Source organism: Erinaceus europaeus, chromosome 12 (genome assembly GCF_950295315.1).
Source record: "Erinaceus europaeus chromosome 12, mEriEur2.1, whole genome shotgun sequence".
NCBI classification, from domain to species: Eukaryota; Metazoa; Chordata; class Mammalia; order Eulipotyphla; family Erinaceidae; genus Erinaceus; species Erinaceus europaeus.
The window spans coordinates 53642527-53712325 of NC_080173.1; the positions used below are offsets into that span (position 1 = coordinate 53642527).

At 46.6% G+C, this 69799-nt stretch overlaps 3 protein-coding genes, 1 non-coding gene and 1 pseudogene across 13 annotated transcripts; 3 read left to right on the forward strand and 2 right to left on the reverse strand.

The window, feature by feature from the left end:
- The first annotated feature begins 1947 nt into the window (after positions 1-1947).
- TRNAQ-UUG (transfer RNA glutamine (anticodon UUG)) lies at positions 1948-2019 on the forward strand. Its single transcript has one exon. It is a non-coding gene; the product is annotated as a tRNA-Gln (tRNA).
- A 16260-nt stretch (positions 2020-18279) lies between these two features.
- On the forward strand, positions 18280-19614 carry LOC103115791 (metaxin-3-like; annotated as a pseudogene).
- Positions 19615-30962: 11348 nt separating this feature from the next.
- Positions 30963-45919, reverse strand: GNGT2 (G protein subunit gamma transducin 2). Of its 5 annotated transcripts, XM_060203687.1 has the most exons (4): positions 35397-35475; positions 34843-34891; positions 31664-31763; positions 30963-31233 (listed from the first exon to the last, which is right to left on the reverse strand). In XM_060203687.1, the coding sequence occupies exons 3-4, from the start codon at positions 31745-31747 to the stop codon at positions 31108-31110; spliced, it is 210 nt and encodes a 69-aa protein (XP_060059670.1). In that variant the 5' UTR covers positions 31748-31763; positions 34843-34891; positions 35397-35475; the 3' UTR covers positions 30963-31107. The 5 variants fall into 5 exon arrangements, with proteins under 5 accessions (XP_060059670.1, XP_060059668.1, XP_060059669.1 ...); XM_060203685.1 differs by lacking the exons at positions 34843-34891; positions 35397-35475 and adding an exon at positions 45895-45919 and having other exon boundaries at positions 31664-31768; XM_060203686.1 differs by lacking the exon at positions 34843-34891 and having other exon boundaries at positions 35397-35525.
- On the forward strand, positions 35479-51533 carry ABI3 (ABI family member 3). Of its 2 annotated transcripts, none has more exons than XM_016189350.2 (8): positions 35479-35790; positions 45182-45349; positions 46206-46382; positions 49118-49203; positions 49376-49471; positions 49645-49793; positions 50757-50894; positions 51169-51533. In XM_016189350.2, exons 1-8 carry the CDS (start codon positions 35674-35676, stop codon positions 51330-51332), a joined length of 1095 nt encoding a protein of 364 aa, XP_016044836.1. In that variant the 5' UTR covers positions 35479-35673; the 3' UTR covers positions 51333-51533. The 2 variants fall into 2 exon arrangements, with proteins under 2 accessions (XP_016044836.1, XP_007525696.1); XM_007525634.3 differs by having other exon boundaries at positions 35489-35790; positions 49642-49793.
- Positions 51534-51973: 440 nt separating this feature from the next.
- Positions 51974-59946, reverse strand: PHOSPHO1 (phosphoethanolamine/phosphocholine phosphatase 1). Of its 5 annotated transcripts, none has more exons than XM_060203676.1 (4): positions 59631-59946; positions 55351-55462; positions 54305-54576; positions 51974-53717 (listed from the first exon to the last, which is right to left on the reverse strand). In XM_060203676.1, the coding sequence occupies exons 2-4, from the start codon at positions 55393-55395 to the stop codon at positions 52838-52840; spliced, it is 1197 nt and encodes a 398-aa protein (XP_060059659.1). In that variant the 5' UTR covers positions 55396-55462; positions 59631-59946; the 3' UTR covers positions 51974-52837. The 5 variants fall into 5 exon arrangements, with proteins under 5 accessions (XP_060059659.1, XP_016044835.2, XP_060059658.1 ...); XM_016189349.2 differs by having other exon boundaries at positions 55351-55459; positions 59631-59944; XM_060203675.1 differs by lacking the exon at positions 59631-59946 and adding an exon at positions 59218-59236 and having other exon boundaries at positions 55351-55459.
- Positions 59947-69799: the final 9853 nt, after the last annotated feature.

The window sequence follows — 69799 nt, forward strand, 5'->3', positions numbered from 1 at the left end:
TCCTAGGCCTAACATTGATAGACAGATGATAGATGGTAGATAGAAGGGAAAGACATCACAGCATCATAGCTTTTGCTCACATAGTGGGGCCCGACTTGAACCTGGGTCACACCCATGGTAATGTAAATACACTATACAGGTGAGTTTTGCTGGCTCAAAGTGGAAAATCTTTAATGTCTCTTCTGACAATATATAAGAAATTTCCCCTGAGCAATAAATGAAAAGCAGGTCCTCATAAGTTTTCTTTCCCCACCTCCTCTCTTATACCAGAGCACTGTTCAGCTCTGGTTTATGGTGGTACTGAGGGTTGAACCTGGGACCTCAGAGCCTCAGGCATGAAGTCTTCTGTATGTATAACCATTACATTATCTCCCCAGCCTCATAAATTTACCCTGTAAAGGTAACTGTCACCAGCATACATTTTCAGAATCCAGGCTAAGGAGATTCTTGACTGTTTGAGACAAAAATAGACCCTGGATCCTTTAAGCAGAAAAGGGACCCATCTGGAGAATGTCAGTTAGCTAATAGTACCAGAAGGGAACATATTTTCCCAAAGCAGTAAGCATTAGGCAACCAGGAACTCAATCAAAATCAGAATCCAGAAGTGTCTGGTTAGGATGTCATTTCTGCTGCCAGTTTACTTAGTTGGTATGGCCATTACTGCCTCTATGCTGCTGGGCGTCACAGTCAATAACTAGCAGCAGAACATGTTTTAAAACATCTCTGGGCATGATCTGCTTTAGTCGCTAAGTCCAGTTGTCAAAGCTTACATCACCTTTCACTCTGGCTGCGAGAAGCCTGGAGCGTGCAGCCTTATTGCCATACCCACCTACACAATGTTGTAACTTAAGAAAGGGACCTGATCAAATGTCAATCAACTATCACACGACTAAAAGAATGACAAATGTTTGCTCTATGTGTATGCAGTATTTGTATTAACACTTATGTGAGATTCTATTATGTACACTAAAACTAAGTTATTTTGGTTTGTCTAGACCTATGTTTTCATAGCAATACAACCACTCGTCATCCCCTAAATTCCTACACAGTATTTATTAAATAGGCATTCTGAGTATTTTCTTCATCACTAGTCACTTAAGGGACATTTGTTTTATATTAATTACTATTATTTCTAGTATAAAATACCACAGTTGAGATCATCCCTGAATGTAAAGTTCTAAAAGTGAAACTGTTGAGTCAAAGGTTGCATAAAATCTTATCTGTCGCTAGATACCAAGCTACCGGGGGATCTTACGTGTTTATCCGTCCACTAAAACGTGTGAGAAAAATTCTAAAAGAACCGATGACCCCAAGTCCAGTTAGCAGCCCCGCTGCGCCTCGAGAAAGGAGACGCGGCGATGGAGGTAGTGAGACGCCCAGTGCAGCTGTCCGGTGCAGTTGTCTCGGGGTCCACCTCCGGGACCACCTCCCCATCCCGTGTAGCATTTTCCCAAAGCCCTTGTCAGGTTGGGGCGTCCAGGCCTTGAACCGCTGTGCCCCTACGCGCCAGTCCGCTTCGCTCCCCGCTCAGCCAAAGGGTCGCATCCAGGACACTCCCAGATTAAATAAATAAACAACCAAGTACCGAGCTCCGGCTGTGCGCCCGGCCTCCTGCTCCCGGGCTGGGGGCCGATTCGGCTTTTCCCGCCCGCCCTCCCCGCCGCTGCGCCCCACGAGCGCACCCCCGCGGCCCGCCCTCCTCGCGTTCCCCGGTGCCCGGGAGGGGAGAGGAAAAGAGCATCTGCGGGAGATGATGGCCCGGTACCGGGAAGTTCTGGGGCCCGGAAAGCCTTGTTACTCTGCGGTTGCCTGCCCTTGAGGCTTCGGACCCAGGGCCCCGGGCCCAGGCCAAGCAGCGTCCAGATGGAGGCAGTCACTTTGCAAAAGCTGCACTGAGCACTCGCCACGTGGCTTGAGAAGCCTCTCGGCCGCCTAAAGCAGCCAGCAGGTCCCATGGTGTAATGGTTAGCACTCTGGACTTTGAATCCAGCGATCCGAGTTCAAATCTCGGTGGGACCTCAGAAAGGATCTTTTTATCTTGGTCCATCAATTTTCGTTTTGGGGACCTATAGCGGCAACTGAAACCACGGCTGTGCCATTGCCCCTGTGACCTGCGGGACCGCCGTTTAGGGTCCCTCCTCTCAACTTGCTTTCATTTTGAGGCCGCCGAAGGGTCATAGTGCGCATGCGCGGGGCAGGGCGGAAAGGTGAATATACAGAGAGAAGGAAAGTGAGTTTATACCCGGGAGCCTACCGCGAGCCGCCGGGTCTTGAGCGGCCGCTTCCGGTGGGACACAGCCCCTCCCCGCTTCTCCCAGATCGCTGCCCGGAAGCCTACTTCCTATGGCTGATGTGCAGAGTGCGATCCATTTCTGCTTTACCCGCTGGGACAAAAGCACCCGCCCGAGCCAAGGGGCGCAGCACGACTGCTCTGGTGGGGGGGGGGAGGGGGTGTTGGAGTCAGTAAACCCGTGGGTCCAACAGTCAGTAAAGCGCGTCTGTGTTGGTGGTGCGGTCCCCCCGGCAGGTGCCGGACAAACGCATACACAACGACTGTGTCTTTCAATCAGGAGGGGAAATAATCTCCCTTAGTCCTGGGTAGACTTAGGGCTCAGGTTGTCTCTGAAGGCGGCTTCGAGCTTCAGCTAAGGGGGGTGTTTCCAGTGGAGACTAGGGACCTCTATGGATTCACCAGCAGAGCTGAGCATTTCTCTGTTGGGAAATCTAACCGGGATGGGTGTTTGGGGTGCTGACCAGGTGCGCGCGATCTTCAGGAAAGGGCGTACCTCTGGGACAGCGGGGGAGAGATGTGCATGCAGTGTTTTCTTTGGATTGGTATCTGGGTTTTGAGGGCTGTCTATCCCTCCGGACTAAGTGACAGGGGAGCCAGCTGACGCATTTGTGATCTCCCTACAGGGTGATTGGCACGGTGGTTATAAGTTCCCACCCCTTGGGAGGATACCATGGAAACAGAGAAACCAGACATTGCTCCCCCCTTCCCTTAACACTCTTCGTTCCCACCCCCACCCTCACCTCACCCCATCCCACCCCCCAAAGCAAAGCTTGAGCGGATTTGTGTGCATGAGTAGTCCTTGCCTCCAAAATACCTATGCGTGAGTGGTGGGAAGACTTAATCTATCAGATGTTAAAACTTGTTATCAGCTACAGACTAGGAACCAAGACAGTGTGATACTGGTGCTAGGATACATATTAACAGTGGAGCAGAACAGAGAGCCCATCATTACTTGGGCAATGGATTCATGACTAATCACAGAGCAGTGGGAAAAAGGACCTACAGTAGGTTACTCAGGGGCAACTGACATATTCTGGGACACTTCGATACAGAGGAAAAAAAAAAAAAGAAATCAGATTCCTTCAGCTTACACAAAACAGTATTAAATTCTGTGTGAATTATGTGGTCCTGGAGGTCGTGCAGTGAATAAAGCATTGGACTACCAAGCATGAGGTCTTGGTATAACACATGTACCACAGCGATGTCTGGTTCTTTCTCTCTCTCCCCCCCATCTTTCTCATCAAATAAAATCTTAAAAAAGAAATCTGGGAGCCGGGAGGTGGTGCATCGGGTTAAGCACACATAGTACAAAGCTTAAGGACACGAACAAGATTCCCAGTTCAAGACCCCGGCTCCCCACTTGCAGGGGAGTCTCTTCACAGGTGGTGAAGCTGGTCTGTAGGTTATCTCTCTGTCTCTTTCTCTCCCTATCTCCTTTCCTCTCTCAATTTCTCTGTCCTATCCAATAAAAATATATATAAAAATAAAGGCCTCCAGGAGCAGTGGATTCATAATGCCAGCACTGAGCTCCAACCATAACACTTGAGGCAATGTGTGTGTGTGTGTATTATAGACCTTGATGTGAAAGGAAAGGCAATAAAACTTTTGGAAGACAACACAAGAGAATATCCTCATGACCTGAAGGGTAGGAAAAACATCTTTCTAAATATAACAAGATTCTAAAAGCCTGGTATGTCACTGTATTAACAGAGTACTTCAGTGGCACAAAAGAAATAATCCTATACCCCAGTGGGGTCTTCAGAAACTGGACAAATTATCAAGTATTAGGTAGATGGATAAAAGTCAAAAAGAAGTTTAATAGTAGCATGTTAGCTTCTCTATATGTAGGAGAAACCCAGATTCAGTAACTCAACATATGGTTTCAGATGCCATCTTTAAATAAATCAGGTTAAAAAAAAATAGTTGTTAGGACAGGCAACATTTGGGAAGGAGAAAGAGCTGAGTGGCCTGGGGAGGCAGCATAATGGTTCTGTAAAAGACTTTCATACCTCAGGTTTTAGGTCAAGTTCAGTTCTCAGCGCCACCATAAGCCAGAACTGAACAGTACTCTAGTATGTATGTATCATCTATTTATCGATATCTCTCATTAAAATAAATAAATTAAAAAAAAGAAGGGGGGTTGGGCAGTAGTGCAGCGGGTTAAGCGCAGGTGGCGCAAAGCTTAAGGACCGGCTTAAGGATCCCGGTTCGAGTCCCTGGCTCCCCACCTGCATGGGGGGGGGGTCGCTTCACAAGCGGTGAAGCAGGTCTGCAGGTGTCTCTCTTTCTCTCCCCCTCTGTCTTCCCCTCCCCTCTCCATTTCTCTCTGTCCTACCCAACAACAACGACATCAATGGCAATGATAACAACCACAACAACGATAAAAACAACCAAGGTAACCAAAGGGATAAAATGGCCTCCAGGAGCAGTGGATTCACGGTGCAGGCACCAAGCCCCAGCAATAAGCCTGGAGGCAAAAAAAAAAGAGAGAGAGAAGAAAAGGTAAAATTAGGTCTTTGGGGACAGAGGAGATAGTGTTTGTGCAACAGACTTTCATGCATGAACTTGGGAACTACCAGGATAAGTCCCTGACACCACTATAAGCCTCTGCATTTGTAAGTTTTCTCCACATATGAAATTGCCAATTACTGTCCCAGGAAGGTCAATCTTTATCGTTCCCTTGTTCCCCGCTCTTGCCCCTCCTTATCCTCTACAAAAGAAGCTTCATAACAAAGTACTTTCTGACATGGGGTGGTGTGACACCTGGTTGAGTGCACATGTTACAATGTACAAGGACCCAGGTTCAAGCCCCTAGTCCCCATTTGAAGGCGAAAGGCTTCATGAATGGTAAAGCAATGCTGCCAGTGTCTCTCTCACTATCTTCCCCTTTCCTCTCAACTTCCTTTTTTTTTTTTATTCTAAGGTGTTTTTTTTTTATGTATTTTCCCTTTTGTTGCCTTTGTTGCTTTTCATTGTTGTTGTAGTTATTGTTGTTGTAGTTGTTAGATAGGAGCCGGGGGCTCGAACTGGGATCCTTAAGCCAGTCCTTGCACTTTGCGCCACCTGCGCTTAACCTGCTGCGCTACCGCCTGACTCCCTTTTAAAAATATTTTTATGTTCCCTTTTGTTGCCCTTGTTGTTTTTATTGTTATTATTGTTGGTGGTGGTGTCGTTGTTGTTAGATAGGACACAGAGAAATGGAAAGAGGAGGGGAAGACAGAGAGCGGGAGAGAAAGAGACGCACCTGCAGACCTGCTTCACCGCCTGTGAAGTGACCACCCTGCAGGTGGGGAGCCAGGAGCTCAAACCGGGATCCTTATGCAGGTCCTTCTGCTTTGCACTTAACCAGCTGTGCTACCGCCGACTCCCTCCTCTCAACTTCAGACTGTCTCTATCCAATAAATAAATAAAGATAATGGGGGGGGGAAGATTTGCAGCAGAAATGGGGTTATCTCTCTAAACTTCACTTAATGTGTGTCTATCCTTTTTTTTTTTTTTTTTTTTGCCTCCGGAGTTAGGCACTACGAAACCTCTGCTTCTGGCAGTCATCTTTCTTCCATTGTTGTTGTTGCTGTTATTGTTGGATAGGACAAAGAGAAATTGAGAGAGAAGGGGGAAGACAGAGAGTGAGAGAAAGACACATAACTGTAGACCGGCTTCACCACTTGCAAAGTGATTCTCCCCATGCAGGTGGTGAGCTCTGGTCCTTGCACTTCCCACTATGTGAGCTTAATCCCCTGTACTACAGACCCCCCCCCCCCTTTCTTTACTTTTCTTCTTTTTTTTTTTTTTTTGCCTCTAGGGTTATTGCCGGGGCTTGGTGCCTGCACCATGAATCCACTGCCCCTGGAGACCATCCTTTCCCCTTTTGTTGCCCTTGTTGTTTTAACATTGTTTTGGTTATTATTATTGTTGTTGTTGCTGTCATTGGATAGGACCCAGAGAAATCGAGAGAGGAGGGGAGGCAGAGTGGGGGAGAGAAAGACAGACACCTGCAGACCTGCTTCACTGCCTGTGAAGCGACTCCCTGTAGGTGGGGAGCCAGGGGCTCGAACCAGGAACCCTAAGCCGGTCCTTGGGCTTGGCACCACGTGTGCTTAACCCGCTGCGCTACTGCCAGACTCCCCCCCTTTTTTTTCCCTTTATTTGATAGGACAGAGATAAATTGAGATAGAAAAGGGAGATAAAGAGGGAGAGAACCAGCTGGTGGCGCACCTGGCTGAGTGCACGTTTACAGTGCACAAGGACCTGGGGTCGAGTCTCCAGTCCCCATCTGCAGGGGGAAAGCTTTGCAAGTAGTGAAGCAGTTTTGAAGCAGTTCTGATAACCCTGGAGGCAAAAAAGAAAAGTCCTTGGCTACAGCTGGTCCAAATAAGTGGGGATGAATCTCTAAATCCTTGAGGCAAAGCTTTCCAAGTTACTTGATGATGATAGAGGAGTCAAGGCTGCCAGTCAAAGGCGAATAGATACTGAGAGTCAGGCTATACAGGGATACAAAAGAAGGCATCCTTTAAATCTAGTACTGTAAAGCAGGTCTCTGGAAGCACCAGATAGCATTTAAGGGATAGAAACATTGTGGTCTGGGGGGTGGTGTTGTGGACAAAGCATTGGATTCTCAACTATGAGGTCCTGAGTTCAATTCCTGACAACACATGTACCAGAGTGATGTTAGTTCTTTCTCCCTCTCCTTTCTCATGAACAAATAAATAATTTTTAATAATTTATTTTATTAGGGAGTCCAGCAGTAGCGCAGCGGGTTAAGCGCATGTGGTGCCAAGCACAAGGATGGGCATAAGGATCCTGGTTGGAGCCTCTGGCTCCCCACCTGCAGGGGAGTCACTTCACAGGTAGTGAAGCAGGTCTGCAGGTGTCTAACTTTCTCTCCCACTGTCTGTCTTCCCCTCCTCTCTCCATTTCTCTCTGTCCTATCTAACAATGATGACATCAATAACAACAGCAATAATAACTACAACAATAAAAAACAACAAGGGCAACAAAAAGGAAAATAAATAAATATTTAGAAAATAATAATTTATTTTTATTTAACTTATTTATTTTGTTTTATAAGATAGAGAAATTTAGAATGGAGAGATATAGGGAGGGAGAGAGACACTGGCATCACTGCTTCAACACTTGTGAAACCTTCTTCCTGCACATAGGGACTAGAGACTTGAACCCAGATTCTTGCACACTGTAATGTGTGCACTTAGCCAGGTGTGCCACTACTCAGCCCCAATAAATAAATTCTTAAAAAAAAAAAGAAAGAAACATTACAGTAATTGGTATTACTGCCTCACATATGACTCTTTTTTGCCTCAAGGGTTATTTCTGGGGCTCAGAGTCAAATCCACTGGTCCTGGAGGCTATTTTTTCCCTTTTGTTATCCTTATTGTGATTATTATTATTGTTGTTACTGATGTCATTGTTGTTGGATAGGACAGAGAGAAATTGAGAGAGGAGGGGAGAAGAGAAGGGGAGAGAAAGACAGACACCTGCAGACCTGCTTCACCGCTTGTGAAGTGATCCCCCTGCAGGTGGGGTGCCCGGGGCTGGAACCTGGATCCTTACTATGGTCCTTGCGCTTTACGCCATATGTGCTTAACTCGCTTCACTACTGCCAGACCCCCCTTTAACTCTTAAATCTTGTACTAATCTATATTCCTCATTTAGTTTCTTCAATGCTAGGACAGGAGTGTCACCAGAAAAACTGCAGGGCTTTAAGAGTCCTGCCTCAAGGAATTAATGAATTAAAGGCTGTAAGCATCCCAGAGCTTCATTTAAAAAATATATATTTATTCCCTTTTGTTGCCCTTGTTTTTTTTTATTGCTGTAGTTATTGTTGTTATTGATGTCATTGTTGTTGGATAGGACAGAGAGAAATGGAGAGAGTAGGGGAAGACAGAGAGGGGGAGAGAAAGACACCTGCAGACCTGCTTCACTGCTTTTCATCCTTATAAGATGGAGAGCCGGGGGCTTGAGCCTGGATCCTTAATCCAGTCCTTGACTTTGTGCCATGTGCACTTAACCCACTGCGCTACCACCTGGCTCCAAAATACTTATTCTTTAGATATACATATGTAAGAACATGAATATTAAAAAATGTCTCCTCTGGAGTCGGGCGGTAGCGCAGCGGGTTAAGCGCAGGTAGCGGAAAGCGCAAGGACCAGAGTAAGGACCCGGGTTCAAGCCCCTGGCTCCCCAGCTGCAGAGGAGCTGCTTCACAATCGGTGAAGCAGGTCTGCAGGTGTCTATCTTTCTCTTCCCCCTCTCTGTCTTCCTCTCCTCTCCCCATTTCTCTCTGTCCTGTCTAACAAGGACAACATCAACAACAACAACAACAATAAAACAACAAGGGCAACAAAAGGAAATAAATACATATTTTTAAAAAAATGTCTCCTCGGGAGTCGGGCTAAGCGCAGGTGGCGCAAAGCGCAAGGACCAGTGTAAGGATCCCGGTTTGAGCCCCGGCTCCCCACCTGCAGGGGAGTCGCTTCACAGGCGGTGAAGCAGGTCTGCAGGTATCTGTCTTTCTCTCCCCCTCTCTGTCTTCCCCTCCTCTCTCCATTTCTCTCTGTCTTATCCAACAATGACAACAATAATAGTAACTACAACACTAAAACAACAAGGGTAACAAAAGGGAATAAGTTAATATAAAAAAATTTTCTTAAGTATGAGATATATATATATATGTATATCCTCGTAGTTCCAGAGGTGGTGCTGTGGATAAAGCTTTGGACTCTCAAGCATAAGGTCCTGAGTTCAAACCCTGGCAGCACATGTACCAGAGTGATGTCTGGTCCTTTCTCACTCTCTGCCTATCATTTTTCATGAATAAATAAATAAAATCTTTAAAAAAAAAAACACAAAAATGTCTCCTAAATAGAATGATATATTTTAATACTGTTTAGCCTGTATATTAAAAATTGAGGAAAATGTACACTGTAAGTATCTTTAAGAATTTTTTTTAAAGATTTTATTTATTTATTTATGAGAAAGGACGAAAGAGAAAGAACAAGACATTACTCTGGCACATGTGCTTCTAGGGATTGAACTTGGGACCTCATGCTTGAGAGTCCAAAGCTTTACCACTGCACCACCTCCTGGACCACTTAATGTTTTTTTCTATATATATATTATTTATTTTATTTTTGAGAGAGATACAGAGAGAAACATCAGAGCTATGTTCAGCTCTGGCTTATGGTGGTGTGGGGGCCGTTGACTGTGCTAATCCAGCACAGGTCGGGTGACGAGTCTTTATTCCATCTAGCACTGTGAAAAGAGCCTAGCTGTTTGGGATCGTATAATAGGGAGAGGTCATTCGCTGAAGCCCAGTCAGCTAAGATAGAGCTGTCAGCAAGAGTGGAGGAATATCCCCAGTCTTGGTGATGACCCGAACTGCCCCTGCGGCTACAGAGTGACTATGACCCACATAGTCAACGACTGCCACCTCTCCAGATTCAAAGGAGGTCTCGAATCTTTACATCAGGCTCAACCTGATGCTGTTGACTGGCTACGGAAGAAGGGAAAAGGCTACTAGAAGAAGAATGCTATCTCCGCCATCCTTTTTTTTTTTTTTTTTTTTTGCCTCCAAGATTATCCAAGATTATCGCTTGGGGCTTGGGGCCTGACTGTGAATCCATAGCTTCTGGTGATCATTTTTCATTTTTATTGGATAGGTCAGAGAGAAAGAATTGAGAGAGAGTGGAGAGATAGAGTGGGAAAGAGACAGAGAGACACCTGCAGACCCTCGGTTCAGGTGGGGAGCCGGGGGCTCAACCTGGGATCCTTGAGCTTCATACTATGTGTGCTTAACCCGGTGCGCTATCGCCTGCTTTTCCCAATATATGCTTTGTAACTGAAACTGCTATGTCCAAGTTCTGAGGAATGGGGTGGGGGAGAAAAATTATAAACTGGAGGGGCTTGGGCGGTAGCGCAGCGGGTTAAGCGCAAGGTGCACAAAGCGCAAGGACTCACGTAGGGATCCGGGTTTGAGCCCCTGGCTCCCCACCTGCAGGGGAATCACCTCACAGGCGGTGAAGCAGGTCTGCGGGTGTCTGTCTTTCTCTCCCCCTCTGTCTTCCCCTCCTCTTTCCATTTCTCTCTGTTCTATCCAGCAATGAACAACATCAACAATAATAACCACAACAAGGGCAACAAAAAAGGGGGGGAAATGGCCTCCAGGAGCGGTGGATTCATGGCTCCTCACCTACAAGGGGGGGGAGTGGCATGGGGGTTGGGAGAGAGTCACCTCACAAGTGGTGAAGCAGGTCTGCAGGTGTCTTTCTCTCCCCCTCTCTGTTTTTCCCTCCTCTCTTGATTTCTCTGTCCTATCCTAGAACAATAACAACAACAACAACAACAACAACAAGGACAACAAAAGGGAAAAAATGAAAAATGGCCTCCAGGAGCAGTGGATTCCCGTAGTGTAGGCACCAAGCCTACACTAACCCTGTGCTGGGAAATTGTGCCGATGCAGTCACATCTGCCACGTTGTCCCCTCAGGCTACTGCTAGTTCCCCGCTAGAGTTGGGACATTCTTGGAGTGCCTGTTCAGCCATGTTGTGCCCTCAGGGCATTGTCTATATCCCCGTGATATTTGGAGTACTTTGGTTACTCCTCCCCCCTCCCATTCTCACGAGAGTTATTATCCTATCCTGGAGTGCTATGGTTATCCTCCCCCTTTCCATTCTCATGAAAGCTGCTCCTATAAAAGCCTTTCTTCTTCCGCACCTCGCTCTCTTGCCAGTGCTTCACTCTGGTGTTCAGACGCAGGAAAGGCTACTGCATGAGGTGGCCATTTTCGCTACCTCCACGTGGCCCAACCTTCTTCTCTAGCACCCAACTCTGAAGTGCCAGAGCAAATAAAGATTTGTGTTTCCTCTTCGCTCCGGACCCCTCCTCTCTCTTATCGGCTCCCCACGCACAACAACATCTGGCACCCATCGTGTTCCGCACCCACGCCCCGCTGGGTGGCCCGGCCTGAGGTCGCCAAAAGCAGCCCAGACACAGGTAAGTGACATCCGCCCACCTCTGTGGCCCTGCATTTCCCTCCACCATGGGAATTTTTTTGTTTTATGAGGAGGTGTCCCAGTTATTATCTCCTTCTGCCCTGGGACAGATTCGCGCTCTCACAGACGGTTTAATTTTCTCTACCCTTTGGATTTTTATAACTGTGGTTGCCACTTACAAGATATGTACAATGTGGTCTGCCATGAGGATAAGTGACCTTGAGGCTGAGATATGAGAGTTAAAGCACATGTGCTTAAGACTCAGACACCCGAGATTCGAATTCCGGAGGCAGAGCTATGAGCAGCAGATCTCTTTCTCTCCTCTCCTCTCCTCTCCTCTCCCGAATCAACCAGGAATACCAAAGGAGACTACCCGGACCGAAACAAGACAGGACTAGAATGACCACAGGAACCCAGTAAATCACCCGTGAGTACAAATACGCATGGCTGGTGACAGAGAGGAGAGAGGGGCCTAAGGAGAGATTAAGTGACTGCTAACATTCAGCAGTTTATCAGTGGAGACACTACCTCCAGTCTGCTCCACAACAAGGGGACAGCTGAAGGGAGGAAAGGACTCCCCAGAGACTCAAAAGTGCAACTCTGAGTCTCCATTGCTACTGCCCTCAGAATCTGGAGCAGCAACATGGAGGGACACCAGGGTACAGAGATCTAACCGGGAAACAAAGGAGAAGACCTATACCTCCTTGGCATAGCTGAGGGGCTGTGAAAATCTCTTTGCATAACCACTGGATTATCTCTGCCACACCCTGCTTTATCTCTTGGTCAGGAGTCAGTGATTAAGCGAAGAAGCCTATTGATAGTTTAAAAGCCCTCAGGCACCCATAGCCTACAGGGAAGAAAAAAAAGAGGCTTTTACACCACTGAGCTCCAACTCAGGGATTGAAAATAAACTGTTAACTTCCACCACGGTAAACCCTTTAATTAAATTACTTAGACACAAGTAAATCCAGGCAATAGTGATCAATAATTTGAAAAGTACTGATAAAGGGAACTCATAACATAATATATAAAATGGTTAAAACAACAAGAAAAAATATTGGAGACTTGAACCAGGACAAGAGTCCAGCTAAAAGTCCTCCAGAGGGTGAAGCACAAAACAACGAGTTCAACATCCAAACATTAGCCAAGGAAATAATAACAGGAGTGAGTAAAGAATTTGAAAAAATTGTAATCAGAACTGCAGGAACAACAAATGAGAATATGGAAGAAAATTCTAATAATCTCATAGTTATTAGAGAGATGAAAGCTGAAATCTCTGAGCTAAGAAGGCAACTAGCTGAACAAGCTAAAACAGTATCAGAGCAGGGCAACAAAATAGATGAACTCCAGAAAGCAGTAGAGGGCAGAGAGAATAGAATCTATGAGACTGAAGACAGAATTAGCAAGATTGAGGATGAATTAGAGAAAACTAAAAAAGAAGTAAGAGACCTCAAAAAGAGATTAAGAGATGCTGAAAACAACAACAGAGTCCTATGGGATGACTTCAAAAGAAACAATATACGCATTATTGGCTTACCAGAGGAAGAAAGAGAAGGAGAGGAAGAAAGCATTCTCTAGGCCATAATAGCTGAAAATTTCTCTAGTCTAGACAACACCAAAGACATAACAATTCAAGAAGCCCAGAGGGTCCCAAACAGAATTAACCCAGACCTAAAGACACCAAGACATGTCATACTTAGAATGGAAAGGAATAAGGATAAAGAAAGGATCCTCAAGGCTGCAAGAGAAAAACAAAGAGTCACCTACAAAGGAAAACCCATAAGATTAGCAGCAGACTTCTCCATACAAACACTACAGGCCAGAAGAGAATGGCAAGATATCTATCGAGTGCTCAATGAGAAAGGCTTTCAGCCAAGAATACTATATCCTGCTAGATTGTCATTCAGACTAGATGGAAGCATCAAAACCTTCTCAGACAAGCAACAGTTGAAGGAAGCAACCATCACCAAGCCTGCCCTGAAAGAAGTTCTGAAAGGTCTCCTATAAACAACCAGACCACCACAAATAGGACATATATCAACACACTCTAAAACTCTACAAGAATGGCGTTAAAATATCTTCAATCTTTGATATCAATAAATGTCAATGGCCTGAATTCACCTATTAAAAAACACAGATTAGGAAGGTGGATCAGAAAACACAACCCAACAATATGTTGTCTACAGGAAACTCACCTAACACAACAAGACAAACACAGACTTAAAGTGAAAGGATGGAAAACTATCATTCAAGCCAATGGCCCACAAAAAAGGGCAGGAACAGCTATTCTCATATCTGACATGATAGACTTTAAAATACATAAGATTAAAAAAGATAGGAATGGACACTACTTAATGCTCAGAGGATCAGTCAATCAAGAGGACTTAACAATTATTAATATCTATGCACCCAATGAGAAACCACCTAAATACATCAAACTTCTACTGAAAGAGCTACAGCAATAAATTAACAGCAACACAATCATAGTAGGGGACTTCAACACCCCACTATCTCAACTTGACAGATCATCCAGGAAGAAAATCAGTAAAGACATAAGGGAGCTAAATGAAGAGATAGATAAACTAGAACTATTGGACATTTTCAGAGTCCTTCATCCCAAGAAACTGGAATACACATTTTACTCATATCCACATGGATCATTCTCAAGGATAGACCATATGTTAGGCCACAAAGACAGCATCAGCCTATTCAAGAGCATTGAAATCATCCCAAGCATCTTCTCAGACCACAGTGGAATTAAACTAACACTTAACAATCAACAAAAGATTAGTAACAGTGCCAAAATGTGGAAGCTCAACAGTACACTTCTTAACAACTTCTGGGTCAAAGAGGAAATAAAGGAAGAAATCAAAATGTTTCGAGAGGTCAATGAAAATGAAGACACAAGCTATCAAAATATTTGGGACACAGCTAAAGCAGTCCTAAGAGGGAAGTTCATAGCTATACAAGCACACATTAGGAAACAAGAAAAGGCACAAATAAACAGCCTGATTGCACATCTCAAAGACCTAGAAGAAGAACAACAAAGGAATCCTAAAGCAACCAGAAGGACAGAAATTACTTAAGATAGGGCAGAAATCAATAACATTGAGAATAGGAAAACCATACAAAAGATCAATGAAAGTAAATGTTGGTTCTTCGAAAGAATAAACAAAATCGACAAACCTTTAGCCAGACTCACAAAACAAAAAAGGGAGAAGACCCAAATAAATCAGATAGTAAATGAAAGAGGAGAAATCACAACAGACACTGCAGAAATTCAACATATCATGCGAGGCTTCTATGAACACCAAGCTAGAGAACCTATATGCCACCAAGCTAGAGAACCTGGAAGAAATGAATGATTTCCTAGATACCTACCAACTTCCAAAACTAAGTAAAGAGGAAGTGGATAACATGAACAGGCCCATCACAGCTAATGAAATTGAAACAGTTATCAAAAATCTTCCCAAAAATAAAAGTCCTGGACCAGATGGTTTTACAAATGAATTCTACAAAACCTTCAAAGAAGAACTAATACCTCTACTTTTAAAAGTCTTCCAGAAGATTGAAGACACTGGAATACTCACTGCCAGCTTCTATGAAGCCAACATCACCCTGATACCAAAAGCAGACAGGGACACAACCAAAAAAGAAAACTACAGACCAATATCTCTGATGAACATAGATGCGAAAATATTGAACAAAATTCTAGCCAACCGGATACAGGAATATATCAAAAAGATTGTTCATCATGACCAAGTGGGGTTTATCCCAGGCATGCAAGGTTGGTTTAATATACGTAAATCAATCAATGTGATCCACCACATCAACAAAAGCAAGACCAAAAACCACATGATCATATCAATAGATGCAGAGAAAGCCTTTGACAAAATACAACATCTCTTTATGATCAAAACACTACAAAAAATGGGAATAGATGGAAAATTCCTGAAGAGAGTGGAGTCTATATATAGCAAACCTACAGCCAACATCATACTCAATGGTGAAAAACTGGAAGCATTTCCACTCAGATCAGGTACTAGACAGGGCTACCCACTATCATCATTACTATTCAACATAGTGTTGGAAGTTCTTGCCATAGCAATCAGGCAGGAGCAAGGAATTAAAGGAATACAGATTGGAAGAGAAGAAGTCAAACTCTCCTTATTTGCAGATGACATGATAGTATACATGGAAAAACCTAAGGAATCCAGCAAGAAGCTTTTGGAAATCATCAGGCAATACAGTAATGTGTCAGGCTATAAAATTAACATTCAAAAGTCAGTGGCATTCCTCTATGCAAACACTAAGAAGAAATTGAAATCCAGAAATCAGTTCCTTTTTCTATAGGAACAAAAACAATAAAATATCTAGGAGTAAACCTAACCAAAGAAGTGAAAGACTTGTATACTGAAAATTATGAGTCACTACTCAAAGAAATTGAAAAAGACACAAAGAAGTGGAAAGATATTCCATGTTCATGGATTGGAAGAATTAACATCATCAAAATGAATATATTACCCAGAGCCATCTACAAATTTAATGCTATCCCCATCAAGATCCCAAGCACATTTTTTAGGAGAATAGAAAAAATGCTACAAATGTTTATCTGGAACCAGAAAAGACCTAGAATTGCCAAAACAATCTTGAGAAAAAAGAACAGAACCGGAGGCATCACACTCCCAGATCTCAAACTGTATTATAGAGCCATTGTCATCAAAACTGCTTGGTACTGGAACATGTACAGACACACTGACCAGTGAAATAGAATTGAGAGCCCAGAAATGAGGCCCCACACGTATGGACATCTAATCTTTGACAAAGGGCCCAGACTATTACATGGGGAAAGCAGAGTCTCTTCAACAAATGGTGTTGGAAACAATGGGTTGAAACATGCAGAAGAATGAAACTGAATCACTGTATTTCACCAAATACAAAAGTAAATTCCAAGTGGATCAAGGACTTGGATGTTTGACCAGAAACTATCAGATACTTAGAGGAAAATATTGGCAGAACTCTTTTCCGCATAAATTTTAAAGACATTTTCAATGAAACGCATCCAATTACCAGGAAGACTAAGGCAAGTATAAACCTATGGGACTACATCAAATTAAAAAGCTTCTTCACAGCAAAAGAAACCACTACCCAAATCAAGAGACCCCTCACAGAATGGGAGAATATCTTTACATGCCATACATCAGATAAGAGTTTAATAACCAACATATATAAAGAGCTTGCCAGACTCAACAACAAGACAACAAATAACCCCATCCAAAAATGGGGGGAGGACTTGGACAGAATATTCACTACAGAAGAGATCCAAAAGGCCGAGAAACACATGAAAAAATGCTCCAAGTCTCTAATTGTCAGAGAAATGCAAATCAAGACAACAATGAGATATCACTTCACTCCTGTGAGAATGTCACACATCAGAAAAGGTAACAGCAGCAAATTCTGGAGAGGGTGTGGGGTCAAAGGAACCCTCCTGCACTGCTGGTGGGAATGTCAATTGGTCCAACCTCTGTGGAGAACAGTCTGGAGAACTCTCAGAAGGCTAGAAATGGACCTACCCTATGACCCTGCAATTCCCCTCCTGGGGATATATCCTAAGGAACCCAACACATCCATCCACAAAGATCTGTGTACACATATGTTCTTGGCAGCACAATTTGTAATAACCAAAACCTGGAAGCAACCCAGGTGTCCAACAACAGATGAGTGGCTGAGCAAGTTGTGGTATATATACACAATGGTATATATACCACTCAGCTTTAAAAAATGGTGACTTCACTGTTTTCAGCCGATCTTGGATGGACCTTGAAAAAATCATGTTGAGTGAAATAAGTCAGAAACAGAAGGATGAATATGGGATGATCTCACTCTCAGGCAGAAGTTGAAAAACAAGATTAGAAAAGAAAACACAAGTCGAACCTGAAATGGAATTGGAGTATTACACCAAAGTAAAAGACTCTGGGGTGGGTGGGTGGGTGGGGAGAATACAGGTCCATGAAAAATGATGAATGAAATAGTGGGGGTTGTATTGTTAAATGGGAATCTGGGAAATGTTATGCATGTAAAAAAAAAAAAAAGAAGAAGTAGAAACGCAAAGCAGAAATTGACTGAGTTTGGAGTATGGCACCAAAGTAAGAAAGCAGAAGTATACTAGAGTTTGCAGTGAGTACCTCCCTAACACTTCCTCTCCACTATTCCAAGCTTTGGGTCCATGATTGCTCAACAATTTGTTTGGCTTTGTATGTTAACTCTCTTCAGTCACCAGGTTCCAGATGCCATCAGGATGCTAGCCAGGCTTCCCTGGATTGAAGACCCCACCAATGTGTCCTGGAGCTCAGCTTTCCCAGAGTCCCACCCTACTAGGGAAAGAGAGAGGCAGACTGGGAGTATGGACCGACCAGTCAATGCCCATGTTCAGCAGGGAAGCAATTACAGAAGCCAGACCTTCTACCTTCTGCAACCCTCAATGACCCTGGGTCCATGCTCCCAGAGGGATAGAGAATGGGAAAGCTACTGGGGAGGGGGTGGGATATGGAGATTGGGCAGTGGGAATTGTGTGGAGTTGTACCCCTCCTACCCTATGGTTTTGTTAATTAATCCTTTCTTAAATTAAAAAAAAAAAAAAGAAAGAAAGGCTGTCAGAGGGCAGGGTAGACAGCATAGTGGTTATGCAAAGAGACTCTCCTGCCTGAGGCTCTAAAGTCCCAGGTTTAATCCCCCGCACCACCACAAGCAAATAAAAGGCCTTCAGCAGAAAAAAAGAAAAAAGAAAAAAAAAAGACTCAGACACCCTCAGCGATCAGCAGATAGACCCAGAACTTCCGTTCCCACAGACACGTACACATGTTCGGAAGCTCCTCCTCCAACCCCGCCCCCTGCCGCCCAGGGTTCAGCTTCTCCTGAGATACAAGAGTTAAGAGATATGTGCTTATGAAAAAAAAGTGCTTCCGGGGTAGCAAAGGTCAGCTCCGGCAAGATGGAGGCCCCCCTGGAGCTCAGCTGCTGGGGAGGAGGCTGGGGGCTCCCGTCGGTTCACAGCGAGTCCCTAGTGGTGATGGAGATGTACCAGTTTTGACAACTGAAGACAACATTGTTTCTCAGCCAACAAAAATACTTAACTTTTAAAAAAAACAGCAAAACAAGGGGCAGATACGCTGACTTACATCACTCTCCTCGAAGAGAAGCTTCTACCTGCAGTGCTTCATACATTCTTGGTTGAGAGCGACAATTACTTCACTGTGACAAAGCCATGGTTTGCCTCACGAATTCCTTTCCCCCTGAGTTTGATCCTGCCTGGAAGAATGTCTAAAGGAGCACTGAATAGGATTTTTTTGACCAGAGGATAACCTCCCCTCTACCACCTCCAAGAAGTGGAAGCACAGATATACAGAGATGCCGAGGAATGCTTAAATCTTCTGTCACACAGATTGGGAACATCTCAGTTTTTCTTTGGAGATAGGCCTTCTACCTTGGATGCCTACATATTTGGTTTTATCGCTCCTCTTTATAAAGTACATTTTCGAAAGTTCAGCTACAAGGACATCTGAAACAGCTCTCCAACTTGTGTCGCTTCTGTGATGACATCTTAAACAGTTATTTTAAGCGTAATATTGGAGATGGGCAATTACCTTAAATGTTGCTTCTAGCATTTTCCTGTGTGAACAGAAAGCGGCAACAGATTGGTTTTGGTGAGGTACACTCCCATGATTCTACTGCTTGAGAACTGATTGCATCAGACTGGAGGCGTTTCTCCTGTGGGACAAGAAGCAGTAGACGCAAACCTGCGGAAACTCACGCAGCTTGTGAACAAGGAATCCAACTTGATCGAAAAGATGGATGACAGTCTTCGCCAAAGCCCTCAGCTTCCTCCACGGAAACTGCCAACACTCAGACTGACTCCCGCCGAAAAAGAAAAGAATTCTTTACGACGACTGTCACCCTGACATTCATTATGCTTTCTGTCCAGAAAGAAAAACAGGATTGCTGTAGTACAGGAACCTCTTACAGTACGTACGTGAAGGCAAAAGGGAAATGCCATTCACGGGCATGAAGAAGACTTCGAAGAAACTCTCTAGGACAGTTTGTTTTTAATTAGGATGCTTATATTTTATCTTGGCAATGCACTTTAAATCACATCAAAATGAATGCTAAATGGACTTGAAGAAAAAGAAAACACATTATATAATATATATTAATGACCTGCCTAAAAAAAAAAAAAGAGATATGTGCTTACAACCTAAACGCCCTAAGCGATTTGCAGTCAGCACCCAAACTTCTGTCCCTGCAGACACGTGTTCAGTTCCTTCTGTTTCTCTGGCTCTGCCCCCTGCTTCCCCTGAGGCTTCTGGTTCTCTGACCCCACCCCCTGATGATACGTCATCATTAAGAGACCTAGTGGCTGAGGTACAGGAGTTAAAGGATATTTTTTCAGCATTTAAGGACCTTAAACCATGTGCAGTCCACCCCGAGAGCTCCATCCCCATAGATATGCATGCAGTTTCCCCTGCGGCCACTACAGCAGTTTCCATGGCACCTTCCACTTCTGTAGCTCTCTCTCCCGTGCCATCAGACCAAATCCACACCTTCCCGGTAAACGTGGCCCCTTCTGAACAAAACCCTCAGCCGTGGCAGCCATACTCCTCTAAAGAGCTCAGCAGCCATACTCCTCTAAAGAGGTCAGAGCACTCAGACAACCAGTCAGGGAGGACAGAATGCACGCTCCATGGACCAAGTCCATTTTAAGGAGTTTTTACCACTATCTTAACATGCCACAGGATTGGAAGGACCTGGATCATGCTGCACTCCCAGACCCCCTCTACCTGCAGTGGAAGGCATGCTTCCGTGATGAGTGCTCTAGACAGTCGCAGGAAAATAGTAACAAACAGGTAGAGTGGGATTCTGATGCTTTGTTTGGAGAAGGAGGTTATGAATCTGGAGCTCAGCAGGCAGAAGCCAGGTTTCCAACCGGTTATTTTGAACAGGTATGCATCTGCGCAACACAAGCATGGGAAAGGGTGACCCCACCCAATGTAGATTCATCAGTTCCCATTAACTCTCTTCGCCAAGGCACTGATGAATCATTAGCGAGCTTCATCTCAAGGGTGAAGACAAGCTTAGAGAGAAAGGTTTATAATCCTGACGTCCGCTCACTACTCCTGCACTCTATTGTCTGGGAAGGCATGATACCACAATTCCATCAGGCATGCCTTAATCTTAAACACCCACACCCAGATCATTGGATTTTAGCGACACAGGAACTTACATCAGGTAATTATGGCTTCACACGCCAGTAGGCAGAGCTCCAAGACTCCTCACTGAGATAGACGCATTAGCATTCATGGTTCACCAAGGGAGAAATGGGTCTGTGCAGGTCTTAGGGAAAGAACCGGATTTAATTATTCTGCCCTTTTCTCTCACAGATACAGAGTGGCTTATATGGCATCATTCCTGCTTTGCCATAAGCTTCGTGGGGTTTCCAGGACAAATAGATAACCATTTTCCTTCTAATAAATTGACAGGTTCTTTACCTCTTTTGCCTCTACTAGTGCCTAAACTTTTCTCTTGAGATCCCATTCCTTCTGCTCCTACAGTCTTCACTGATGGTGGAAAAAAGGGAGCCGCTGCCCTCATATATTACCCGGACAAAAAAACCCCTAAACCTCTCTTTCCTGAGAATGCCCCTCAGTACAAAGAACTTTATGCTGTTTTCCTTGCATTAAAAGCTGTACCAGAATCCTTCAACCTTTTTTCTGACAGTGTGTTAACTTACTTCCATGGCTTGCTCGTTCCTATGTGAAAATTGATGACAACCCACTTTCCCCTCTTTTGATTCAAATCGCCTCTATGCTCTCTTCTCGAACCCAACCACTATATATTCAGCACCTTCGTTCCCACAGCCCTCTTCCTGGTGCCCTGTCTGAAGGGAATGCTGCAGCTGACTGCCTTGCCTCCACAGGAGCTCTCCTAGTCTCTGTCTCTGATCCTGCTGACTTTCATTCCCTAACCCATGTTTATCTTAAAGGCCTTCGAGCTCAATTTCCTGATGTTCCGTTACCACAATTAAAACATATCCTAGTTACATGCTCTTCCTGTACAAGTCTCATAAAAACACCTGCTATTCAGACTCTTGGTGTTAACCCCCGAGGCTTAAAAGCTAATGTTATTTGGCAAATTGATGTCACCCACATACCAAACTTTGGCAAACAAAAATATGTGTTCGTCTCAATTGATACCTTTTCTAAATTTATGTGGGCAACAGCTCAGATAGGAGAAAGCTCTAAAAAGCTTATAGGCCATATGCTCTCTTGTTTTGCTGTGATGGGCTTACCTCTTCAACTGAAAACTGACAATAGACCTGCATTTACCAGAAAACAATTTAAAGATTTTTGTTCCCTCTGGAACATTACTCATACCACAGGCATTCCCTATAATCCACAGAGACAAAGCATTGTCGAGAGGGCCCATCAAACCCTTAAGGCTCAATTAAATAAAGATAAAGGAGGAATTTACCCCCCCCCATATCCAGCTAGCAAAAGCCTTAACTACGTTAAATCTCTTTAATATTTACAATAACTCGGACTTACCTCCATTATTCTTCACTGGCAAACACCATCTACTCTCCCATCTATTAAGGTCAAATGGAAAGGCCCACTTGATAAAATTTGGAAAGGGCCTGACCCTCTATTGATCATGGGAAGAGGTTTTGCATGCACTTTCCCACATAATTACTCTAAACCTGTCTGGATTCCTGCCCACCATGTCCGACAATACCCTCATGATGGCACTGTTATCCCTGAAGAACAATAAATACAAGAGGACTAGATGCAGGATGCATCCCAGGATCCATAAAATGACATGGCAGAACCTACAACCTAGAACCCTCTCTCCTACACCTTCTCTGAATGTCTTATGTTATGACTGGCCAGTTGTGTTTTGTGAGTGAGTGTGTTGAATGACCAAAAATTTTTGTGTGACCCATCTGCTCAGAGTACTCTAAATGTTAAAACCATTGTCACTAACATGCGTTAACCTTCTAAGTAACCTGAGTCTGTTTATAGTCCAAAGTCAATTATAGTAAACCTCTAACTTGTTACAAGTTTTATTTTTTTTCACAAGTAAGTGATTACAGCTATCAAGCCTTCATATGAGGAATCATCTGTTCATATGGTAAGGTATTAAACTGTAAGAAGTTCCTCCATATCCAACCTATGTGAATTAACAACATTCACATATTCTTGTACACTTAACTGGTGTATCTTGTCTTGCCACCATAGGCCTGCCTTTGTCAGCCAACAATTTAAAGATGTTTCCCTTTATAACATCACCCATGCCACGGACATCCTTTACTACCCCCAAAGACAAATGGCTGTTCCCCTGGACATCACATCCATTGACTGCTTCCCTTAGACTTAAGATATGATCCTACCTCTTCATACCAATGGATACATTCCCCCTTCCTTACCTGTCTACCCTTAGTTGTGGGACCCTAGCTTGTTTTACTTCTTCTGCTCACAATAGGTCCTATAATTCTTTTTTTCAACATTTTAATTATTGAACAAAATTCTAGCCAACCGGATACAGCAGTATATCAAAAAAATTGTTCATCATGACCAAGTGGGGTTTATCCCAGACATGCAAGGTTGGTTTAATATACGTAAATCAATCAATGTGATCCACCACATCAACAAAAGCAAGACCAAAAACCACATGGTCATATCAATAGATGCAGAGAAAGCCTTTGACAAAATACAACATCTCTTTATGATCAAAACACTACTAAAAATAGGAATAGATGGAAAATTCCTGAAGATAGTGGAGTCTATATATAGCAAACCTACAGCCAACATCATACTCAATGGTGAAAAACTGGAAGCATTTCCCCTCAGATCAGGTACTAGACAGGGCTGCCCACTATCACCATTACTATTCAACATAGTGTTGGAAGTTCTTGCCATAGCAATCAGGCAGGAGCAAGGAATTAAAGGAATACAGATTGGAAGAGAAGAAGTCAAACTCTCCTTATTAGCAGATGACATGATAGTATACATGGAAAAACCTAAGGAATCTAGCAAGAAACTTTTGGAAATCATCAGGCAATACAGTAATGTGTCAGGCTATAAAATTAACATTCAAAAGTCAGTGGCATTCCTCTATGCAAACACTAAGTTAGAAGAAATTGAAATCCAGAAATCAGTTCCTTTTTCTATAGCAACAAAAAAAAAATAAAATATCTAGGAATAAACCTAACCAAAGAAGTGAAAGACTTGTATACTGAAAATTATGAGTCACTACTCAAAGAAATTGAAAAAGACACAAAGAAGTGGAAAGATATTCCATGCTCATGGGTTGGAAGAATTAACATCATCAAAATGAATATATTACCCAGAGCCATCTACAAATTTAATGCTATCCCCATCAAGGTCCCAAGCACATTTTTTAGGAGAATAGAACAAATGCTACAAATGTTTATCTGGAACCAGAAAAGACCTAGAATTGCCAAAACAATCTTGAGAAAAAAGAACAGAACCGGAGGCATCACACTGCCAGATCTCAAACTATATTATAGGGCCATTGTCATCAAAACTGCTTGGTACTGGAACATGAACAGACACACTGACCAGTGGAATAGAATTGAGAGCCCAGAAATGAGGCCCCACACCTATGGACATCTAATCTTTGACAAAGGGGCCCAGACTATTACATGGGGAAAGCAGAGTCTCTTCAACAAATGGTGTTGGAAACAATGGGTTGAAACATGCAGAAGAATGAAGCTGAATCACTGTATTTCACCAAATACAAAAGTAAATTCCAAGTGGATCAAGGACTTGGATGTTAGATCAGAAACTATCAGATACTTAGAGGAAAATATTGGAAGAACTTTTTTCCGCATAAATTTTAAAGACATTTTCAATGAAACTAATCCAATTACAAGGAAGACTAAGGCAAGTATAAACCTATGGGACTACATCAAATTAAAAAGCTTCTTCACAGCAAAAGAAACCACTACCCAAATCAAGAGACCCCTCACAGAATGGGAGAAGATCTTTACATGCCATACATCAGATAAGAGTTTAATAACCAACATATATAAAGAGCTTGCCAGACTCAACAACAAGACAACAAATAACCCCATCCAAAAATGGGGAGAGGAATTGGACAGAATATTCACCACAGAAGAGATCCAAAAGGCCGAGAAACACATGAAAAAATGCTCCAAGTCTCTGATTGTCAGAGAAATGCAAATCAAGACAACAATGAGATATCACTTCACTCCTGTGAGAATGTCACACATCAGAAAAGGTAACAGCAGCAAATGCTGGAGAGGATGTAGGGTCAAAGGAACCCTCCTGCACTGCTGGTGGGAATGTCAATGGGTCCAACCTCTGTGGAGAACAGTCTGGAGAACTCTCAGAAGGCTAGAAATGGACCTACCCTATGACCCTGCAATTCCCCTCCTGGGGATATATCCTAAGGAACCCAACACATCCATCCAAAAAGATCTGTGTACACATATGTTCTTGGCAGCACAATTTGTAATAACCAAAACCTGGAAGCAACCCAGGTGTCCAACAACAGATGAGTGGCTGAGCAAGTTGTGGTATATATACACAATGGAATACTACTCAGCTGTAAAAAATGGTGACTTCACCGTTTTCAGCCGATCTTGGATGGACCTTGAAAAAATCATGTTGAGTGAAATAAGTCAGAAACAGAAGGATGAATATGGGATGATCTCACTCTCAGGCAGAAGTTGAAAAACAAGATTAGAAAAGAAAACACAAGTCGAACCTGAAATGGAATTGGAGTATTACACCAAAGTAAAAGACTCTGGGGTGGGTGGGTGGGTGGGGAGAATACAGGTCCATGAAAAATGATGAATGAAATAGTGGGGGTTGTATTGCTAAATGGGAATCAGGGGAATGTTATGCATGTAAAAAAAAAAAAAAAAAAAAGAAGTAGAAACGCAAAGCAGAAATTGACTGAGTTTGGAGTATGGCACCAAAGTAAGAAAGCAGAAGTATACTAGAGTTTGCAGTGAGTACCTCCCTAATACTTCCTCTCCACTTTTCCAAGCTTTGGGTCCATGATTGCTCAACAATTTGTTTGGCTTTGTATGTTAACTCTCTTTTCAGTCACCAGGTTCCAGGTGTCATCAGGATGCCGGCCAGACTTCCCTGGATTGAAGACACCACCAATGTGTCCTGGAGCTCAGCTTCCCCAGAGACCCATCCTACTAGGGAAAGAGAGAGGCAGACTGGGAGTATGGACCGACCAGTCAACGCCCATGTTCAGCGAGGAAGCAGTTACAGAAGCCAGACCTTCTACCTTCTGCAACCCTCAATGACCCTGGGTCCATGCTCCCAGAGGGATAGAGAATGGGAAAGCTATCGGGGGAGGGGGTGGGATATGGAGATTGGGCGGTGGGAACTGTGTGTACCCCTCCTACCCTATGGTTTTGTTAATTAATCCTTTCTTAAATAAAAAAATAAATTAATAAAAAAAATTAAAATAGAAAAAAAAAAAAAAAAGAACCATGACCATGCTTATTTGGGGGAAGAAAACAAAACTAAGAGGATTGCAACAGAGGTAGAGAATGAGAACTTGTAAGTGGAAGTCAGAGGCACAAATAGGCAGAGTATTCGAACAATATGAGCTGGACATCAACTAAGGGGCGGGGAGAAATTCTGAGTTTCTGGTGTTGTGGGGGGTCGTTTTAGTCTCAGTCATGCAGGAGTGGAGGAAGCCTTCCGCACTGAGGTGGAGCCTGACTTTCCTTGCCTACTACTGTGAGGTTTGATTGCGCAGTGAACTTCATGGCCACTCCTACCTTTACTCACCAGAAGCCTCGTCCTTATTTGTCCCATGGCTTTCACTATTTGTATGTTTGTCCATGACCCGCAGGAAGATGCTTTACGTTGCAGACCACTATAACACATACACAAAAACTGAAACAAAAATTCAAGATACAATACTTACCACTACTACATGTAAAAGCACATTTCTTTTATATATATTTTTAAAGGCTGGCCACAGTTTACTTACTAGTGGTTTTTAAACCACAGCTTATAAAGCTCTTATGTACTCCCAGTATCCCCTCTGTCCTTCCCTTCCTTGCATCAGTTTTCCTGTGACTTCTTCACATAGTTGACTATGTATAGCCCCGGATGCTCAGGGCATATTTTTTTCCATCTCTGAGGAGCCTCTTGGAAAGGTTTTATTGGCTAGGCACAGTGGATAGCGTTGGACTCTCAAACATGAGATCCTAAATTTGCTCCTCAGCATTATATGTGGCAGAGTGGTGCACTAGTTATCTTCCTTTCAGACAAACAAATATTGGGCTGTTAGAAAACTCATGACATGGGCTGGGAAGACAGCATAATGGTCATGCAAAAGACTTTCACGCCTGAGACTCTGAGGTCCCAGGTTCAGCCCCCAGCAACACCATAAGCTAGAGCTGAGCATTGCTCTGGTATCTATCTTTCTTTTGCTCATTCATCCTTTGTTTCTTTCTTTCATTAAAAATAAATAAAAATATTTTTTAAAGGAAGTCATGATATATTTCTATGCAAAAATGCGTCACGACTTTTCCAACAACCCAGTATTTTAAAAGATACGTCTTTTAAAAAGTTTTCTGTTTGAAGCAAGCAAACTGTAAGAGTTGTGGGAACTCTGATGGTTATCTTTCAGTGGCGGGAGGCTGGGGATATAGAACTTTGGTGATGGGTGTGGTGCGGAGCTATACATTGCAATCTTACAATCTTGTAACAAATTATTACTAACAAATCAAAAATAATATGAAAATAAATTTAAAAGCCAATCCTGTCTTTTTTACTTTTTTATTATTTATTTTTCCTTTTGTTGCCCTTGTTTTTTTTGTTGTTGTAGTTATTATTGTTGCTGATGTAGTCGTTGTTGGATTGGGCAGAGAGAAATAGAGTGAGAAGGGGAAAATAGAGAGGGGGAGAGAAGGAGAGACACTAGCAGACTTGCTTCACCGCCTATGAAGCGACTCCCCTGCAGGTGGGGTGCCGGGGGCTCGGACCAGGATCTTTACACCGGTCCTTGCCCTTCGCGCCCCGTGCGCTTAATCCACTGCGGTACCGCCCGACCTCCCCCACCCCCCGTATGTTGTTGTTTTTTTTTAAGTTTTCTGTTTGCTTATTTTTAGCACAAGATAGGGAAAGAGAGAGCTTTGACACATGGGATGCTGGAGACTGAACCAAAACTTCTAAACTCAACACTCTATATTCTCTGCTCCACCCTCCAGACCCCACAAATAAAGACTAAGGAAAAGGGCTGGATAGGCAACAAGATTTCCTGTCTGAGTCTCCAAGGTCCCAGGTTTCCCTTAAAGGACCCCCTGGGGAGGTAACTTCTCCTATAAACTCCAGCAATACTTTGTCCCAGACAATCACCAGCAGAGGGCACTAAGACTGCCAGCCAGGGAAATCAGGTGTTTGGATGGGCCTTTCTCTTGTCCTGGATTCTCAGGCTTGTCCATTCATCAATTTACTTACTTTTATTCCCTCCTCTCCCTCCCCCCCTTGCAACCAGACCACTGCTAAGCTCTGGTTTATGGTGGTGTGGGGATTGACCTAGGGACCTTTGGTGCCTCAGACATGAAAGTCTTTTATCACCATTATGCTATCTCCCCAATCCAACTTCTTCACTTTAATTTTTTATTAGTGATTAACAAGATTGTGAGATAAGAAGGGTACAATTCCATGCAATTCCCCTCACCAGAGTTTTGTATCCCATCCCCTCCATTGGAAGCTTCCCTATTCTTTATCCTTCTGGGGATATGAACCAAAATTCCTTCTTTCTCATTTTCTTTCTTTCTTTCTTTCTTTCTTCCCTTTTTGTTGCCCTTATTGTAGTTATTATTGATGTCATCATTGTTAGATAGGACAGAGAGAAATGGAGAGAGGAGGGGAAGACAGAGAGGGGGAGAGAAAGACACCTGCAGACCTGCTTCACCGCCTGCAGGTGGGGAGCCAGGGGCTCCAACCAGGATCCTTCTACCCATCCTTGTGCTTTGTGTCTTGTGTGCTTAACCCGCTGCACTACCGCCCAACTCCCTGTGAACCAAAATTCTTTATGGGGTGCAGAAGGTGGGGTTTCTGGTTTCTCTAATTGATTTTTCACTGAACATGAACATTGGCAGGTCTATTCATACCCCCATCCTGTTTCTTTCCCTAGTGGGTTAGGGCACTGGGAAGGTGAGGTACCAGGACACACTGATGAGGTTGTCTGCCCAGGGAAGTCAAGATGGTAGCATCTGCAACTTGGTGGCTGAAAGGTAGTAAGATATAAAGCAGGACAAACTGTTTAATAACCAAGTATCTAAAGGTAAGAATAGAGCAGATGGGACACTAAGGGTCTTGGTGTGGGAAGAAGCTAGGAAGTCAGTCCATTTTAGGTATACTCCAAGGGTGCTCATGACTTGTAATTTTTGCCTGAGTCCAATAGCTAACATGCAGGTTGGCTAAAAGTATTGCCTGGGAAGATGGTGTCAGAGTTGAAGAAAGGACTAGAAAGCTGTATTAGGGCAGAGAGTGACTCCCAAATAAGAGGAACTCCTTCACTTTTATTAAGTGAAATAATAAGTATACAACGCTTACCACAATGCCCAGCTCATAATAAGCCTATGGAATATAGAATATACAGAGTTGAGCTGGGGAGAGAGCACTAGTTGTGGTGCACTAGACTTTGGCTCATGAGGCTCTGTGTTGCTAGGTGCAATCTCTGGCACCACATAAGCCAGAGCTGAGTGAGCAGTGCTCAGGTAAAAACGTAAATAATGATAGTAATAATATCCAGACAAAAGCTCAAAATTGCATGCTACTGCTACCATTGTTGTGAAAATGGGGAGAATATGTATGAGTTGACTTGTATGTGCACAAAATATATAAGAAGCAGGCATTGGTTTATTTATTTATTTATTATCTTTAATTTTTTACTAGATAGAGACAGTCAGAAATTGAGAGAGAATGGGGAGATAGAAAAGAAAAAAAGACAGAGAAACACCTGCAATACTGTTTCACCACTAGCAAAGGTTTTCCCCTGCAGGTGGGGGCTTGGGGCTTGAACCTGGGTCCTTGCACATTGTAACATGTACGTGCAACCAGGTGTGCCCCACTCGGCCCCTAGACATAGGTTTCTTGAAGGACTACACTTTGTGTTCTTTCCCCACTTCTTGAATTCCATATCGCTTATTTTTGCATTTTTCTAAACATCATAACGCCATTCCACCATCCATAGAGCTCCTTTGGAGACATGATAGTGTTCCCACGTGGTGTTAACTTGAACGTGGGCCTTGCACATGGCAAGATGCGCACTTTCCTCTGGTGAGCTGTCTTCCATTCAGGATCCACCTAATTTTGAATGACCTAGTCATTCTGTCACAAAGAAGAGTGGAGAAATCTTAGAAAGGGTAGATAGGGGAGTCGGGAGGTAGCGCAGCTGGTTAAGTGCACGTGGCGCAAAGCGCAAGGACCGTTGTAAGGATTACAGTTGGAGCCCCCAACTCCCCACCTGCAGGGGAGTCGCTTCACAGGCGGTGAAGCAGGTCTGCAGGTGTCTATCTTTCTCTCCCCCTCTCTGTCTTCCTCTCCTCTCTCCATTTCTCTCTGTCCTATCCAACAACGACATCAATAACAACAATAATAACTACAATTAATAAAACAACAAGGGCAACAAAAGGGAATAATAAAAAAAGACCTGACTTTGATATCACCTCCTTCTAGAACCCTTTTCTGTCTTCCCTGTCAGGGCACAGCACACCTGTTCAGCTGGGCTAGGGAGCCCTCCTGGGAGATCCTTCACACCCCACAAAGACCTCTCTCATGCTTCACCGAACACATTGCATCCCAAGTGTCTGTGGCTACTGTAGACCATGCTCTCCATGTCCAGGGAGTCCAGAAGTCAGTCTCCTTCCTTGTACCCCCAGCCTCAGCAGGTTTCAGGCTTCCTCCTGCCAGTCAAATCAGTATCTTCAAAGGCTTGTGTCCATCCTGAGCATCCAAATAAACATGCTTTTCTTTTCTTTTTTTTAGCCACAGCACTGTTCAGCTCTAGCTTATGGTGGTGTGTTGGATGGATCCTGGGACTTTGGGGCCTCAGGCATGAGAGTCTCTTTGCATAATCATTATGCTACCTACCCCCTACATTTCACATTTTCTTTACTGGACCCCAGTAAAGGAGCCCTGTTAACCTTGCTCATTCTTCTCTCCTGGTGCCCACTTCATAACAGATGTTCCATAGCATGAAATAAATCAGAACTTTACAATCTTTTTTTTTTTTCATCAGACCATCTAGGGTGATTTCAGTTACTAGGAGAAGGCCACAGGACAGGATATTGGATAGGGGAAAAATAACTGCCTTGATTTTCATCATCAGCTGAAATTACTCTGAAATGCTTGCTCATGGGAGGAATGCAAAGGGCAGAGGGGAGGAGCTCCAGGAGGAGGTCCTGAGCACTGCCTACTAGGTATGGGGCTTTGCAGACACACCACACAAGATGCCAACTGCTGACCCAGGGAAGGTTTCCACACAGTGTTTCCAAGTGGGTCTGTGTTGCCCAGTGGGTGGAGACAAAGGGAGGAAAGAATGTCGGTACAGTTAAGGAAGAAAAAAAAAAATCCACAATGTGTGCAACCAGGTAGCTTTACTCATTCTGTGACCAAGCAAAGGTGAAGATTTGCTGGCCCTGTGGGTGCCCCAAGACAGGGTGCTGGGTGAGGAGTGGGGCTGAGAAGGGGTAGACCCTCAGGGTGAGGGGCTCTGGGGCCATCAGCTTATCATACAGCTGCCTTTCTCCTTGAAGGGATTTTTGTCCTCCGGGATGCCTCTGAGAAGAGGGTCACTTCCTGCTTGGGCCTCCACGTAATCCTTGATTTCCTGTCCTGTCTTGGAAATCTACAAGAAAGTCAAGTATGATTCCAACCTTATTAGTTGCTCAGGACCCATGACTTGGTCCTTCCCAGGAATACAGGCTTCTGGGCAGGGTGAGGACAGAGGCCAAAGAGAAGGAGAAGCCAGGGGCAGGAAGGTTTAAGAGGGGTGTGAGTTTCTTGGCCAGAGCCACCTAGGCCAACTTACTTGGGAGGGATGCTTGGCTAGACCCAGAGCAGAGGCAGCCCTCCAGTCTGTAAGGCTTTCTCCCCTTTCTCCCTCCCACCTGCCAGGGGTCACAGCCTCCTTCTACATCATACCCAGTCCCAAAGCACCTGTCATTGCTCCAGTAGCCCTAGAGTCAGTCCAATACCCCTTTGTCCCTCACTTTTTCCTTTGAAGAAAGGGACAGGAAGAGAAGAAGAGGGAGCACTGAGGGGAGAGGGCTACTCACAGGCAGCCTTGGGTTCTTCACTTCCTTCTTGAGCTGCTCCACCTCCAGCTTCAGCAGCTCCTTCTCGCTGAGGCCCTGGGCCATCCTGCCCTGGAGAGACCTGGTCCGGAAAGAATTTCTTCCACAGCTAAGACTGCAAGTCCTCTGCACTCTCCACACACAGGCTTCTCCCTTCACCTCTCATCCCTCAGTCAACACCTCCATTGCCAATTTTTCACCACCTAGTAACTGCCACCTCTCCTGGACCCTAAACTCCCAGATTGACAGGGGAGGCACAAACTTTGCTCTTGGGTAAAGACCTGCTTGTGGAGAAACAGGAGTTAGGGCATGGGGAATGGAGGGGAAAGGGTTTCTGCTTTCTTTTTCTCTTTTTCTTTTTGAAGAGGTAGGTCTTCACATAGGTACAATTTCACCACTCTGGGGTGGCTTTTTCATTCAGAAAGAGATGGGGGGGGGGGAGTGAAGCAAGGAGGGAGGGAGGGAAGGAGAGAGAGAGAACAGTATAGTACTCAGTACTATAGTCCCTCTCCAGTGGTACTGAACTTCTACTTGTTGATTTCTCCCTCTGTCTCTCTCTCTCTCTCTCTCCTTCTCTCTCTCACCTAGAAAGTTCTTTCACTGAGGAAGGTTTGGGCAGTATAGTTATTGCTCCACATGATGACATGTATAAAAGTTTCCTTTCTTTCCTTTTGCTCTCAAGTCCTGTCAGGGGAGTAAACCTAACTGGCCAAGAAAGGACCTTCAGGTGGTCCGGGAGGTGGTGTAGTGATTAAAAAATACTTTGGACTCTCAAGCATGAGGTCCTGAGTTCGATCCCCAGCAGCACATGTGCCAGAGTGATGTCTGGTTCTTTGTCTCTCCTCCTATCTTTCTCATTAATAAATAAATAAAAATCTTAAAAAAAAAAAAAAAAAGAGCCTTCAGAACCTGCCAGACTCCAGCCCTGACCACAAGTCCCAGCTCTTCTGCTTCCTCACTGTGTGGCCTTGGGCAAGTTACTCAACCTCTGATTTTACTCATTTGCAAAATGGATATAATAATAACACCTATCTTAAGCAATCATTATACAAAAAAAAGGCATATAAAAACTAGAGAGATATTTATTTATCAGAAATTCAACAGGTGGGCTGCTTGCCTCACCATGTTCTTGACTCAGATTTGAGCCCCCAGCACCAACAATAAGATGCCATGTCACTGGAGAAAGATCTGGTGTTATAGCATCTCTTTCTCTCTCCCTTTCTGCTTCCTCTCTCTGTCTCTCCATCTCAATGAAAAAGTAACCCAGAAGTGTTGAAGTCATATTTGTATGAGGTACCATCTCCATCCAAGAAAATGCCGAGCAAATAGTCTAATACACTACCTGGCACACAGTGAACACTTAGTGCACTTCTTGTTATTATTTTAAATATTATCACAACTGCTGGTGTTATCATTATCTTCACCATCACCACTGCAGGGTGATCAGGAAGACCTTCCTGGTTCCTAAGTCAGTGATCTAAGATGAAATCCCAGTCCAGGACCGCCTCTACCCCACTCACCTGTCAGGAAAGAGCTTTCACTTCAAGTCAACTTGTCCTGGACTCAGACAAGGTGGTATCTGAGCCTCCTAACTCCTCATCTGCTCTAAGACTTCAGATAAAGCAGATGGTCTGGGGGCCTAAATCTCTAAAGCCTAAGCTGATCACAGGCTCAGGGTCCTAAGTCCATCAACAGCCAGAGTCACCAGGCCCTCACTACCACCAAAGCAGTGGTGCCCTGCCCTGCCCTGCCCCCGACCAGACCACTGAAGTCACCCTTCTGTCTTGGAGTTGCCATGGTTCCTCTTTCCCCATTTCTCACCCTCTGGCCTGGCGTGTTTCCCTCTCCCTGCCCTCTCTCCTGTGCCTTCTTCTTCCGTATCTCTGGGGCTGCTCTTCCCACTGGGGCAAATCACAGACCAGCTGCTTCTGCTTCTTCTTCTTCTTCTTCTTCTTCTTCTTCTTCTTCTTCTTCTTCTTCTTCTTCTTCTTCTTCTTCTTCTCCTCCTTCTCCTCCTTCTCCTTCTCCTTCTCCTTCTCCTCCTTCTCCTTCTCCTTCTTCTTCTCCTTCTCCTTCTCCTTCTCCTCCTTCTCCTTCTCCTTCTCCTTCTTCTTCTCCTTCTTCTCCTTCTTCTCCTTCTTCTTCTCCTTCTTCTCCTTCTTCTTCTTCTTCTTCTCCTTCTTCTCCTTCTTCTTCTTCTTCTGCTTCTTCTTCTTCTTCTTCTTCATCTTCTTCTTCTTCTTCTTCTCCTCCTCCTCCTCCTCCTCCTCCTCCTCCTCCTCCTCTTCCTCCTCCTCCTCCTCTTCCTCCTCCTCCTCCTCCTTCTTCTTTTATGCCTCCAGGGTTATTGCTGGGGCTTGGTGCCTGCACTACAAATCCACTGCTCCTAGAGTCTTATTTTCCCCCCTTTTTTGTTGCCCTTGTTTTTTTTTTAATTGTTGTTATTATTATTGTTGTTATTGCTGTCATTGTTGTTAGATAGGACAGAGAGAAATCAATCGAGAAAGGAAGGGAAGATGGGGGGGGGTTAGAAAGATAAACACCTGCAGACCTGCTTCACTGCATGTGAAGCAACACCCCTGCAGGTGGTGAGCCAAGGGCTTGAACCAGGATTCTTCTGCCATTCCTTGCGCTTTGTGCCATGTGTGCTTAACCTACTGCATTACCACCCGGCCCCCAGACCAGCTTTTAACACAAACACACACTCTGAATGCTCCCTCCTGGTATTTTTACCCCGCCATGGGAGTCCCATGATGTTTTCTTTCAAGATTCTTCTACTTCAGTCTTCACTCATTTAGAAAAAACATCCCCCATGCTTGGGGTGCTGTGTGAATTTGCCTTCATGCCTCCCTTAGCCCTGGGGATGGGTCTCCCCTATCAGTCCCTGAACAAAGGGCCCAACTCCTGATCTTTCTCTTGGTCTCCGTTCAGCTACTCAAGGGCAATGCTATTTAACAGACACTGGGCTGCTGCTCAGTTGATATCTGTCTAGTGACAAAGAAACCCTCCAAGGAGCCAATGCATAGGGATCTGTTTGGTCATCAAGGGACCTTCCTGCCTCTAGGATGATAGGTGTGGCAGGAGGGTGGGGGAGGAGGCCCAGACTCCATCTTAAACTCTCATCCCTGGGTTTTGTTCCGGCAGGAAACCCGAGCACATACCTTCTGAGGCCACTGAGTGCTTTGTCCACTGCTGCCTCCTAAAAGCAACCTGTTTGTCTGGAACTTGAACCTGGTCCTCCGCAAAGTCAAGTCCTTTCTGTTGTCTACTCTGAGTGTCCCACCCTACCCTCAATCAGCTTCATCCTATCTTGCCTCCATCAGGCAGAGGGCTGGTATACCAGCTGTCCATTACATGCAACCCTTCAGAGACTCGAGAGCCTTTTCTGAGAGACTTCTGGCTGTGTCTCTCTGTGTCCAAGCTGATTCCTCCCACTGCCTCATCGGCTGTTTTCCATTGTTGCTGCTTCACCACCCATTGGCTCTGAGCATGACTGGTCTCCACATCCTATCCACCCTCTACTCCATCCCTTGGTGACTCATCCCTGAGCTTCCCAAGGAAGCCCCCACCCTCTGCCCTTTCCTCCCCTCCCCTGAGTGGAAAATCCATCCCCATCACCCAGATTAGGCCTGCCCCCTTCCTCCTCAGCCTCCTACCCCACCCCCCACCCAACAGTTTCCTCTCCAGGCCCAGGGAGCAATCACAGCCACCAGACCTTGGTTTCCTCTGCTGGGAGAGATAGGGGGGCTGGGCCCCCAAAGGGGCCCCTGGCTTCCCCCTTCCTCTGGGCTGGGAACAGAGAGGCGCAGGGAGCAGGAACTGACTTCCTCCTGTCCCGGAATGAGCATGCATGCCCTTTGCAAGCGGGTCTGGGTCTCTCACACAGAGGAAACCAAAAGTGGTGAGAGGGAGGGAAGGCAGAGCGGCCAATCAAGAGCAGGGTGAGGTGCAAAACCAGCAGGCTCCCCAGGGAGCCAGCAGAGCTGGGGGCCATGGAGGAGCTACAGCAGTTACAAGAGTTTGAGATCCCCACAGGACGAGAGGCTCTGCGGGGCAACCACAGCGCCCTGCTTCGTGTTGCAGACTACTGTGAGGACAACTATGTGCAGGTAGGCGAGTGGGCTAGGCCCCCACACACCGTTCCCCAGGGGCCACAGCCGTCCTCAGAGCAGACTGTGGGAGCCATTCTCACAGGTGCTTGTCCTGGGCGTTGCCTGACGAATCCTCCACCTCCGGCCTCAGCTCGATCCTAGCCCTTCAAACTTCAGCCTGACCCCATGTTGTGCCCCCGTCTTCCCCAGAGTCCCAGAGGTGTCTGGGCAGGCTGTACCACTGCCTCTTATTATCCCACCTCAGCTTCCACCTAGCCCCCAACTCAAATCCCCAGGCCCGATGATGAGTCCTCACACATACATGGGGGGTGAGAGGGCTGGAGCTCCACTGTTTCATTTTCATGCTGGCACTAAATGAGGTTTCAGAACCTCCCAAACATTTTTGTGACGAGAGAAGCCTTCCCTTAATAGTTGAGGGAGAATGAGGAGAAATCAGAGCAGGTTGGTTAATGACACAGAGGCAGGGGGCTGAGTAACATGACTGCTGGGAGCAAAAGAGACAAGGAGAGTGGGCCTGGGGTGTAGCTCAGTGGTAAAACACAGGTCTGATGTGCACAAACAAGACCTTGGGTTCAATGCCACACACATACACACACACACACACACACACACACACACACACACACACACACGAGTGATATATTTTAGAAGAGTTTTCTGAATTAGATAGTGGTCTTGGGACACAGAGAGCAGGTCAAGACAAAAGGTGCCGGGGACACTTGATGGTTAGGAGGATCTCTGTTACTTTATTAACCTCCTGGCGACCCTGAAGGCATTAGCAGCATTCCCATTTACAGACAGGTGAGGTGGCAGTGGCCGCTCCAAGAGCCAGCACCAGGTCAGATCTCCTGACCTCTCAGGCCGGCTCCCTCCTCTCTTCCTTGCTGCCTCCTTGACCTGCTGCCTGGCTGTTTCAACTGTTGTTCAATTACACCCTCTGACCTCTGCTGTCTTAAGAGCTACAGATGAGCCTGACTCCCACTGGGCAAAGCTTTCCATTTCTCACCTGCTCTAATGGGACGGTGAGAAGAGGAACAGAGAGCTCCTGGAACAGTCTGGTTCTCAGGCCCTGGGAGGATTACTTTGTCTTTTCAAGGGATAGTGGCAGCTTAAAGTCATCAATGATACCAACTGTCAAAGTGCTCTACAGCCTAAGTGGTTGTTTCTTGTTGTGGCTGTGATGGTTGTTTAGTGTAAGGGCTCAAACCCCCAGGGCTTCAAATAGGCAAAGTATTTGTTTTGCCATTGAATTTTATTCTATTATTGTTATTTTAAAATCATTGATTTATTTCATATGAGATAGAGAAAGTGTCACATGAGAGAATAAGAAAGAGAAAAGCCAGAGAGCCACTCTGGTCCGTGAGAACTAGGAGCTTCAGGCATGCAAGTCCTGTGCTCTGCCACTTGAGCTGTTCCCCAGGACTCACCACTGAGTCACATCACTGACCTTCGCACCCTCGCTTTGAGCAGGTGTGTTAGCACAATTTCTCCAAGAAGAAGAAGAAGAAGAAGAAAGGTGTTTTTATTGTGCAAAATGCAAGGACCGGCATAAGGATCGCTTTATAGGCGTTGAAGCAGGTCTGCGGTGTCTTTCTTTCCCCCTCTGTCTTCCCCTCCTCTCTCCATTTATCTCTGTCCTATCCAACAACGACATGAGTAATAACCACAATAATAACTACAATAATAAAACAACAAGGGCAACAAAAGGGAATAAAATAAATATTAATAATTTTTTAAAAAGATGTTTTTATTTATCTATGAGGGCAAGATGTTTTTATTTATCTAGAGAGAACTAGAGCATCACTCTAGCACATGTAATGCCAGGGATGGACTCTAGACCTCAGGCTTTATCTGCTGTGCCGCCTCCTGAGCCTCCTGCATCGTCTTTTAATTAAAAAGAATTATTTACTGAGGGGTCAGGTAGTGGCACACCTGGTTGAGCACACGTGTTACAATGCGCAAGGACCTGGGTTCAATCCCCCAGTCCTCACCTGCAAGGGGAAAACTCTGTAAGTGGTGAGACAGTGTTGCAGGTGTCTCTCTGTCTCTTTCCCTATCACCCATTTCCCTCTCAATTTCTGGCTGTCTCTATCCAGTAAGTAAAGATAATAAAAAAAATTTTTAAAAATTAAAGAATTGAGACTGGCAAGATAACGCACTGGGGAGAGTGACTACTTGGCCATGAGCAAGGTCTAAGTTTGAATGTGGCCCTCAACACACTGGAGTAAGCTTTGGTGTGGTGTCTTTGCCTTTCTCCCTTTGTCTGCCTCACTGCCTCTCTGTCTTTTTTTTTTTTTCCCTCTACCTGGAAAAAATCAGCCCAAAGTGGTGAAACCCCACTGATAACAAAACAAGCAAACAAACAAAAAAAAATACAAGCAAACAAAATAGCTGATTTAATGAGCGAGAGAGACCAGAACACTTCTCCAGGATATATGAGGCCCTGGATCAAACCTGCTCTATTCACTGCGCCCCCTCCCCAGATGCTATTGTTGCCTTCTTTTGTCTTTACTCCAGACCTTGCATGGAGCGTCTCTCCCACTTCATGTTGGGAGGCTGGGGTCCTAAAGGATAACCTAAAGGTTATCTTTCTTTCCAGGATCTCCAAACCCTTAACTCGGACTCCGGAGTCCAAAGGGACAATGTCTATCTGTGTCGATGCTGAGATGGAATGTGGCTCCTAAACCAGCCCTGTTCTAGCAGCACCCACACACACGCTCCTCTCAGCCTTAGGCTCAGAAGCAGAACTTCCACTCCTTCATTAACCTGTGCACAGCCCCAAGCACTGCAGCCTCAGCAACACACACTGAGAACCCACAGGATTTGGGGTCACAGAGGCCTGACTCCAATTTCCAACTTGACATCCTCTTAACTATAGGGTCTATAGTTCCTCCCTCATTGTATTCTATCCTATCCTGTCCTGTCCTATCCTATCCTATCCTATCCTATCCTATCCTATTTATTTGATAGAGTCAGACAAAAATAGAGAGGGAAGGAGAAGATAGAGAGGGAGAGAAAAAGAGAGACACTGTAGCACTGCTTATGAAGCTTCCCTTCTGTAGGTGGGAACTGGAGGCTTGAACTCGGGTTCTCGCACATTATAACATGTGTGCTCAACCAGGTGACCCGTGCCTGACCCCTTCATTTTTTTTTTTTTTTTTTACCAGAGCACTGATCAACTCTGGCTTATGGTGGTGTGGAGATTGGACTTGGAACATCAGAGCCTCAGGCATGAGAGTCTTTTTGCATAACCATTATGCTATCTACCCCCACCCCTTTTTTTTCTTAAATATGCATTTATTTACAAATTATCTATCTGCCTATCTATCTACCTATCTATCAGTCTGCCTATCTATCTATTTATCTCTAGCTCTCTCTGACAGAGTTCAGAGCACTGCTTAGCTCGGGTATAGGGTGGTGATGGAAATTGAACCTTTAACTTATGGAGCCTCAGCCTGCAAATTGATACTCTTAACAGGCTGAGCTGTCTCCTAATTCTTTTTTCTGTATTTTATGTATTTATTGATTTTAAAAAAGATAAACCCTATAGTGCCACTCCAGCATACATAGTATCAGAGATCAAACCCAGACTTCCAGGCACGCAAGGTCCTGTGCTCTGTTGAGCCATGTCCCTCTGATTTCACAGTGGTCACACAGGTAAAATGTGCTAGTATATTAAAGCATCTAGTCCAATGTCTGGTCCTTAAGAAGGGCAGAAAAAAATAGCTATTTCCACTGTTACTGTTATTATTAAAAATGATGAAAGGTGGTGTATTGCACCAAAGTAAAAGACCCTGGGGTAGGTGGGGGGGAGAGTACAGGTCCAAAAAGGATGCTAGAGAACCTAGTGGAGGTTGTATTGTTATGTGGAAAACTGAGAAAAGTTGTGCATGTATTTACTATCAAATGTAAAACATTAACCCCCCAGTAAAAAAAAAAAAAAAAAAGGTTAAAGGGGGGCCAGGAGGTAGCGTAGCAGGTTAAGTGCACATAACACAAAGCGCAAGGACTGGCATAAGGATCCGGGTTTGAGGCCCTGGCTCTTCACTTGCAGGGGGGGTCACTTCACAAGTGGTGAAGCAGGTCTGCAGGTGTCTATTCTTCTCTCTCCCTCTCTCTGTCTTCCCCTCCTCCTCTCCATTTCTCTCTGTCCTATTCAACAACAATAAACAACAAAAGCAACAAAAGGGAAAAAATAGCCCCCAAGAGCAGTGGATTCATAGTGCAGGTACTGAGCCCCAGCAATAACCTTGGAGGCAAAAAAAAAAAAAAAGATGAAAGATGTATACAGTCAAGGAAAACTGTTTCTAGCCTGATGAAGCAGCCCTTTTAAGAATCCCCAGGGCAGGAGTTGGACGGTAGAGCAGTGGGTTAAGCGAAGGTGGTGCAAATTAAGGATTCCAGTTTGAGCTCCCAGCTCCCCACCAGTAGAGGAGTCACTTCAGAAGCAGTGAAGCAGGTCTACAGGTGTTTATCTTTCTCTCCCCCCTGTCTTCCCCTCCTCTCTCCATTTCTCTCTATCCTATCCAATGAAGATGACATCAATAACAACAACAGTAATAACTATAACAACAAAACAGTAAGGGCAACAAAAAGGAATAAATAAATATTTTTAAAAAATACCCAGGGCAACAGAACCCCTCTACAAGATGGGAATCCCTGGACTTCTACTTTAAAAAATTTTGCTGTTGTTGTTGTTTATTTTATTTTAATGAGAGGTGCAGAGAAAGAGAGAGAGTAGAGAGAGAGTCCAGATCACTACTCATCTCTGGCTTATGTTGGTGCAGGGGATTGAACACGGGACTTTGGAGCCTCAAGCATGAAAGCATTTTGCATAGCCATTTATGATATCTCCCCAGCTCTTACTTTTTAAAAAAAATATTTATTTATTTAGGATAGAAACAGAGAAATTGAGAGATAGAATGTGAGAGAGAAGGCGGGGGGGGGGGGTGTAGATAGTGTAATGGTTATGCAAAGAGACTCTCATGCCTGAGGCTCCAAAGTCCCAGGTTCAATCCCCCGCACCACCATAGGCCAGAGCTAAGCAGTGCTCTGGTGTTTCTGTCTCTCTCTCTCTCTGCATCTCTCTCAAAAAATAAATAAAAATAAGTAAACACTAAAAAAAAAAAAAAAAAGAATGAGAGAGAGAAAGAGACATCGGCAGCATTGTTTCATCGCTCATGAGGCTCCCCCCCCTTGCAGGTGGGGCAAGGAGCTTGAACCCAGGTCCTTGCACATTGTAACATGTGTGCTTTTCTGTGCACCACCACCTGGCCACTCTACTTTAAAATATATATATGAGGGGGAGAGTACAGGTGCAAGAAGGATGACAGAGGACCGAGTGGGGGTTGTATTGTTATATGGGAATCTGGGGAATGTTATGCATGTACAAACTATTGTATTTACTGTTGAATGTAAAACACTAATTCCCCAATAAAGAAATTTTAAAAATAATAAAAATAAAAAAATATATATATATGAGAAATGAGAATCAGAACATCAGTCTGGTAGATGGGATGCCACCAGGCATCAAACTCAGGCCCTCATACTTGAGAATCTAACACTTTTTTTTTTATTTATATTTTTTAAATTTTTTATATTTATTGATTTTCCCTTTGGTTGCCCTTGTTTTGTATTGTTGTTGTAGTTATTGTTGTTGTTGTCATTGATGTTATCATTAGATAGGACAGAGAGAAGTGGAGAGGAGGGGAATACAGAGAGGGGGAGAGAAAGACAGACACCTGCAGACCGGCTTCACCGCCTGTGAAGCGACGCCCCTGCAGGTGAAGAGCCAGAGGCTCGAACCGGGATCCTTACGCCGGTCCTTGTGCTTTGTGCCATGTGCGCTTAACCTGCTGCATTACCACCCGACTCCCTCTAACACATTATTCACTACCCACCACTTCCCAGGTCTTTGGACTGCTACTTCTCTCATGCAGAAGACCAACTAGTAGATCACACAACCTTCCTTGGCCTCTCTGAACATCTATGGGGAACAAAAGTCTGGGAGGAGTTCAGGGAACTTCTCACAACTGCTCCTAAACACGGCCTGGTTCTCACAGGCTCTAGCCTTCCCCACCCCAACCCCCTCTAGCCCCTCCCTTTACCCCAACCAGGTGTCAGGAAGCCCATGGGGAGTGGGGGAGGGCAGGCCAGGGACAACTGCAGAGTTCATGGTCAGGGTCCACTGAGTTTACAGACAAGGTGATTTACATGATGACTGAAACCTTTGTCCCTAACTCTGGGCTAAGACCAAAGCCAGAGCTCAGTAAGTGTCCATGCTCTACTCTCTGAAAACTGGACCCAGGCAGACTTTTTTTTTTTTCTTTTTGGGCTGATAACTCCACCTGCTAGTCCAGGGAAGGGACAGGAAAGGGGAAGCAGTTAAGACAGTGGAGTGGAGACCATAGCAGTTGTCACTACTCTGTGCTGGGTCTCATTTCCTCGCCTGCTAGAAGGAGGCCTAGAAGAAGATGGACTATCTTTCTGATTTTAGAGTCCTAGATAGACTTATTTGCCTTTTCAAGGCTCTTGGTTACAGATGCTGATGAGATACAAACTTCATGCAAATGAGCTTCTTTTCTCTGTGGGACAGAAAGGCAGGGAGAAGGGAATTTGAGGAATAACCTCAGGAAGGGCTGCCCAGAAGGTTCTGTACCTGCCCTTTGGCTGAAACCTGGCACAGGCTACACAGGAGACACCCAGGTCTCTCTCAGCACCCTGCTCGGGCAGTTCTAGGACTGTAACCCACTAACAGGCTCTGAGAAACACCCAGGGGGACTTAGCCAGGAGACCTTATGTGCAGCCTTGCCTCTCAGTCCTCCAGCTTTCCCCACCTTGCCCTGAACCTGCCTCTGGCCCCACAGGGAAAGGTACAGACTAAGTGCAGAACTCCATGTCCCCAGCTGAGATGAGGAAGCTGCCTGGGTAAACAGATGACCAGGAAAATGTGCTCCAGTCCCCACGGGCTGACCGGCTGACCAGGGACTGAAAAAAAAAAAGAAAACAAAAAAAAGACCAACTGCCTCAGCCACTTTCCCACTGACTGGCAGTGTGAGGCTGAGCAGCCCCTGGCACCATGCCTGGCATGCGGAGGGAAGGTGCTCAGCGCTAGTGTCTGGGCTCACATTCTGCCCATCAGTTAACCCATGCAAGCATTTTAAAACTATCATCTCTTGTTGAACACTTTTCTAGGACAGGACATGCAATGAAGCTGACACACGGCTGCCCTCACAGCACTGGCATTTCAGTGTGTGTGTGGGGGGGAGCAGTCTAGTGACAAACCATAAAGTAAATCGACAGATCCTTTCTGATAGTTCTCAGTGCTCTGAAGAAAAGCAGACAGGCGAATATGCTAGTTAGTCAATACCAAATGGGGTGAGGAAGTCTTTGTGTGGTGAGGGACAGTTTCTTTGAGAAGCTGGGACTTAATGATAGAGTTCTAGAAAGAAGTATGGTGAACACAAAGGCCCTGAGAAACAATATTAGCTTGATCAGGAGCAGAAACCAGATGCTCCTGTAGCTGGAAGGGTCAGGAGAGAGGATTGGAAAGGGATGAAAGGTAGCAGCCAGATGTGTAGGCCCTAGGTAGGCCATGACTAGAAATGTGGAGTTTTTTTTTCCCCCTCAGTATTTACTGAGAATCTATTGGAGGGAATGATGAATGGAGCCATTCCCCTCTGGATCCCAGTTTTTCCTTATATATTTAATGGACCAGAGCGCTACACAACACTGGCTTCTGGTGGTGTTGAGGAATTAGAAACATTTAAATGGACCAAATCATTGGTTTCCAAAGACTAGCCTGCAGACAGAAGCTACAAGAATCACTCGGGTGGGGATTGTAACTCAGTGGTAGAATTCATGCTTTTCTTGTGTGCGGTCCTGAGTCTGATTTCAAGTACCAAAAAAGAACAAAGTCATCCAGAAGGCCTTTATGAGCCCTATCCCAGGGAAGTCTGGTTAAACTTTCTAGGGTGGGGGAGGTATCATAGACTTTTGAGCCTGAGGTTCCAAAGTCCCACGCTCAACCCCTAACACCACCATAAGCCAGAGTTAAGCATTGCTCTAGGGAAAAAAAAAAAGGACAAGAAAAAAAGGCTGGGGTGAAAGTCATGCTTTTAATATATATTTTTTCATTTAGTATTAGATATAGACAGAGAGAAATTGAGAGGGGAAGAGGATATAAGGAGAGAGACAGAGAGACACCTATAGCCCTGCTTTACCACTCGTGAAGCTTTCCCTCTGCAAATGGAGACCAGGGCCTTGAACCTGGGTCCTTCCTTCTGCACTATAATGTGAGCACTTAACCAGGTGCACCACTGCCTGGCCCCTGAAAGTCAGGCTTAAAAAAAAAATTCTTTATTGGGGGATTAATGTTTTACAGTCGATAGTAAATACAGTACTTTGTACATGCATAACATTTCTCAGTTTTCCACATAACAATACAACCCCTGCTAGGTCCTCTGTCATCCTTTTTGGACCTGTACCCTCACCCCCACCCACCCCAGAGTCTTTTATTTTGGTGCAATACACCGAAAGTCAGGTTTTTAAAGGCTCTGCTCAACTCTGGGTTAAGGCAGTGCTGAAGATTGAACCTGGGACCTCTGAATTTCAGTCATCAAAATGTGTCGTGTAAACCACTAAACCACTATGCTGCTTTTCCACCCTGGTTTGTTGATATGTTTTTTTTTTTTTTTTTTTAAGATTTTATTTATCTATGAGAAAGACAGGAGGAGAGAGAGAACCATATATCACTCTGGCACATGTGCTACCGGGGATTGAACTCGAGCTCTCATGCTTGAGAGCCCAAAGTTTTATCACTGCGCCACCTCCTGGACCACTGTTGATATGTTTTTCCAGGCCTTTTTTTTGTGTGTGTGGTTAATTGTGGCTTACATGATTATAAGATTATAGGATACAGGGTGGAGGGTAGATAGCACAGTGGTTATGCAAACAGACTTTCATGCCTGAGGCTCCAGAGTTCCAGGTTCAATCCCCCGCACTACCATAAGCCAGAGCTGAATGGTGCTCTGGTTAAAAAAAAAAAAAGATTATAGGATACAGTTACACACTGCTCTCATCACCCAAGTTCTGTGCCCCCACTCTGGTTGGTTGACTTTTAAATTTGAGAATATCTCCTCCAACCAGTATTGCCTTCTTCTTTCCTACCATTGACCTTTTAACACTCCCCCTCCCCCACAATAAAATAAAATAAAAATGTCCAGAGAAGGGTGTTAGGTTGGAATTGCATCTTAATTATTTGAGGAAGGGTCTTCTTCAGATATCTAAGGGTTGCCACCCTCTCTCAATTCAGCCTTGACTTTCTTGTGTGCTCTCCCAATCCCACCCATGGAAGGTACCACTCAGGTCAGAGCTGTGTGTCTTTCAGGCCACAGACAAACGAAAAGCATTGGAGGAGACCATGGCATTCACCACCCAGGCACTGGCCAGTGTGGCCTACCAAGTGGGCAACCTGGCCGGGCACACGCTGCGTATGTTGGATCTGCAGGCAGCCGGGCTACGGCAGGTGGAAGCCCGTGTGAGCACGCTGGGCCAGGTAAGGATGCTGGGGATCAGCACCTAACACTCTAACCCCTCTTGGACACAAGGCCACCATCAAGCTTTCTGTACTTCTTATCTCCGTGGCTATGTTTCACTGCTGGACCTGGGAATGTCTCTCGGATTTCTACATTGCTAATAAGCAGGCCTTATGGCGCTTAACTGCAGAGTACAGGAAAGAGGCTGATGAAACCTGTTTCCATGTAAACACAGGCAGTAGCTTCATAACGGACTGGCCCCAGAAGGCTTGTTTGGCAAGGTCATCTTCAGTGCTGGAAGCACTGCCACGCCAGGCAGTGCCCCCCACCCTGTAGCACACACACCCTCCTCCTTCCTTCCTGTATCCTTGGCCAGGGAGTCGCCCCATAAAGCACGAGTATGGGTCCACTCATGAGCCCTGGCAGGCCCAGTGTGGGGGGCATCTTTTCTTCCCGGCAGACTACAGTTCCCACCCTCTCTGGGCTGTGGGATTCTCCACAGAACCTTCCCAAGAGGAAGTTACTTAACGGATCCCCCTACCTTTACAGCACCCCCTCTGCTTACCAGACGTGGTGCTTCAGCCTCTTCCCAGAACTTCCAGGGATACAGTGCTTTCTCTTTTCCTTTTGTTCCTGCTCAGCTAATAATAATCCTTGTTCTCTTCCACCAGGAAGTTGCTCTAAAGTGGCTCCATCCTTCCCCAATTACTCTTTTTTCCAAAGGCTATGTGGCCTTGGGGACAAAAAGTTTCTCTGAGCCTCACTGCTTCCAATGGTCCCTACTCCTCTCCCCAAAATATCTAGCCCCTACCTCTCTTACAGGGAAAAGCACTGTACAGAGATAACTTCCTTGTCACCTCAAACCTTGTCCTGCAGATGGTGAACATGCATATGGAGAAGGTGGCCCGAAGGGAGATTGGGACCTTAGCCACTGTCCAGCGGATGCTCCCCAGCCAGAAAGTCATTGCCCCTGAGAGCCTGCCTACACTCACGCCCTACTACAGGAGACCTCTCAACTTCAGTTGCCTGGATGACATTGGCCATGGGATCAAGGTACAGAGTGGGACCCCCTCCTCCTTCTTTACAACCTACCTTCTTCTGCTTCCTTATTCCTTTCTTTGCAGGCCTTTAGTTTTCTTGACCTTACCAGTAGCCTCTTCCTCTTCTCTCTTCCCACCCCATAGAATTCCATCACACAAGAGTACTTTGCCTAAAAAAAATTATATATGCATAGAATCAATTCTTATTAAATATATATTATTGTATATAAACAGAAATTGAGAAAGGAAGGGGAGATAGAAAGGGAAAGAGAGTGGTCCAGGAGGTAGCACAATGGATAAAGCATTGGACTCTCAAGTATGTGGTCCCAAGTTCAATCCCCAGCAGCACATGTACCAGAGTGATGTCTGGTTCTTTCTCTCTCTCTGTCAGCCTATCCTTCCCATAAATAAATAAAATCTTTAAATAAAAAAGAGAGAGAGAAAGAGAGACACCTGCTGCAGCCCTGCTTCACCACTTGTGAAGTGTCCCACCTGCAGACGGGGAGCAAGGGCCAGAACCTAGGTCCTTGTGCACTGTGATGTGTGCACTTAACCATGTGTGCCAACTTATGCCCCCCCCCCTTTTTTTTAACCAGAGCACTGCTTGGTTCTGGTTTATGGTGGTGCTAGGGTTGATCCTAGTCCCTTAGAGGCTCAGACAATGAAAGTTTTTTTTACATAACAGTTATTCTATCTCCCTGGCCCCTTCATTCCCCCCCCCCAACCTCCCCCTTGCTCTGGCTTGACTTTCTCAGGTAGAGATATATACACACACACCACAACAATGAAATTTCCCTCATAAGTAATGCACTTTTGTGGGACCAGGGTCATATGCAATTGCAAAGCAGACACCTTCTATATGAACTATCTCAGTAATTTCAGCTCCTTCTTCAAAATCCTTTATGACTGCCCCCTGCCATAACTGACTTTAACCCTGCTCTTAGATGATCTCTGAGAGTGACAGCTGAACACATGCGGGCCTTGTGGGTGCTGGGTGTATGTAAAAGGGAAGAGGGGGAGGAGGGGTGTCAGGGTGTGCATGAGAATGGCTCCCCAACCACATGAGAACAGCAACTTCCTCTGTCTGGGGGTTTGAGGTCATTGCACTGAGCAGTCACTCCAGAGCAGCTGTTGGGTGGGAAGGGATGCAGCCTTTCAAAGAGGACATGAATACCGGGGGTGGGGGGGTGGTGTGGATTTTTCTTTTTCCTCGGTCTATCTCCTGAGAAGTGGGAGAGGACACACACCTCTTAACTTGCTCTGTCAATTCCTGTCTCCAGGCCCCAGCAGTTCAGGTCAGATAAATGCCCCCCTGCACCTAAATTATATCTTGAGGGGACAGTGAAATAGCTCACCTGGGAAGGCACTTGCTTTGTCATGCGTGCAACCCAGATCTCGGTACCCGGTACAGCACACGGGAGTATTACAGTACTGAAGGAAGCTCCTGTGTTATGGTGCCTTTCCCTCTCACTGTCTGAAAAAGAAGGCCTTGAGCAGCAAAGTTCCAGCAACAACTTAAATACATTAGCAATGCTTTGTTATCTTTAATGGACTACATCCCTCCCTCTCCCCCTAAATGTAGTGAAAGTATATGTTCCCTCTTTAGATACCAGGCCTCCCACTGACTAAATTCTTTTTATGGTCCAACTTGAGCTCTTCATGTGTGAATTTGAGTCTCATTTGTTTGCTTTAGTGAAGTCTAGCAAACACAGACTCCTCTTTTTTTCTCTCTTTCTTTCAAGAGATACACATGCATGGCTGCTTCACCATTTGTGAAGTTTCTCTCTTACAGGTGAGGACATGGGGCTTGAACCCGGATCCTCATGTACTGTAATGTGTGCGCTCAACCAGGTGTGCCACCACCAGGCTCTTGTGGACCCATTTTTAAGGAAATCCGTTAACAGAAGTGTTTTCTCTTTCAGTTTTTTAAAAATTATTATTTACTGGATAGAGACAGCCAGAAATCGGCGGAGGTAGATAGCATAATGGTTATGCAAACAGACTCTCAAGTCTGAGGCACCATCAAATATCCCAGGTTCAATCCCCCGCACCATCATAAGCCAGAGCTGAGCAGTGCTCTGCTAAAAAAAAAAAAAAAAAAAAAAAAGACAGCCAGAAATCGAGAGAGAAGGGGCAGATAGAAAGGGAGAGAGGAGAGACACCGGCAGTTCTGCTTCATCACTGGCAAAGCTTTCCCCCTGCTGGTGGGGAGGGGGGGCTCCAACCCAGGTCTTGTGACATGTGCGCTCAACCAGGTGCACCACCACCTGCCCCCAACAGAGTTGTCCTCTTGAGGGTTTCTACCCCCTGTGTATTAATAAATGCCCTGTTCCTCTCTGTCCTGAACTCAAAGCCAGTTCCTCAGGCCTGCGGGAAAGCTGGATGGGACATTCTAAATGTGGTGGTCCACTTCCCCTACTCCCATCTCAGTCCATGCTGGCATTGGAGTCTGATGGGTATTAGAGGACACTGGGGTGGTGGTGGGATGCTCTGGGGCGGGGTGGGACGATGGACCCACTTGGCAGCTGAGGCTGAGCAGAGGAAGTGGCCGCGAGTCTACGCAGCGAGCAGCTAAACTTCCGCGGGGGCCCTGCACCCTGGCTGTCAGCAAAGGGGGCGCGGTTGGGAAGTGGAAGTGGGAACTTACTGGGCCCACTCTCTCTCCCGCCTCGCCCCCGTTTCCTCTCCGGGATGGGGGGATCGGTCCCCCTGAGAGATGTCAGCCGCGCCCCCACCCCCACCCCGCAGGATCTGAGCACGCAGCTGTCCCGAACCGGGACCCTATCTCGCAAGAGCATCAAGGCTCCCGCCACCCCGGCCTCCACCACCCTGGGGTGAGACTTTGCCTCTGTCCAACCCGCCCCCCTGAGTCCTGAATCTCCCCCATCCGAGCCTCCACGCCCCGCGCCAAACTTCCTCCTCGGCTAGCTCCCCCCACCACCCCGCCCCCGAGCCCAGCCCCGCTGCAGCTCAGCACCTTCCTCCCCGTTCCCCCCCTCTCCCCAGGAGAGCGCCCCGGATCCCAGAGAAGGTACAGCTGCCGATGGTGTCCGACGGCAAACTCTCCGCCGCCTCCTCCGTTTCTTCCCTGGCATCTGCCGGGTGAGCCCCACGAAACCAAATGGGGGTGCGGTAAATAGAGACTGAGAGTGGTTCCCTGCCAGCGGGCAACTGGGGTGGGGAAGGCTCAGGTCGCGCGGACAGCCGAGAGGTGCTAAATTCTGGACGTGTCACCCAGCCCAGCGAGTGCTTTTTTCTTCTCTGGTTTTCAGCAGTGCCGAAGGTGTTGGCGCAGTCTTCCCGGCTAAAGGGCAAGCTGCACCCCAAACCCTGCCTAGCTCCTCTGCCCCACGTCCTCCACCTGCCCCTGCCGACTTCTTCCTGCCGCCTCCTCCGCTGGAGGAACTGTCCCGGCCCCCACCGGGTAAGAGCTCCGCCTTCTCCTCCTCCCTGCTGGGTGGCGACTAGAGCTGCCTCCCCATCCCTCAGGGATCTGGTGAGCCCCTCAGCAGACTTTGTCCAAGAAGTGGGAAACAGGAGATGCGGGCGGAAAAGGAAAACGCTGGTATACCTGAGGCGCCAAGGTCCCAGGTTTAATTCCCAACACCACCATAAGCCAGTCCGTCAGAACTCCAGTGCTCTGGTTCTTTGCGTCTTCTTTTTTTTTTTTTGCTTTATCTGATTAAAATTATAAACTTTAATTTTAAAAATTTACTTTGGGTAATGAGAGTAATTGAAAGGGAAGGTGGAAATGGGGCAGAAATAGGGCAGCTCTGCTCCATTATTGTGAAGATTCCCCCTAACAGGTGGGGTCTGTTATTAAAATATACTTAAAAAATAAGTGGCACTTAGTGCCCCCTTAGTACTATTGATGCTTCCTGACCATCCACCGTCTCCCTCTTCTTTTTCTATTTTCTACCAGAGCACTGCTCAGCTCTAGTTTATGGCAGTGCTGGGAATTGAACCTGAGATCTTGGAGCCTCAAACATGGAAGTTATTTGCATAACCATTATAGTATCTCCCCAGCCCCCAGCCATTATCTTAAATCTGACAATCCTGGTCTGGAGAGCTAGCATAGTTTTTGTTCTAAACAACTATAGTGCCTGAGACTCTGAGGTTCCACATTCAATCCCTGACACCACTGTAAACCAGAGGAGAAATGTGCCCTGGTGAAAATTTAATCATCCAGCAGGGTAATGTCTCAGCTGGTCCTTTGCCACATTTACAAACTTTTTTTTTTTCTAACCAGAGCACTGTTCAGCTCTGGCTTATGGTGGTGTGGGGGATTGAACCTGGGACTTTGGGGCCTCAGGCATGAGAGTCTGTTTGCATAACCATTATGTTATCTACCCTCTGCCCATTTACAAACTTTCTATTCCCCTCCCAGCCCCAGAGCTGCCCCCACTGCTGGACCTGCCCCCTCCACCACCACTGGAGGTAAATGAACTGGGGCTTCTGCCTCCACCCCCACCAGGCTTTGACACAGATGAGCCCAGCTGGGTCCCTGCTGCGTACTTGGAGAAAGGTACTGAAGGGTTCCAGATCCCAGGACCAGGGTCCCCCTTCTTCAAATACATAATCACCCTACATTTGCTGATGAATGGGTCAAATGTCCCCCCAGAAGGGGGCTTAGAACCAAGCTGAGAAGATAGGCAGCCTAACTGGCATTGCAATTATCGGAGCCCTCCCCTCCTTGCAGGCTGCTCCCTTCTGTGCTCCTTTGAAGCCACAAGCAGGTTCCTGCCACTCCAAGGTGGGGCAGGAGACCTCTCACAAGATTCTTCCCTCTCATCCCACAGTGGTGACACTGTACCCGTACACACGTCAGAAGGACAATGAGCTTTCCTTCACTGAAGGGACTATCATCTGCATCACCCGACGCTACTCCGATGGCTGGTGTGAGGGTGTCAGCTCCGAGGGGACTGGCTTCTTCCCTGGGAACTATGTGGAGCCCAGCTGCTGATAGCTCTTGACTTTCTGGCTGATGACCCAGACTCTGCCCAGAGGGAGCCTCCTGAGCCCCAAGCTAAAGCCAACTCTAAAGCCAAGGCTGCCCACCTCTTTGACTGTGTTCCCCCCCCCCAGCTGGATGGGAAGGGCTTTTGAGGGTAGAAAAGAAATGCCCAGAGAGGTTTGCTAAGGACTGGAAAGAACTGTAAACCAAGCAATTCGGTGATCTTGGTCTTTATAAGACTCCAGCGCCATACAGGAGTGGGTCTCCAACTGCACGTGCCAACTTTGAATAAAACTTGATTGCCCTGCAGGGCCTTGGGAGGCAGAGAGGAGGGACTGAAAGGCACCCCAATTTAAAGTTCCAGCTAATTGTGAGTCTCTATCTGCCCATAGTAGCTTTACCTCCACTGCTCTCATGGTCTTTGTTCATTAAGTGCCCTCCACACATATCCCCGAGGCCTGTCTACAGTAATTGGGTATGCCTTTGTTCTTTGGCCCGTGGCTTGCTCTGTGTGTGTATTCAATCGTGAATCCTTTCTTCAACCCAGGCAGTCCTCCAAGAGTGGGCATCAACCCCTTCACTTAAGTGGGATCCTGTTAATAGAGCCTACCTCCCTCCGCCCCAGACTGTGGCGCGAAAGATCTGTCACCTTTTCTTTTTCCCCCTTTTGCCTCCTTTATAGCTCTTAAAACACCAAAGGGGGAGGAGGGGCTTGGGTTACACTGGCTCTGCTTTAAAACATCATGGCTTTCAGTTCCATACGGGGAGGGGGGGTGCAGGGGAGGGGAGGGGGGAATTCCAGCCGGCAGGGTGACTTTGGTAAAGTCCCTGGTCTCCTGCTGCATAGAGGACGCTGAGGTGTGAGGAGACAGTCCGGTGCCTTGAGGTCTTTGGCTGGCTGAACACCCCCCCCCCCCAGCCGGACAACGTGCTACCTCATTCCACCACCAGGAGGCGACTATTCCCTCTGGCTTCTCCCGCCCCCCAGTCTGGGTGTGCTGGCGGGTGGAGGTTGAGATAAGAGGCGTGGAGTCGCAGTAGATGAAGATCTAGGCCTGCACGGGACAGGGGCATCTCTCCGCAGAGTCCGGTTCTGAGGAAACTTCGGGACCCGGGAGCTCTTGAAAAGTGGGTGGACCTCGTGTTACAAGGCTCGGGCAGCCTTTATAAGCAGTGGGAGATGTTCCTTCTCTCCTCAGGGAGCTCTTTCCTTGGTCAGGAGAACAAGGTTTCTGGAAACACTGCGGTCTTCCCTGGCGGAACACTGTGCCCGAGCTGCATAGACTGGGACAGCCCCCCCCCCCCCCCACACACACACACACACATACACACTTCCTCTCCAGCCCCCAGTGGAAGCGCCCGCCATTCCCGAAATCCCTGGAGGGACTGACCAAAGCGCAAGGGGAAAGGGAATCATCCAACTAGCTTGGTCCTTCCCGAGCTCCACCCAGCCGCTCAGCCGCCCTGCCCTCTGCCGCTCGCGGGGCCCAGCCCTCCCCCTGCAGGCAGCGTCCTCAGCACGTCTTCAGCACCTGTTGCAGATGGAGGCGCACGTCGGCCGCCGTCTCCCAGGGCACCACGCTGGCGCGGAAGGAGCTGGGCTCGGCTTTCTGCGCCTCCTGGATAAGGCGGTGCATGGGGTAGCCGCGACGCGGGAAGGCCACGTCGCCGCCGGCCAGCAGCCCCATGGGGCAGAAGTCGTTGGCGCCGTCGCCCACGTAGAACAGGCGCTCGAAGTGCACGCCGTCGTGGGCCCGCTCGCGCAGGTAGTCGCTGAGCACCTTGTGCTTGCACATGTTGGTGGGGCAGCGCGCGCAGCTGTGCGTGTGGAAGGGCCGCAGCGCCAGCAGCCCGCGCGCGTCGGGCCCCGACGGGTTGCTGAGGATGCGGCGGAACAGGCCGTGGTGGCCGGCGGCGCGCAGCGCGCTCTCCACGCCGAAGGTGTTGGCGTCGGAGATGAGAATGACCTCGAAGCAGGAGCCCTGCTTGGCCACGAACTGCAGCAGGTCGCCCATGCCCGGCGACAGGGGGATGGCCTCGTAGACGGCGCGCAGGTCCCGCGGCCGCACGCCCTGCTCGCCCAGATACTTGAAGACGCGCTGCATGTACTCGTTGTAGAAGCCCTCCCTGTAGGTGGCGCGCAGGCTCTCGGGCAGTCGCTGGCCCGGCGCGGCGCGCACGATGGAGTCGTCGCTGTTCTCGTCCACTATGGTCTCATCGAAGTCGAAAGTCAGGAGGAAGCGTGGCTCGCCCTGCGCGGCCATCCCGCCGTCCTGGGAGCAGGGGGGAGAGGAGCAGGAGGAGGAGGGGGCAAGCGAGAGGGGGCGCGGCGGGAGCCGGCCCGAGAGAGGCTGGTTAGCAGGCCGTGGCCAGAGGCGCTGGCACATCCAAGACCTGAGGAGGACCCAAGGCTGGTTAAGCTGGGCGGAGTTCCCACCGCCGCCACCCCACCCCACTCCACTCCTGCCCTGCCCACACCCCTGGGGGCCTCTCTGCTGGGGGCTTATCCTCAGGGGACCATCCTCATCCCCAGCCCAGAGGGGCTTCCTAGGCACCTGCTTCTATCATGATAGGCCACAAAGGCTTAAAACAAGGGTCATCTTGAAAAGAGAACTTAAGAGTTTCCAAGAGATTACCCCGTTGGGGAGGTTTCTGGATTAGATGGTTTCAAATGTCCAGTGACCCACACTGATGGTGTGAATAAAAGGAGCGTGCCCAGTCCCTCTTGCCTAACAGAGGAACCCACCCATTCACCCAGCTGGAGCCGCTGCCTTCTGGGGGCCTTCTGGGGGCATCTGAAGCCTTGTAGGACCAGGTGAGCAGTTAAGACTCAGGCTGCAGGACAGACCTGCTGGTATCATTCAAGGCCATGAGTGCTAGCTTCTCAGACCCATACAGGAACTAAGTGCCAGGCATGGAGAGTTAGGTGTTTGGACATCTACACTGACTAAAAGCCCCTGGATTTTAGCATTTGAAACCACCAAGGAAGTGGGTTGACCACACAAGATCCAGGAAGGCTCTTTGGGAGCTGTTTCCAGCCAGATGGCACTGGGCAGGGGTCCAGAGATGGGACACAGCTTCTCCAGGAAGTCTGAGGGCCCTGTGCTGACAGCTCATCACTAATCACTTGCCAATTCCCTGGGAGGAACGTTTCAGCGGGTGGGGTTTCTGGCAGAGTCCGAAGCAAGCAGGCAGCAGAAGAAGCAGAGGGGCTTGGGGAGGTAGGGACCTCCCGCGCCAGGCCACGACATACCTGGGAAACAGGTAAGGGAGAGGGAAGAGAGCAGCAGTGGCTGAAAAGGCAGAAGGAACAGGAGCATATGGGATGCTGTGTGTGTGGCAGTAGTGGGGGAGGAGAAGGCTAGAGGGAAGTCATGCGGGGGGGGGGGGGGGGCAGGGAGACAGACTGGACAGGAACACAGAGTGGGGGCGCCCAGAAGTGAACATTGAGAGGATAGGGGGCAATATGGCAAGAGTGAGGGCACAGCTCGCAAATGGAGGCAGTAGGAGCTCTCAGCAGCTTGTCCATACTACCTTTCTGCTTGCCAGCAAGCAGCTGGACACGACAGGGCCTGGCCCTGAGCAGACAGCTCCTAGCCATCACACTGCCTTCCTCCCTCCAGGCCTTTCTGGTTTCTTCCTGGCTCTCTCTGACATTCCTGTGATGTACAAGGCCTGGCCCACCTTGTGAAACAAAAATCCAGGCTCCCAGTTTCAGAGCTGAGATCTAAACCAGGCTCTCCGCCTGCCTAAAAAGAACTATATCTTTGACCTCAGGCCTATATTTCATCTTCTGGTTTCACAACAGCCACCTGGGAGTCTTATTGGCCCAGGATGCCCAGAGCTGATGAGGGTGCAGAACATGAGGACCCTATCCCAGGACCTGGAGTGGAGGCTTCCAGGGACTCATGGAGGATCACTAAAGATAAGGGCCTAAACGAGACTGAATTGGGCTCTCCTTCCACCGATAATGAGCATATGGGTGCCAAAGCCTCACCCTGAGAGACCCCTGAAGGGACCCACTTACCCTAGACAGGCATCGCAGGCCAGCAACTGGAAAACACCCGCTCATTGTCAGTACATCACCTTGGGCACCACCGTCAGGGACTCTGCTGGCCACCAGCTGTCATCCAGAGCTGCTGACAAGCACAGAAGGTTTGAGGGTGCCAGGTCATCCGACTGTGTCATCCTGTCATGCCTACCTGACTCTATCTTCTCTTTGAACCCCTGAAGCCACTCTCACAGGTTCAGTAAAGACAATCCCTTAAATAGGCACAGCATCTTACAGATCACACACTCCTTAAGCATCCTTTTTAACAATCCAAGACAATAGAGAGGTTAACATATGACAGTACTACCCAAAGGTCACTCACTGTAATTGGCCAAGACCACAAAGCCAGAACCCAGAGTCTGAGACCAGTGTTTTCCTCTAGTATAACGTGGCATTGTGGTGTGTGCGTCACACATATCATAGTTTACAAGCCACCTTTACTCATATTCCCTCCATGCTCATCAGTCTCATGAATTCAGCCCACAAGAAGGACCTGGAGAGGTCAAATAATTCATTGTGGGACAGAGCCTAGTTCCTGAACAACTGACACTGCCTTGCCTTCCCTCTCCCCTCACAAGGGAAAGAAATATGACCAGGGTCTCAGTGCCACAGCTGGGGGGCCAGGATCCTTGGGCACTACAGTGGTCTGGGACTGGCCTCCCAGTGCTTTCCTAGCAGACTGGTCAGGACTTTGTTTTGTGTCCTTAAGTTTAAAGATTGTTTTTGTGGTGCCTTCACCAAGAGAGCTGCAAAGGACAACATTAACATTCCCAGTGCTTCCCTATAACTCCAACTTCCTCCACTCTGAGATAGAATGAGAGACCAGGGGCAACTGGAAAAGGTCTGGAAATATACATAGCAGTGAGACTAGACAGAGAAAAGAGCAAAGGTCTGGCTGACTGCTGCCCTCTGGTGGTGATAATGGGTAACACTGGTTGCCCCTCTGACTTTGTCAAGGTGACACTCCCATTCCCCAAACTGCAGGAAGCTATGTGTCCCCAAGTGGGTGGGTAGCTCTCTATACATCATCTAGAGATACTCCATTCCTCCCCATGTCCTGACCATATAACCATACAAGCACTAAACCCTTTGCAGAGATGAAATGTGGGCCATAACCTTTTCCTTAAAAACTTTTTTTTTTAACCGAGGATTTGGTGAATGGGGCAAAAGGAGTGGGTGAAAAGAGGAATTTCAGGGAGGAGACATAGGTCAAGTAAAATATGGGAGAGATGTTGGGGAGATTGCATAATGGTTATGCAAAAAGCTTTATTTTGTCAGAGGTTCTAAATTCCCAGGTTCAAGCCCTTTACCACCATAATCCAAAACTGAGTGGTGCTCTGGTTAAAATAGAAAATTAATAATAAAATACTTTTTCATTTTTGGGTGGTGATGGTGCCAAGAATCAAGCTAAGGCCTCAAATATACCAAGCATGCATGTATCATTCTGCCAATCAACTACATACATCCCTGGTCCCAACTACTGACATTTTTTTTAAAACCAGAATACTGTTCAGCTCTGATTTAGGGTAGTACAGGGAACTAAACCTCAGGCATGAAACAGAAAAATTATGCTATCCTGGCCTGGGAAGATAGCATAGTGGTTATGCAAAAGAATTTCATTCCTAGTGGTCTGGGAGGTGGCACAATGGATAAAGCATTGGACTCTTGAGCATGAGGTCCCAGGTTCAATCCCCGGCAGCACATGTACCAGAGTGATGTCTGGTTTTTTTCTCTCTCTCCTCCTATCTTTCTCATAAATAAATAAAATAATTTCATTCCTAAAGTTCTAAAGTCCCAGGCTCAATCCCAACACCACCATAAGCCAGAGTTGAGCAATATTCTGGGGTCTCTCTCTGTATCTTTCTTGCATTACAAATTAAATAAAAATATCAAAAAGAAGAATGAAAAAATTGGGGGCTGGGCAGTAGCGCAGTGGGTTAAGCGCACATGGCACTAAGTGCAAGGACCACCATAGAGATCTGGGTTTGAGCCCCAGCTCCCCACCTGCAGGGGGGGTCACAGGTGGTGAAGCAGTGTCGATCTTTCTCTCCCCCTCTCTGTCTTCCCCTCCTCCATTTTTCTCTGTCCTATCCAACAATAATGACATAAATAACAATAATCACAACAATAAAACAAGGGCAACAAAAGGTTAAAAAAAAAATAATAAAGCCTCCACAGGCAGTGGACTCATGGTGCAGGCACCAAGCCCCAGCGATAGCCCTGGAGAAGAAAAGAAAAGAAAAAATTATATCTCTCAAACCAATTAATTTTGTCCTTTTTGCCCTTGTTTATCTTTATTATTATTGTTGTTGTTGTTACTGCTGTCATTGTTGCTGGATAGGACAGAGAGAAATAAAGAGAGAGAGGGAGAGAAAGACTGACACCTGCAGACCTGCTTCAGGGCCTGTGAAGAGACAACCCCCCCCCTGCAGGTGGGAAGCCGGGGGCTCAAACTGGGATCCTTACGCCAGTCCTTGTGCTTTGTGCTAAGCGCACTTAGCCCTCTGCACCACCCTCTAGCCCCCACAATTTATTATTATTATTTTTTTTTTTTTACCAGAGCACTCACTGTTCAGCTCTGGCTTACGGTGGTGTGGGAGATTGAACCTGGGACTTTGGAGCATGAGAGTCTCTTTGCATAACCATTATGCTATCTACCCCCCGCCCCACAATTTAATTTTTAATCACGCTCAAAAACCTCTCATTTTTCATAGCAAAAGCTATAGTTACATTCTTCATTTAATAATAGTATCCTGGGAAGTCCCAACTTTCATTATTTGTGAGTTGCCCTTGTCTCTGTCCCCAGAGCAGAGATTTGGGTGTCTTGAATTCCTTCACCGCAAAACTGGGAGTGTCATCCTGGAACACATCACCCTATCCCACAAGTAGCCAGAGGAACCTTGGAACAGAGTATTTTTTTTTTAAGTGATTCACCTCTGGAAACTTTGTCCAAAGATCAAATCCTTCTGTGGTCACCAGAAAGAGTCTCTCAGAGAAAAGGGGGCAAGATCTCTGACCTTCTCCCACAGGCTAGAGCAGAGAGAATGAAGGTGGGATTTTTTTTTGGGGGGGGAGGTAGTTGGGAGTCTATATTCTAGTTTCATCTCAACTGTACTGCCTCACAATAGCTCACTTGGATAGCTGTTTTGCCTCGCATGTGACCTGGGTTCCACCCTGGCCCCTACAGCTTTGAAGGAAGCTTCAGGGCTATGGTCTTTCACTGTCTCTGCCTCTGTTACCTATCCTGCCTCCTGGACCCCACACCAGATCACTGATTTCCTCCCAGTTTCATCTGCTTTTTTATTCAAATGTTCTTTTACCTGTAGGAATAGGGTGGGAGAGCCCCTTGGGAATGGAAGAGGAAAACAGCCCCTCCCCTTGGCATAGACCTGAAGTTTCAAATTCCCCCTAATGAATGAATGGAACCGCAGGACAGTTTTGAGACAGTTTTCCACAGGAAATGTGCAGGATTGAGTGGGGGTGGTGAGGACCCCAAAGACAACACTGTAAAATGCCCTCTGCCCAAGACAGGTCTCCTTCAGTTAACCACTAAAGAGACATTCTCTTCCTCCCCCAGACAATGCTCCCAACTTCACCATGGTCCTTTTCTGGTTCCAACACTTCCTGTAGCGAATAGGAAAAACAGGCCCAGAGAGGTCAAGTAACATCTTAGGGGTCACACAGCATCAGAATCTGGATTAGAACTCAAGGTTCTCTAGTGACTCTTGGGAAAAGTGCAGACAGAACTTGCGCTATTGCTCTGGAGACCTCTCCCCACATCCCCCTTGGGCTGCGATGGTCTGGAGCCCTGGTGCCTGGCAGGCAGCTGGGACCAGGAGTCACCTTTGGCCTGCCGGGGTGGACGCGCTCGGAGGGAATCCTCACCGGGCAGAGAGGTGGCAGCTGCGGGTAGATTTGGGGGGGGGGGGGGGCAGATATTTTTAGAGGTGGCTTGAAAGCAGGCACTCTGGCACACCCCCAGCTGGCGGGTGCTTCCCAGTGCGGGGCGGGAGGGGGTGCGCTGTTCGGGGAACTCGGGTGACAGGGAGCACGGGGGCTCGGATTCCTTGGCTTTGCAGGAATCAGGGACGGAGGGATACCCGGGCACACGTTCCCGGTGAAAGGGTGGATGGGCACCCATTCCCTGCGCTTCAGGGACTCCCTACCAGCGTGCAGAAGCGCTCTCAAACTCCACACATCCCCCACCAAACACCGGGACCCTCAGCTTCCCCGGCCGTGCGGGACCCAGGACTCACGTGGGGTGCGGCGGCGGCAGAGTCCTCCGGGCTGAGTTGCGAGTTGGGGGCGGGCAGGGGGCTGGCTGAGGTATTTGGGTGCAGGATGGAGCTTCTGGGAATTGGAGAGGACGCAGTGTCTTAACCACCCCCGGATTTCTGGGCTCCGGCTCACGGGTCCCTTCAGCCCCGAGGGGCTGTGGATGAAATGCGTCTGGGCTGTCCCCTCCACCTGCCCTCCATCCCCCCGGGCCGCCGCCGCGTCCCCTTTAAAAGCCCGGGAGCCGGAGCCGGAGCCCGAGCCGCGGCAGGCGCTGCGGCTGCCGCAGCACCCGAGCCCACCGCAGTCCCCGCACGTCACAAGCGACTCTCCAATCAAGGTGGCGCCGGCGCAAATCATAGGGGCGGGTCTCCCGCAGGCTACGCCCCTGGCCGCCGGACAGGCTCCGGCGAGCCAGCCTAGGTGGGATTGGCCGCGGGAAAAAGGCAGACACCCGGCGCATCCCTGCGGGAGTGGCAGGGGTTTGTGTGTGTGTGTGTGTGGGGGGGGGGCACACTCTTTGGAGCAGCCTCAGGTTTCTGAGTTAATTAGCACCCTCACGGCCTAATGGCGCCGGGGCAGTGGACTTTCTTGCCGTCTGCCCTGGGGCTGTCCGTAGGATTAGCAGAGATGCATCCCACCTGCAGCGGGTACCTGACCCCGTAAACCTATGGTGGGCTCCGGCAGCCCCGCTTCGGGAAATGCAGCTCAGCCCCCACGTGCGCGTAGCTCGCTACCTCTTGCCCTCCAGACTGAGTCGCAACTTGACCAGCAGGTTACCTGGAAAGGCACCCACCCATCCCACCACCAAGCTCCTTCCTGTAAACACCGAGTTGGGAGATGAAACTCTTTGCCCCTGGGCTAGTGGTATTCTAAATAAAAGTCCGATTTCTCTTCTTTTCCTAGCAGTCACTTCCTTACCACACGCAATAGCTCCACCCCCCCACCCCATCCCAGGATGGTGATGAGGAGGAGTGATTTGCCTAGAGAAGGAAGAGGTGAAACTTGTGTGACTCTGGACTCAATCGCAACTTTTATGGTCGAACAAAATGCAGGAGAAATCATTTGACTGAGTTTGAGTCCAGGCACTCTTGGGAGGACAGGCAGCCCCACAGATCTGAGTCTAACTTAACTTCAGAGTTACTCGGGTCTCTTCTCCTTCCTCTCCTTGAAAAGTGCCAGCAAAATGCAAAAGTTTAGGGTGCTCCAGACACTGGTGGAGCCGGAAATCAAAGCACTCCCCGAGTCAGTATGGACTGACACCTGTTCCTAGGGGCAAGGAACAGAGGAACCGTACAGATATGTTCCACGTTTGCAGATACACAAAAGAGAAAAGACGCTGTTATTATTATTATTTAAGATTTTATTTATTTATTAATGAGAAAGAAGAGAGAAAGAACCAGACATCACTCTGGTACAAGTGCTGCCAGGGATTGAACTCAGGGCCTCATGCTTGAGAGTCTAGTGCCTTAGCCACTGCAACACCTCCCAGACCATGGCTTTTGTTTTTATAACCAGAGCACTCTGGCATATGGTGGTGCTGAAAATTGAACCTGGGACCTCTGAGCCCTGTGGCATGCGAGTCTTTTGGTCAGAGTAGCATGGGAGGTGGCACAGTGGATTAAGTGTTGGATCACCAGACAAGAAGTTCAGAGGGCTGGGGAGATAGCACAGTGGATCTGCAAAAGACTCTCCTGCCGGAGGCTCTCAGGTCCCAGGTTCAATTCCCAGAACCACCATCAGCCAGAGCTGGGCAGGTCTGTCTCTTTCTCTTTCTCTCTCTCCATCTCTCATAAAATAAATAAAAAACAACATTTGGGGCTGGGTGGTGGCTCACCTGGCTGAGCGCACATGTTACAATGTACAAGGACTCTTTTTGAGCCCCCTTCCCCACCTGCAGGGTGGAAGCTTTGCAAGTGGTAAAGCAGCACTGCAGGTGTCTCTTGTCTCTTTCCCTCTCTTTCTCCCCCCCTTGATTTCTGACTGTCTCTCTCCAATAAGTGAAAAAGATAAATACAAAAAAAGTTCAAAAAAGTTTGGAATTGGATACCCAACATTGTATAAGCCACAGTGATACTCTGCTTCATTCTTTCTTCTTGTTCTTCCTCTTCCTCCTGCTCCTCCTCCTTTTTCTTTCTCACATATAAATCACTATATATATATATATATATATCCTCTAGGGTTATTGTTGGGCCTGCACTACGGATCCACTGCTCCTGGAGGCTATCTTTTCCCTTTTGTTACCCTGTGTTTTTGTTGTTGTTGTGGTGGTGGTGGTGGTGGTGGTAGTGGTGGTGGTTATTATTGTTGTTATCGATGTCGACGTTGTTGGATAGAACAGAGAGAAATGGAGAGAGGAGGGAAAGACAGAGCAGGAGAGAAAGATAGACACCTGCAGACCTGTTTTGCCACCTGTGAAGCGACTACTCTGCAGGTGGGGAGCCGGGGGCTCGAACTAGGATCCTTACGCCGGTCCTTGTGCTTTGCGCCATGTGTGTTTAACCTGTTGCACTACTGCCGGACCCCCTAAAATATATATTTCTTTTTATTTATTTATTTATTTAAAAAGGAGACATTAACAAAACCGTGGGATAGGAGGGGTACAACTCCACACAATTCCCACCACCAGATCTCTATATCCCATCCCCTACCATGATAGCTCTCCCATTTTTTACCCTCTGGGAGTATGGACCCAAGGTCATTGTGGGTTGCATAAGGTGGAAGGTCTGGCTTCTGTAATTGCTTCCCCACTGAACATGGGCGTTGACTGGTCATTCCATACTCCCAATCTGCCTCTTTCTTTCCCTAGTAGAGTGGGTCTCTGGGGAAGCAGAGCTCCAGGACACATTGGTCTGTCCAAGGAAGTCTGGTCGGCATCATGCTGGCATCTGGATCCTGGTGGCTGAAAAGAGAGTTAACATACAAAGCCAAACAAATTGTTGAACAATCATGGACCTAAAGGCTGGAATAGTGCAGATGAAGTGTTGGGGGTATTCACTGCAGACTATTGTGTACTTTTAGTTTCAGGTATATATTTTGCCCTAGTTTATGAATATGTGTGAACATATGCTCTATCTCATGGGACCTGGTCTATATCTAGGTTTTGGGACTTTGTTAGGAAGTGAACCACCTGGAATGGAATTAGAGAATACTATGAAAGGGAAGGTCTCACCCGAGTAATGAAGCTGAAGGGTTGTCATTCCACACCTGAAGTGAAGCATGTCTGAGGTGGACACAGTCTGAAGTGAAGCATGCTGAGGTGGCACTCGTTGTGTCGATTAGGTTGTGATCAGCGGATGCAATATTATTTGGTATGAATTGAGAGAAGCATGCAGGAAAGTGCTCCCAACCCTAAGGTTCCAGGACTAGGGGAAATATAGTGTCTATAGTGGAAATGTGAGGTTCCTGCTGCCTTAGGGTTCAAGAAGACAATGGATAGTTATTGTTATCACCACATTATTTGGTAATTGGGTTAACTTTGAAAAGTTGTTAGGATTTGCTGTATAATACCCGGCATCTTGTTTATAGCTGTGCCACCAGTTGCTTCTGTTCTCCCTGGTCTAGGCTTCTGAGAAAGTCAACATATCAGAGACTCAGCCTAGGTATTAAAAAGACTCAGTCTATGCTTTAAAAAGTTCAGGACATACAATCAAAATTTCCCCTCTCATATTAATTAAATAGTGATTTATATGACTACAATTTAATAGGACTGTACATAAACACCAATCCCACCACCAAAAGACTTATGTCCCATCCCACCCACCTACCACTGCTATCCTGCCACCCTGAGAAGCTGAATGTTCACCCTCCCTCTCACCACAGGGTTTTTACTTTGGTGCCCTACTCTAGATTTAGTCAGATCCTGCTTTTAGTTTCCCTTTCTGTTCTTCTTTCTCAACTTCTGTTTATGAGTGTGATCATCCCATACTCGTCTTTATCTTTCTGACTTACCTCACTTAAAATAATACCTTCTAGCTCTGTCCAAGATGGGTCAGAGAAGGTGGGTTCATTGTTCTTAATAGCTGCATAGTATTCCATTGTGCATATATACCACAGCTTTCTCAGCCACTCATCTGTTGTTGGGCACCTGGGTTGCTTCCAGGTTTTAGCTATTATGAATTGTGCCACTATGAACATAGGTGTACACATATCTTTTTGGTTGGGCATTATGGAATCCTTGGGGTATATCCCCAGGAGAGGAATTACTGGGTCATATGGAAGGTCTGTGTCTAGCCTTGTGAGAGTTCTCCAGACTGCTCTCCAGAGAGGCTGGACCAATTTACATTCCCACCAGCAGTGTAGAAGGGTTCCTCTGTCCCACAGCCTCTCCAGCATTTGTTGCTGCTGTCCTTTTTGATGTATGCCATTCTCACAGGAGTGAGGTGGTATCTCAATGTTGTCTTTATTTGCATTTCTCTGACAGTCAGCGACCTGGAGCCATTTTTCATATGTTTGTTAGCCTTTTGGATCTCCTCTGAAGTGAATGTTTTGTTCATATCCTCTGCCCTTTTTTGGATGGGGTCATTTGCTTTTTTGGTGCTAAGTTTGCTGAGCTCTTTGTATATTTTGGTTATTAGTGTCCTGTCTGATGTATGGCATGTGAAGATCTTCTCCCATTCTGTGAGGGGTCTGTTTGTGTAATAGTTTCTTTGGCTGTGCAGAAGCTTTTCAATTTGATGTAGTCCCATTGGTTTGTTTCTGCTTTAGTCTTCCTTGCAATTAGGTTTGTTTCATCAAAGATGTCCTTGAGGTTTAGGTGGATAAAATATATATTTCTTAAAATGCTGCCAGTAGCTCTCCATGTTCTGACCAGTATGCAGCTCTGCTTCAGCTCCTGTGTCCTCACCGGTCACCGTTTCTTACTGCTCTGCAGCAAACCAGTCTTTGTTTCCTGGGATCTCCCTTGCCAGATTATACCTACTCAAATTGTGTTGAACCCTGACATTATCCTTTCTTGCCCTGTTACCCACCCAGTATTCTTTCTTTCTTTCTTTCTTTCTTTCTTTTTTTCTTTCTTTCTTTCTTCCCTCCTTCCTTTCTTCCTTCTTTCCTTCCTTTCTTCCTTTCTTTCTCCCTCCTTCTCTCTCTCTCTCTTTCTTTCTTTTTTTGCTTCAGGGTTATTGATGGGGCATGGTGCTAGCACTACAAATCTACTGCATCTGGTGGCCATTTTTTAAATTATTGGATAGGTCAGAGAAAAATTGAGAGAGGACAGGGAGATAGAGAGGGAGAGGGAAAGATAGACACTTGCAGACCTGCTTTGCCACTTGTGAAGTGTCCCCACTGCAGGGAGAGCCAGGGGCAAGAACCCAGATCCTTGCACTTAGTACGATGTGTGCTTAACCATATGTGCCACTCCCTGGCCTCCACCAGCAGACTTTTCTTTATTTTTTTTAATTTTTATTTATAAAATGGAAATATTGACAATACTATAGGACAAGAGTGGTACATTTCCACACAATGCCCACCCCCTGAGCTCCATATCCAATTCCCTCCCTTGATAGCTTCCCTATTCTTTATCCCTCTGGGAGTATGGACCCAGGACCATTGTGGGGTACAGAAGGTGGAAGGTCTGGCTTCTGTAATTGCTTCTCCGCTGAACATGGGTGTTGGCAGGTTGATCCATATTCCTAGCCTTTCTCTCTCTTTCCATAGGGATCTGGGGAGGCAGGGCTCCAAGACACATGGTAGGTTCCTCTGCCCAAGGAAGTCGGGTTGACATCATGGTATCATCTGGAACCTGGGGTCTGAAAAAAGAGTTAAGATATAAAGCAGAACAAATTGTTGATTAATCATGAACCTAAAGGCTGGAATATTGCAGATGAAGATTTGGGATCTCTGTTTTGGAAAAAAACTAGTAGGTCTATTCTAGGTATATTCCAGAGGGCCATGACTTTACTAGTTTTTGCCTGAGCCTGACATCCAGTATGCAGGTGGACCCAGGTTATTGTCTGAGGAGATGGTGTCATAGTTGGAAAAAGGACTAGAAAGCTGGATCAGGAAAGAGAGTAGCTCCCAAATATGGGGAAAGTATCAAAATATTGTTAACTGTAAACCCCACTGGTTTGATCTGGGGCCCATATTCAGACTTTTCTTAAACTGGCCACACACAAGTGATGAGAATGCTTAGTAGGTGCAGTAGATGGTTTCCTATGTTTCAGTTCATTTCATCCTCACCACCTCATGCTGCTAGTTTTAGTTTGGGAAATCAAGGCACACAGAGTCTCGCTAGTCCAGGGCCACTCAGCTAGTGAATGGTAGAACCAGATGCCATTAGCCCTTGCCTCTCCTTACCCCTCGAATTCACTGTCTACTGCAGCTCCTTTCCTGTAAGTATCCTGATAGGGGAGAACATACTTATTTCATGTACTGCCCTGTCCTCTAGAATCTGTAGATGATGCTTGTTGAATGAAACAGGCCCACTACTACCTGAAACTCAGTGTGAATGTTCTCCGTGGGTTCCCCCATTTAATTTGTACCCTCACAGGTCAGTACTGTATCATCTTCATTTGGTGACTGGGTCTTGGAGACCAAGCAGTTTGCCCAGGGCCTAGACTTCCAGGAGGCACCAGTTTGAATTCTAACTTTTTGAGACAATTAGCAGTCCTTTCCATCTAGTTTCTAAATTCTTGGAGGGGCTACGGGGTGGGGATGAGGCTGAGAGTTTTGCATTACTTAAAAAAAAAGGGGGGGGAGGGTTCTTGAGGAGTGGGTAGCATAATGGTTATGCAAAAAGACTTTCATGCCAGAGGTTCTAAATCCCAGGTTCAGTCCTCAGCACCACCATAAACCAGAGCTGAGTAGTGATCTGGTTAAAAAAAAAGAAATACATAAGTACAGCAGGTTCTTACTGTTCATCAAGGAAATACCAAAAACTCAGAATGACAATCAAATGCCTCTCTCACTACTTTTTTTTTTTTTTTTTTTTAATAGACATGTAGAGTGAGAATAAAAGAGACTATTGGGGCAGAAATGGGGCTTGAGCTCAGTTGCAAAGCTATACTCCTTCTCTCTCTCTTTAAAAAAAATTTTTTTATATTTATTTATTTTCCCTTTTTGTTGCCCTTATTGTTTTTTATTGTTATTGTAGTTATTATTGTTGTTGTTGATGATGTCGTAGAGGGTAGAGATAACATAATGGTTATCTAAAGAGACTGTCATGCCTGAGGTTCTGAAGTCCCAGGTTCAGTCTAGAGACTCAACCAGGTGCGCCACCACCTGGCCCCTCTTTTTTTTTTTAATATTTCATTTATTTTATTTTTGAGAGAGCTGCAGACAGAGAGAGACACAGAGACAAACACCAGAGCACTACTCAGCTCTGGTTTATGGTGGTGTGGGGGATTTGAACCTAGGGCTGTGGAGCCTCAGGCATGAGAGTCTGTTTGCATAGCCATTATGCTATCTCCCCCACCCTATCTCTTTTTAAGCACAATCCTGCATGCCCCTCTTATGTCACTGAAAAAACAAATTGGATGATCAGCCAAGTGCCTCAAGGTGAAGACAGAAATGGGCTGGGGATCCTGTCTCCCACCCTCCCTACCACTGCTGCAGTAGGTCAAGACTTTGCCAGCTCACAGGCCACAGAACTTCCTCTTGTGTGGGGTTCACCTTAGGACTGAGTGAGCTGGCAGAGAACTGTGAGAAGCAAAGTTGTCTGAGGTGACAGAGAGAGAAGTCCCTGGTGAACCCTTACTCAGAGGACCATGGATCAAGCTTTCCAGCTTGCCTCCACTGCGCAAAGAGGGTGTGACTCTTGCCCAAGATTTTTTACTTATTTATTTATACCCTTTTGTTGCCCTTTTTAAAAAATTGTTGTAGTTATTTTTGCTGTTGGATAGGACAGAGAGAAATGGAGAGAGGAGGGGAAGACAGAGAGGGGGAGAGAAAGATAGACACCTGCAGACCTGCTTCACTGCTTGTGAGGTGACCCCCCTGCAGGTGGGGAGCTGGGGGCTCAAACAGGGAACCTTAAGCCAGTCCTTGCACTTTGTGCCACTTGCGCTTAGCCCACTGCACTACTGCCCGACTCCCTTGCCCAAGATTTTGCAGGAGAAGTCAGGATTCTAGAACTCAGCCTGTCAGGTTGGGATTGGCGAGGGGAGGCTCCAAAGAAGCACAGGTAGGTCAAGGGGGCTGTGGCATCAGCTCTTCCTGGGAACGAACAGGCCACATCCAGGCACCCACTAGGTGCTGGGCAAACAAACCCCTCAAGCACTCTGGCAAATGGGCTTTTATATTCTTACTTTACTCATTCAAAAGCAGAAGTAAAGGCACATGAGGATCCTTGCCTGAGGAAGCTGTGTAGCAAGTGGTGGTGAGTCCAGATGTCCAGCTCTGGTTGAACTGATGACTGTGGGGGGGGGGGGAGGCAGGTGCTGAGGTGAGAAAGGCCGCTGGGAGTGCCGCCATACAGACAGTTCCGCAAAGTCTGTGGCAGAGCCTTCTAGATCTAAGGCATTGTGCTGGGGGTTAAACCAGGGTGGAATCATCCCCTTCCCAGGTCTCACAACACTTTTACAGACAGTAATTTCTGCCTGTTGATGCAGCACCACTATGTGCCAAGTGTGTTCTCAGTCACCCTGCTCTCTTTCTTCTCACATTAGTTCCATGATCTGTTAGTTTCCCCAATAGGTGAATGAAAACGGAGACACTGATTGGTCTGTAATTTGCCTAAAGAGCAGAGCTAACAGAGTGGCAGAAATGGGACTTGAACTCAGCTGCAAAGCTATACTCTCTCTCTTTTTAATTTTTTTATATTTATTTATTTTCCCTTTTTGTTGCCCTTGTTGTTTTTCATTGTTGTTATAGTTATTATTGCTGTTGTTGATGATGTCATCTTGTTAGGTAGGACAGAGAGAAATGGAGAAAGGGGAGGACAGAGAGGGGGAGAGAAAGATAGACACCTGCAGACCTGCTTCCACCTGTGAAGCGACATCCCTGCAGGTGGGGAGCTGGGCTTGAACCAGGATCCTCATGATGGTCCTTGTGCTTCATACTATGTGGATAGGACAGAGAGAAATGGAGAGAGGAGGGTAAGACAGAGACGGGGAGAGAAAGATAGACACCTGCAGACCTGCTTTACTTCCTGTGAAGCGACTCCCCTGCAGGTGGGGAGCTGGGGGCTCGAACTGGGATCCTTACACCAGTCCTTGCGCTTTTTTTTTTTTTTTTTTTTTAACTAGAGCACTGTTCAGCTCTGGCTTATGGTGGTGCGGGGATTGAACCTGGGACTTTGGAACCTCAGGCATGAGAGTCTGTTTGCATAACCACTATGCTATCTACCCTCCACCCTCTCTCTTTTTAATATTAGGCTGTTTTTAGAATTTCACAGATTTATTTGTTTATTTAGGAGTGAGGGAGGGCAGGAGACCAGAGCACTGCTTGGTTCTGGCTATGGCAGTATATCCTGTGTTCTATCATAATGAGCTATCTCCCCCTCCAGAAACACTGTTTTCTTTTCTTTTTTTTTTTAAGAATTTTTTTTTATTTTCTTTTTTTTTTAAGTTTTGTTTATTTATTTATTTATTTTCCCTTTTGTTGCCCTTGTTGTTTAACATCGTTGTGGTTATTGATGTTGTTGTTGTTGGATAGGACAGAGAGAAATGGAGAAAGGAGGGGAAGACAGACCCCTGCAGACCTGCTTCACCACTTGTGAAGCGACTCCCCTGCAGGTGGGGAGCTGGGGGCTTGAACCCAGATCCTTTGCCAGTCCTTGTGCTTTGTGCCATGTGTGCTTAACACGCTGCACCACCACCCAACTCCCACTGTTTTCTTTTCTTCTTTTTATTCTCTCTCCTTCTAATCCTCCTCCTCCTCCTCCTTCTTTCCTGCCACCAGGGTTTCATTAAACCAGGCCAGCTTTTTCTGACAGAAAGAGACAGGAAAAGGCATCAGAGCACTGAAGCTTCCTCCAGACTTGCTCTTGGATAGACCACATGCCTTCCCAGGTGACTTACCTTCCCAACTCAGAAGTTACATTCTCTTTTTTTTTTTGTTTTTTTACCAGAGCACCGTTCAGCTCTGGCTTATGGTGGGCGGGGGATTGAACCCGGGACTTTGGAGCCTCAGGCATAAGAGTCTGTTGGCATAACCATTATGCTGTCTGCCCTCTGCAGATGTTACATTCTTAAATAAAGTGTCACTGGAGGGC

Bases quoted from the DNA above. Each gene is read 5' to 3' on its own strand.
- GNGT2 (XM_060203685.1), bottom strand. From the start codon at position 31,747: ATGGCCCAGGGCCTCAGCGAGAAGGAGCTGCTGAAGCTGGAGGTGGAG. The intron at 31,234-31,663 runs GTGAGTAGCCCT...ACTTTCTTGTAG, and splicing joins TGAAGAACCCAAGGCTGCCT to ATTTCCAAGACAGGACAGGA.
- ABI3 (XM_007525634.3), top strand. From the start codon at position 35,674: ATGGAGGAGCTACAGCAGTTACAAGAGTTTGAGATCCCCACAGGACGA. The intron at 49,472-49,641 runs GTGAGCCCCACG...TCTGGTTTTCAG, and splicing joins TCTTCCCTGGCATCTGCCGG to CAGTGCCGAAGGTGTTGGCG. The intron at 50,895-51,168 runs GTACTGAAGGGT...CTCATCCCACAG, and splicing joins TGCTGCGTACTTGGAGAAAG to TGGTGACACTGTACCCGTAC.
- PHOSPHO1 (XM_060203676.1), bottom strand. From the start codon at position 55,395: ATGAGCGGGTGTTTTCCAGTTGCTGGCCTGCGATGCCTGTCTAGG. The intron at 54,577-55,350 runs GTAAGTGGGTCC...CCTGTTTCCCAG, and splicing joins GCCTGCGATGCCTGTCTAGG to GTATGTCGTGGCCTGGCGCG. The intron at 53,718-54,304 runs GTGGTTTCAAAT...GGTCCTCCTCAG, and splicing joins GTGGTCAACCCACTTCCTTG to GTCTTGGATGTGCCAGCGCC.